General features: G+C 28.8%; 9 protein-coding genes across 16 annotated transcripts; 4 read left to right on the top strand and 5 right to left on the bottom strand.

The window, feature by feature from the left end:
• Positions 1–1,484: 1,484 nt before the first annotated feature.
• On the bottom strand, positions 1,485–4,161 carry LOC122521841. The gene is made up of 3 exons (XM_043642549.1): positions 4,032–4,161; positions 1,898–2,116; positions 1,485–1,700 (listed from the first exon to the last, which is right to left on the bottom strand). Exons 1-3 carry the CDS (start codon positions 4,159–4,161, stop codon positions 1,630–1,632), a joined length of 420 nt encoding a protein of 139 aa, XP_043498484.1. The 3' UTR covers positions 1,485–1,629.
• Positions 4,162–13,509: 9,348 nt separating this feature from the next.
• Positions 13,510–20,655, top strand: LOC122521825 (nose resistant to fluoxetine protein 6-like). The gene is made up of 12 exons (XM_043642544.1): positions 13,510–14,147; positions 16,960–17,115; positions 17,922–18,142; positions 18,282–18,490; positions 18,591–18,846; positions 18,955–19,115; positions 19,181–19,349; positions 19,475–19,668; positions 19,746–19,875; positions 19,962–20,154; positions 20,252–20,397; positions 20,506–20,655. The coding sequence occupies exons 1-12, from the start codon at positions 13,853–13,855 to the stop codon at positions 20,653–20,655; spliced, it is 2,280 nt and encodes a 759-aa protein (XP_043498479.1). The 5' UTR covers positions 13,510–13,852.
• A 436-nt stretch (positions 20,656–21,091) lies between these two features.
• Positions 21,092–25,417, bottom strand: LOC122513700 (probable serine incorporator). Of its 4 annotated transcripts, none has more exons than XM_043630139.1 (11): positions 25,254–25,417; positions 24,605–24,769; positions 24,349–24,533; positions 24,049–24,258; positions 23,873–23,957; positions 23,627–23,810; positions 23,342–23,539; positions 23,066–23,104; positions 22,393–22,552; positions 22,110–22,291; positions 21,092–21,409 (listed from the first exon to the last, which is right to left on the bottom strand). In XM_043630139.1, exons 1-10 carry the CDS (start codon positions 25,278–25,280, stop codon positions 22,153–22,155), a joined length of 1,392 nt encoding a protein of 463 aa, XP_043486074.1. In that variant the 5' UTR covers positions 25,281–25,417; the 3' UTR covers positions 21,092–21,409; positions 22,110–22,152. The 4 variants fall into 4 exon arrangements, with proteins under 4 accessions (XP_043486074.1, XP_043486081.1, XP_043486090.1 ...); XM_043630146.1 differs by having other exon boundaries at positions 22,393–22,540; XM_043630155.1 differs by lacking the exon at positions 23,066–23,104.
• A 91-nt stretch (positions 25,418–25,508) lies between these two features.
• LOC122513684 (extended synaptotagmin-2) lies at positions 25,509–32,820 on the top strand. 3 transcript variants are annotated; one of them, XM_043630109.1, is made up of 17 exons: positions 25,509–25,655; positions 26,209–26,613; positions 26,693–26,833; positions 26,908–26,984; positions 27,052–27,118; positions 27,197–27,342; positions 27,423–27,543; positions 27,626–27,796; positions 29,618–29,709; positions 30,427–30,475; positions 30,558–30,647; positions 30,722–30,808; positions 30,914–31,072; positions 31,160–31,312; positions 31,402–31,522; positions 31,605–31,881; positions 31,974–32,820. In XM_043630109.1, the coding sequence occupies exons 2-17, from the start codon at positions 26,281–26,283 to the stop codon at positions 32,299–32,301; spliced, it is 2,412 nt and encodes an 803-aa protein (XP_043486044.1). In that variant the 5' UTR covers positions 25,509–25,655; positions 26,209–26,280; the 3' UTR covers positions 32,302–32,820. The 3 variants fall into 3 exon arrangements, with proteins under 3 accessions (XP_043486044.1, XP_043486063.1, XP_043486054.1); XM_043630128.1 differs by lacking the exon at positions 29,618–29,709 and adding an exon at positions 28,291–28,376; XM_043630119.1 differs by lacking the exon at positions 25,509–25,655 and adding an exon at positions 25,725–25,743.
• Positions 32,821–33,272: 452 nt separating this feature from the next.
• On the top strand, positions 33,273–36,969 carry LOC122521809 (EF-hand domain-containing family member C2-like). The gene is made up of 13 exons (XM_043642543.1): positions 33,273–33,326; positions 33,402–33,560; positions 33,641–33,791; positions 34,111–34,334; positions 34,458–34,703; positions 34,803–35,029; positions 35,106–35,297; positions 35,384–35,526; positions 35,599–35,795; positions 35,854–36,107; positions 36,194–36,373; positions 36,447–36,549; positions 36,728–36,969. The coding sequence occupies exons 1-13, from the start codon at positions 33,273–33,275 to the stop codon at positions 36,875–36,877; spliced, it is 2,280 nt and encodes a 759-aa protein (XP_043498478.1). The 3' UTR covers positions 36,878–36,969.
• Positions 36,970–37,481: 512 nt separating this feature from the next.
• On the bottom strand, positions 37,482–50,453 carry LOC122513995 (protein Wnt-11b-1-like). Its single transcript, XM_043630575.1, has 5 exons — positions 49,812–50,453; positions 42,373–42,614; positions 41,227–41,579; positions 40,875–41,146; positions 37,482–37,676 (listed from the first exon to the last, which is right to left on the bottom strand). Exons 1-5 carry the CDS (start codon positions 49,898–49,900, stop codon positions 37,502–37,504), a joined length of 1,131 nt encoding a protein of 376 aa, XP_043486510.1. The 5' UTR covers positions 49,901–50,453; the 3' UTR covers positions 37,482–37,501.
• A 4,869-nt stretch (positions 50,454–55,322) lies between these two features.
• On the bottom strand, positions 55,323–65,024 carry LOC122521799. The gene is made up of 16 exons (XM_043642540.1): positions 64,583–65,024; positions 63,860–64,019; positions 63,455–63,681; positions 63,119–63,359; positions 62,580–62,737; positions 62,208–62,499; positions 61,760–62,073; positions 61,301–61,526; positions 58,412–58,497; positions 58,128–58,287; positions 57,799–58,034; positions 57,354–57,621; positions 57,111–57,268; positions 56,732–57,023; positions 56,349–56,647; positions 55,323–55,563 (listed from the first exon to the last, which is right to left on the bottom strand). Exons 1-16 carry the CDS (start codon positions 64,703–64,705, stop codon positions 55,378–55,380), a joined length of 3,426 nt encoding a protein of 1,141 aa, XP_043498475.1. The 5' UTR covers positions 64,706–65,024; the 3' UTR covers positions 55,323–55,377.
• Positions 65,025–66,045: 1,021 nt separating this feature from the next.
• LOC122513861 (isopentenyl-diphosphate Delta-isomerase 1) lies at positions 66,046–67,066 on the bottom strand. The gene is made up of 2 exons (XM_043630339.1): positions 66,791–67,066; positions 66,046–66,672 (listed from the first exon to the last, which is right to left on the bottom strand). The coding sequence occupies exons 1-2, from the start codon at positions 67,064–67,066 to the stop codon at positions 66,211–66,213; spliced, it is 738 nt and encodes a 245-aa protein (XP_043486274.1). The 3' UTR covers positions 66,046–66,210.
• A 905-nt stretch (positions 67,067–67,971) lies between these two features.
• Positions 67,972–70,444, top strand: LOC122513578 (protein CLP1 homolog). Of its 3 annotated transcripts, none has more exons than XM_043629992.1 (4): positions 67,972–68,094; positions 68,184–68,449; positions 68,628–69,685; positions 69,786–70,444. In XM_043629992.1, the coding sequence occupies exons 2-4, from the start codon at positions 68,351–68,353 to the stop codon at positions 69,895–69,897; spliced, it is 1,269 nt and encodes a 422-aa protein (XP_043485927.1). In that variant the 5' UTR covers positions 67,972–68,094; positions 68,184–68,350; the 3' UTR covers positions 69,898–70,444. The 3 variants fall into 3 exon arrangements, with proteins under 3 accessions (XP_043485927.1, XP_043485940.1, XP_043485934.1); XM_043630005.1 differs by having other exon boundaries at positions 67,972–68,124; positions 68,210–68,449; XM_043629999.1 differs by having other exon boundaries at positions 67,972–68,124.
• Positions 70,445–71,532: the final 1,088 nt, after the last annotated feature.

Here is a 71,532-nt window from a genome sequence, read left to right as displayed (position 1 = left end):
ATTTTTACCTCTGATAAGTTTCAATATTAAATATATAATTCTTTATTTTTAATATTTATTTTAAAAATGTTGTTTATTCTAAGTAGAAATGAAAAATTTAAACGAAAATAAATTATTCCAACATTTTTGCGATCAATATCGTATTTATAATTACGCAATATTAAAATGCACAATGATATTTGTGAGATATAATAATAATTTTAATCATATCCATAAATTAATTTGCTAACAATGAGCGACGCTTTTGTATAATAAAAGAATAAATTTTTCTAAGAGATGATATATTATTTACACGAAACCTCAATGTTTAAATTTATAGATTTCAATTTAGATTTATATTTAGATCAGTTTCATTGGTAGAAACGTTGAAATATAGTCGACCATAAAAAAAAACACATTATTTATCCTTCCGATTAATATATTATTCAAAATACTGTATAATAATTGCTCGTTGGAAACTAGAAATAATTGATTTAGCGTGAGCGATTAGAATCTCGTTTCTCTTTATGAATAAATTATATTACTGACAATGAGACATTTTAAATGAAAACAACAACAACATTATTATTGCATTTGACCGATTTATCTAATCGAATTTTATTTAAAATTTTAAATAAAATAGATTTTAAAAAACAAAATAAATATATTCGAGTTATTTAAGGGGAATTTACGTATAATTTTTTTGCAAGCTGCAGTTCACGATGATAACATAAAAAATATATAAAAACAATGTGTAAAAATCAGATATTGAAGAAATAATCATAATTATAAAAAAAATTTCTCTTTTTTTTTATCATATAAAATAAAAAAATGTTTTTCTATATGAAAAAAAAAACAAAAGAAGAATAAAAGAACAGTTTTTCGATAAAATGACGAATAAGTTACCACAGCTAATCCAAACTTGAGTTAACTTGGATTCTCATTGGGTAATAAGGCCCCTAAACGATATTAGTCCAGGGCCGTCCACGAAATGAACGGTACATTTTTTTTAAAGTTATTTACGTGAGGACTCATCTCACAACGCGTAACAACTAATTGTAAAAGAAAATATATTCGCAATTGTATAAATAATAATAATTAAATAAAATCGATTATTATTATTATTAATATTATGCTTATTACTATTATTATTATTATTATTATTATTATTATTATTATTAATATTATTATGCTAACTCGTTATACGTTCAATATTCAATTTCTAGACTTTGTCATTTATTTCACGAAACAATTTCAGTTCGAATAATAATTATTACTATTAAATACTTATAAATAACGTTATTAATAATTAGATCATTGCTAAGCGAAAAGATTAGACAATAAGAAAGAGAGAGAGAGATAGAGAGAGATCAAAGAAAATATTTCAAGCTTCTCAACTTGAAAAAAAAAAACCACCCACCTACCTAGTTGTTCTTATTAATATTTTTTTTTTAAATATGCATATTTAAATATGCGCGTTGCGTTTTGTTCTTTCTTTTTTTTTAGAACGTGATTACGATTATCCATCGTTCGTGTGTTTAAATTACAGTATATATGTAAATTGACAAATTTCCGCACTTAGCACCCAGAGCAAAATGAAATTTGACGAAAAAGATGTAGGAAGAGGAGAAAACGCGAACGGTGTTGTCGTCAACCAACGTGTTGTTTCGAGACACCCGGTTGATTATTGGCTTCACGTGCCGCAGCGTTCATGCCGTGATCTGAAAATTGATTTAGAAAGACAACAAAAATAAAAAAAAACCCCATTTGAACGTTTTACAATTTAAATCCAATTTGTATGACTGCATACAATACGAATTAAATAAGAATGAGGAGGGGTCGGGGGAAGGGAGGGGTGAAAAAAAAATAATAAGGGTTGAAAGAAAGAAAAGGAAAAAAAAAGAAACAACATTCGTACCAGTTTCGGTAGATAATTCTCCGAAACGATCTGGCAAATCGGAAATACTCGTTGCAGCATGCTTCCCATGAATATCCGGTAAAGCGTTTCTTCTTCCGGTTCTTCCCGTTGACAGGAATGCTTTTGCACCGTTGTCATCATCCTTGCTACCCCCTCCTCCTCCTCCTCCTCCTGCTGGTCCCTCCGAGTCCAACCGTCTCGGTGATATCATCTTCAAAACTGTAAATAATTTTTTCCTCATACGTTTATGGTTTTTATTTTCGTCTGTTATTAGGTTGAATCAAAAGTTAGTGCGTTTATTATTATGTTATAAATTTTTTGTTTTATAAACTGCATCAATGGATTGTTTTTTTTTTTGTAAGGTTTACTTTGGAAATATTAATTAAAAACAACGCACGAACTATTGGTTCACCCTAATAGTATAAGATTGGTTCTTTTTTTTCTATCATAATAATCTACAAATTTATATATTTTCAATTGTAAATTGGGTTATGTTCTTATACTACTGCTTGATTTTATCGATCCTGTGAATTAATATTCGAGATTAGGCGAATAAAATTTTAACGTTAATTAGATAAACAATATTCTATTGAAATAAATTATCTTTTAAATTTAAATTCATTGTTGTCCAACTGTTGCAATAGTTTCTTATATTACAAAATGTTCAATTATCCAAAACAAACATGATTGTTTAGAACGAGAGAATATTAGCATAAATCGTAAATAACATGAAGGTAATATTATGAAGTGTTTACGAGTCTTACGATTTTCATGAATTCATCAAATTTCTTATATTCCATTGTAAATACAATCACGATATTAAATCTGTCAATACTAATGAACATATTTTATCATTTGTACAATGATGAATAACAAAAAATTGGAGGAAAAGGGGGTATATTTCAAGTTTGGATGTGTTAGTAGACCCTTTCAAGTATTTGTTACTATTGTTTCTGACTGTACTTTCGATCGAAGAATCGATGAAACGTATATATATACGTATATACATATATATATATATATATATATATTTACGACACATAAGAATGTTTCGGGAAAGATAACGTTTTAAACGGTAATACATTATATTTCGATGACACACCATCGTAAAATTACGATGATAAACCGGTGATAAAACGATTAAATAAAATGTTTTAATTATTAATGTTTTCGATTTTTAATCGATTATTTATCAATGAAACATGTGTACGACGATAAGTACACGACCATAGATTCACATGCCTACTACCAAACTAAATTTTTAATCTATTTGCGTGATATCTGATAGTTTTCGGTAATGTTTATCTTTTAACGAGATACTTTTATCTTAATTCTTAGATTTATTGAAAGAAACCAAAGCAAAAGTATTTATGTATATCTTCAAAATAGTATACACGAGTATACAGAAATTCTATAATTAAAAAAATAATGGATAATTGTAATAAAATATTATCTCGATACAATACGAGAACATATTTTTATTATCTCTCATTATTATTATTATTATTATTATTATTATTATTATTATTATTATTATTAGATACACGCAGTATATTTCTTCTATGAAAGAATGTTTTTTTCAAAAATCGTTGTTTTAAAAACAAATGAAATATCGAGAACATTTACAATGATATTTTTTATAAAATTATAAAATAAGGGATGAGAAAGAATAAAAAAAAATAAAACATATGTTACTTAATTTATTAGCCGTATCTAACGACTATACTAGTAATGCATAAACTACCCTACTTTAATCTTATTTAATTGCTATTTAAATAGCTAATGGTAATTATTTTTTTTTCTTTTTCCTCACGTGACAAGTATACTCTCACGATTCTACGTTGTTTACGAATTAATTCAATTATCTCTTTTTATTTCTTTTACCTTATTAAAATTTTCAAATCTATTTTAATATTCTTTATATCTATATATGTGTGTTGCATTTGGAAACATTAAGAAATTACAAAATTAAAAATGAAACTTTTGAGAAAATTAATGTACTTTAGGATAAAACCCGATTTACAAAATTTAAAAAAATGAAATTATATTTTCTTAACGATCTAATACATATATAAATAAATAAATTTATAAATATATTTATATATATATTTGAATAAATAATAAATAAAAATACCTTTGACACGAATGAGCCGTTGCCTTCGATATCCTTTAAATCTTGAGCAACCGGATATGGCAAGACAATCAGCCCCAGTTTTTGAGGAAGTCTCACCATCTTGTCGAAGCTTCACCTGTTCAAATTTCATTCAAATTAGATTCATTTAATCGATAAAATGTAACCCCGTACAATGAACAATAAAATATCGCGTTTCATTTAAATACAAATACAAAATGGAAATAATAAAAATTCCTATGTCGAATCTTATCGAAATAATAAACGAATATTTGATTTATATTCGAAGAAGAAAAAAAAAAGAACTCAACACTGTTCACTCGCACAATTCAAAATAATTTTGGTGATAATAAAATATCGAATTTGATTTATCTTATATGACAGAAGGAAGATCAAAAAATAAATGTAAACTATTTGGTTGGATGATATAAAAATATCTTTAAATTGACAAAAATTTGTTTTACGTTTCCAACGTTGCGAATAAAAAAATTAAAATATATAGTAGGAAAATAAGATTACGAATAGAACGAAAATCGAACCCTTTTTTTCATTGGCTAGTTTTTTAATATATTTCAAATTGGAGAATGATTAAAAAAGAAAGAAAAAATAAAAACACTGAAATAGTAAATATAAAAAGTTTGATAAAACACATATACACATCTAGTCTGTTGCAATCGAAAGTTTCCACTTTTCCAATATCTACGTTTTACTACTTGCTTTGGTCAAACAGATCGATATATATATATATATCAGTCTAGTATATTTTTTTTTCTTCTTTTTATATCTCTCTTTGCCACGACAGTTTATAAAATAGTAGTAAGGACCAAGCGTAAAATAATAAAAAAAAAGTTACGTGAATGAAAAGAAAATAATAATACATAGATATCTTCCCACTTGTCAAGAGATGTTTTTTTCTGATGACGCAAATACGCAAAATAATTAACGCAAGTATTTTGCAAAAAATAAACAATACATTTTTACTAACATATCGTTATTTAACCGTTTAAGTATATTAAATAATATAAATTATATTAACGTACGCGACAAAAATAACAAATTAATTTATATTAGATGCATGAATGTTTGTTTGAATTTAATACTTATCAATAAAAAATCAAATTATTAAAATTATGTTACTCTTCTTTTGCTTTTAAATATAATTAATATCATTTTTTTCAACTGGAAATTTATTCAAAATACAGATAATCGAGAATTCATCATTTTCTCTGCATAACATGACCCAATTGCACAATAATCTGATGATTATTATAATTACTATATAATAATCCATAATGTAAAAAGATTTGGAAATGATCCTGAACCATGATCGTATCAAGTAGCATCGATTAATCGTTTCGTTCTACGATTGCAATTTAAATATACATAAATAAATAAATAAATGAAAAAGAAGAGGAGAAGGAAAAATATAATATAACGCGTGTAACGATATCGAATTAAAAATACATAAAGGGGTAATTTCTTTTTCTGCTTTTTGTATTCATGAGAGTAACAGTTGAAGTCTCGTAACCCAGTTAGCATCATACGGAAAACAAATGGAAGGTAAATATAACATATGCATTAGTATACGCATACGTGATATTTATTGTAAAGAATTTTACGATTTAATAAAATTGTTTCTAAAACATACGCATGATTTAAATACCATAAATATATATATATAATATATATATATCTGCACGTGTGTGTGTGTGTGTGTGTGTGTATGTGTATATTAGTAATATAAATACATAAACTTAATCAATTCACTGATGTAATACAAAATTATCATACATGCATATGTATTGAAATATTTCAACATAATAACCGGGAAGATACAAGTATTGTGACCAACGTCGTGTATGAAGATTACATTGGCGAGAAAGAATAAAAAAAAAAGTAATTAAAAAATTAAATTTATGAATATAAGAAGAACGAATGTTCGCTCCTGCTTAATATTATTTTTTAATTAAAAAGTAAGTTTATGAATTTATATGAAAAAATTATGATTAAAAAAAAAACCAAATTGTTTTAAATTTCTATGGTGGTATTCGATTATTAGCTCTTTTGAATCTTTGAACTTGTTTTATTTATAACGTTGTTGCTCTTCTACTTGCAACTAAATATTATATAATTTATTTTAAAAAAGAACTTTTCGAAATATTATATTTAAATAACAAATCGAAATATGCAACAACCGTAGAATGATTATTTTTGTAATTGTATTTTGGTGTAATGTACAAGTTCAAAGAGTTTAATATTATATATTGTTGGTTCTAAAAAAATAAAGATAAAAATATATCAACATTTAGCTAATATTAATATTTTTATCTTATTTTTACTCATGGAATATGAGGATAAAATTTTACAAAAAAAAAATACTAGGACACCCTGTACATGTGTAAATGCATGTTAAGAAAATATAAGAATAATCATGCATAAACACTTATGTAACAGATAATACTGAATGACGATAAGAATAAAAGTAAATGTTAACGCATAACAACATACTGCTGACTAACGAATATTAATTAATATTTACATATATAATTTTTTCTAACATTGTAAATTTATTTAAAATAAAAGAAAAGTACGTGGATACGAAAAAAACAACAAGGGGATTATTTAAAAAAAAAAAAATTAAAAAGGGGTTTTACTTTCGTGGAATGTATTCTTACGCTTCACGCACGTGTGCACTTTGACAGTAGGTAGTAGTAGGTTACAACAATGTTTGCTAATGTATTTGTTTCTTTTCAAAATGGCACATATAATAATTTGATTCACGTAGTTTTTCTCGAGAACAATCTTCGTTTCTATTTCCTCTCCTCTATTATTACTTTTCTTTCTAAATCTTTCTTTCCTCTAATCTCGTTGACGTTGTTTCAATACATACAACCGAAATAAATGGATCCGAAAACATAGAATAAATAATGTATTAATAATGATGGAGAATTCAAATTAAAAATTAAAAAAAAAATAAAACAGATAATTTTTACTAAAAATACTTGACTTACAATAATACAAATTATTCCAAGAATCTCAAACAATAGGAAAAAAATAAAGAGAAAGCAGACACAAGAACGAAAAATAAAAAAGGAATCGAAAATATAGGTTAGAATAACGTATTCGAAGAGGGACCAATTCAAACAAACAACAATAAATTTTATATGTACAATTAAAAATTAAAAAAAACACAAAGTCTTACTAAATTCAATTATCAAAATTAAATCGACGATTAACGATCGGTAAAAAGAATTGTACGAGATAAAGAAAATAAAAAGACAACATTTACGAAAGAAAAAAAAATAACCCAAACAAACATGTCTCCTCCGGGAATACTAAAAAATACAAAATTAAAAAAAAAAGAAACAATACGATCGATCATGAGAATATATATACATATATACAATATATATATCACATGTGCCAGGTGTGACTGTAGAGCACAACAATTTCTTATATATGGTGGTTAATTTATTCGTAAGATAAAATTCATTTAAAGTAAATAAATAGCGAGCGTGCGAGAGAGTACGAGAGAATACGAGAGAATAAAAGAAAGAGAGAAGAAGAAGTAGAAGAAATTGAGAAACGGCGCGTTTTGCGATAGGTTGATATAGAAATAATAATACACGATATTAGTGGTAAGAGGACGTGATGACGCGTTAGTGACGCGTTTTATCTCGTACTTATGGAAAGTAAGTACTATACGTCGTCGATTCACGCACGCGATGCAAGCAAGAGGAGCATTGATGATTAAAGAGATAGAAAACGTTTGTGTACGTGCGCGCACGCGCGCGCGTGTGCGTTTTTTTCTACCTGCTACGTACTACTACCACTACAACAACACACACCTATATAGATAAAACACGTCTAATTGACTAATAAGAAACCAAGGCTAGAATCTAAGTAAAGAGTATAGGTCGTATTTACTATGTATGTGTGTGTGTTTTTTGTGGTATGAAAAGTTGAGATTAATGTATTGAAAATGATAGACACTGGCACGTAATCATAATACACTCACCATGGAATCAGTTCAATGTCTGTATGCTTCTCTCTCTTTCTCTCCTTCTTTCCCTCTTTCTTTCTTTCTCTCTCTCTCTCCCTCTCCTCTCTCTCTTTTCTTTCCCTCTCTCACTCACTCACTCTCATTCTACAATCGTGCGTAAGATTAGCGTTCCCTTCGTTGCACGCGCCGCCACAAACCACTGTCTCTCTCTCTTTCTTTCCCTCTCTCACTCACTCACTCTCATTCTACAATCGTGCGTAAGATTAGCGTTCCCTCTCGTTGCACGCGCCGCCACAAACCACTGTGTTTGTGTATTGCGTGTGTGTATGTGTGTTAAAGAGAAAGAAGAGGATAGAAAATGTTAGAGAGCGCAGCGCGTCCAAAGTGCTTGAGTTCGTACGAATCACTAATACTGAAGTAGTGTGTAAAGAGAAAGAAGAGGATAGAAAATGTTAGAGAGCGCAGCGCGTCCAAAGTGCTTGAGTTCGTACGAATCACTAATACTGAAGTAGGACTCGACGTTTCCACTTGGTGTATTGTTCCGCTTTTATTCGAGGTCGAATCGATACCAGAAGCTAAGCTACCCAGAATCTATACGAGTATTATATTAACTACGATGATTACACTTATGAAAGGAGTACACACTCGAAAATTTCGTTTATTTGTATATTGTCTATCGAAAAATGATTTGGTCAACTAAAGGGGAGAAAGAAAGAGAAATAGACAAATAACAAACGCGTTTTAAAAAGTTATTCGCAATTATTTTTTTTTCCAGTCCTTAAAGCGAACTCACAATAATAATACTTAACCGCGTTCGAAATATGTAAGAATGTTTATTGAGCCCAATCTACCAATCACCGATCACTATTCACGGGGCTTATATTAATCGACCAATGGTAACGAACCAATCGCGAGCGTAGAATTTACATCGCATTGAATTCGATTGGTCGAACGCGCTTTTCGACCTATCCGAAACTTGCCGATCGTTCCCGAATTATGTCACCATTTTAAAGCCCGTCGTGTTCGACGTAATCACGCATTGCATAGGTTATGCGCTTCTTGTTAGGATGACGTTCGCTGTCGGTATGATTTGTACACAACGAATTTGGAACGTATAGTTAATTGAATAACTAATAGATCCACTTGAGCGATGATCCTTTTGTTTAAGCATTTCACCGCATCGTGCAACGATCGTTTGTTGTGTAATTTGATAATTTAAAATATTTTCTTAGGATGACGAGAGAGAGAGAGAGAGAGAGAGAGAGAGAGAGAGAGAGAGGAGACTTTCCTTCTACTTTGAAAGTTTTGTTTCGTCCTTATTTAGATGAAATATAATTTACATATGTACTTTGTAACTTTTATTAGTCCACCTACACATATTAAATAATTGAATAGTTATGGCGTGAAACTTCTCAACGTATGCACGGCCCATTTACTTATCTGTAATGTAAGCCTTTCTACCTTTAAACAAACTGGACACGTGAAGGTCGTTCGTCATTACTTTGCTGCATTGCTGTACAACTTGCGATTCTTTAATGAATTATATATGAGCCGTTTATTTTGAAAGTGGCCTAACTCCATTAGAAGTAGAGATTTTGGTGTGGTAGAAATGGCATTAAAAAAAAATAATTTACTGTTTGTCCCCCGAGAGTATTACAATATTATCAAAAAGTGTCGGAAAGGTAATAACTTTATTGTACATGAAATGAGACAAGAAGATTTTGTATCAACAAAATTATTAGATGACACAATTTTTAAAAGGGTAAAGAATTCTAACGGAGAACCAATAAACTGGTTAAAAATATGTTGGATGCGTTTTGTCAAAAATGAATAAGATTTTCTATAAGACATCAATGAATAGGAACGAAAATTTGAAAGTCCTGAATTTAATACCACGTTGGAGTAGACCAAGAAAGTTCGAAAATATTGTATTGACACCACTGTATAAAAATATAAGACAAATTACAACCGCAAAATTCAAGGACATAATTGACTTATTACGATATATACCACCGGAACATCATGATTTCTTTAAATCCCTTTCACATACACAAAATGTAGATGAGTAGAAAATTGTTTTGTAATTTATGTTTGTAAAAAATATTTTGAATCGCATAATTTATGTTTTCAAAGTGTTATAAAGATATGTAAAATAAAATAAGTATTGTTTTTTCGCAATTTGAAGCATCTTAAATTATGTTGAATGGACTTCGGTTCCTTCAAATTTTATAACGAATCTGGTTGTTAATTTTGAAAGTGGCCTAACTCCATTCTTGGTAAGAAAACGCATATTATTCACTTAATAATTGCCATTATTTTAATAGGAACTGTAAATTTAATACCTTTAGATACACTTAAGCAACATAACTCATTGTTATTCTTTACGTATATTTTTAATTGCATTGAAACGCAAACCTTTAAATATCTCAATTTAAGGTTATATGGAGTTATGCCACTTTCAAAATAAACGGCTCATATATATATATTTTTTCACTTTGTTTTTTTAAACAATCTGATAATATATGATTTAATTGGATTTCATTAACTTGATGCCACTTAATAATTGACACTTTTCTATAAGTATTGTCCGACGCCATTTTTTGTTTTTTTAGAATTATATATCTATATATATATTATACAATTATTTTTATGTATTCTTAATGTTTAATAAATAAATAAAAATAATTTTAACAATAGTACGAACAATTAGGTCTTCATATTTTTTTTTTTCTATTGTATATCAATTTAATTTGCATGTATTACAATATTATTAAACTTCGGAGATATATCTTGCAAGAAAAAAAATTAACTAATGGATCGTAATTTTTGTACAAATATTTAAATAAAGGCCAATATTTTTGTTCGGCATTATACGTTTGAGCTTATAAGATCGAAAGCGATAAAACGATGTCAAAAATAACAAAAATGCAAACGTGTTAGATCTAAAGTACTACGAACATCAATATCTTTCACAAGTTTTAAAAAGTAAACACCTGTATTTAATTACATATATATTAGTAAATACTTATTTACATGGATCACGATGACGAAGAATTTTTGTATTATATATCAACAATTTTCATTTGTTGTATGATGAACGAACGACGACTATATATAATAATTACTTCTTTTTATTAATAATATTATACATATATATATAATAATAATAATAATTTATCATTATAATTACAGTACTTTATATTTAATTTCATGAACCCAAAAAAGAAGAAAATGTTGTAAAACCGAAAAGAAAAAAAAAATGTTCGGATAAAATGTAACGAGGTTTTTTTTTATTTCTAATGAACGAATAAAAGGGTACGCACGAATGGAGTATTGGAAAGACTTGAAAATATTTCGCAAGCAAAACGTTTTGCAATACGTTGGAAGTATTGGCGTGGAATGCGGTGCGGGGAGGAAGCTCAATGACCGGTGGGTTTATTGCAATTCCGCAAAGAAAGCGGTCAACTTGAAAGACCTCTCCCACTTTCATTTTAAAAACTCATCTTAGAAACGTCCTTGCACCGTTCATATTAATTACGTCGTATAAACGAATTATCGTCTATCATTTTTATACTCCTTTTTTCTTTTTTTTTTACATACAGCGAGTCACAGGAATATTCGTATCCCATCTCCCATCATCAATTTTAAACAATCAATATTTTTAATTAATAAAATATTTTCAAATTCTTATACAGAGAAAAAACGTATTTAAAAAATATATTCGATTTTTATTAATTGATAAAAATTTTACAACGAAATAACATTTTACCATGAGAAAAATAAAATTATACATAATTGATAAGAAAATTAATCTCACAAGATATGCAAAAACAATCGTTTAAAAAACATTATAAAATACAAAGGTGTGCCAATCAAGTATTACATATAAAAATAATTTTATTTTCGTTATATCTTATATATACGTAGATGTAAATGGTCTTTGTGAGATAAATTTCTGATTATTTAAGTAAAATGATATGTATATATCAAGAAAATATTCTTTTAAAATCAAATTGATATCAATTTGAAAGTTTAATAATCCTGAAATAGATTGTTGTATATAAGAATTTTAAAATTTTGCATTATAAGCAAATTAATTATTTAAATTGCCTAATAAGATCTGATATAAGTACTACTATGACTCACATTATACATTTATTAATAAAAAATATGTAATTGCAATATAAAAATATTTGTAAAATCACGACTCACGTAATTATTAAAATAACGTTCTCGATAACACATGTACCATTTCTTTTTTTTCAAAATTTGGTTACGATCCATACGTTTTTCTACGTTTTGTTAATCGTCAATTTAAAAATTAATATGTACGGAAAAAATTACGTTAATAATTCGTTTAAATTACACAGATGACATTAATATTAATCCGCAATATTTTTATTACTATTACTTTTTTTTTATTAATTCATACAAACGACGTGTTAATAATTAATATTATAACAATGATTCTGTTTTATGAGAGAAAATAGAACAATTATTATTATAATATATTATAATATATATATAACGATTAGATATATATATCTGACCCGATTTTAAAACATAAAATAAATAATAACAATATTATTCGTTGTTAGAAAAGATAAATATTTTTTTACTTTTCACTTTTTACCGATTATTCGAACGGTGAAATTTCGAAAGATGTTTTCGCTTTTAAACGTATATATATGACGTGTTATATAATGACATAAGATGAAAAAAAAATAAAAGAATTTAATTCATGAATAATAAATTTATATGGGGGATCTTTCCAAACTACGTTCCAAACTTACGTTCCAACTTTCTTATCCTTTTTTTTCGGTTTATTTGTTTGAATAGTTTATTTTTAATCATATATGTATATAAGTTTGACGTTCTACAGACTTTTGATACAGGTTTATTACGAAATAGTTGAGTATTATTTTGTAATACTATCGTGTCCTACTTTATTTCTCTTTTCAAGAACGTCAGTATTAAATTTATAAAACAACACATTTTCGAAACGATTACCAAGAGATCAAGGACTTTCTTAGCGAGCAACTAACGTATATATATATGTGTATATATATACGTAACGAAAGTTATATATATAATTAAGGTAAAAGAAAGTATTATAATAATTTAGAAATAGTTTTTAAGCTTAAATCGAAATCAAAGAAAGTAGTAGTAGTTTGAAACACAATTCCTTTGACTTATTTTTTTTTTTCAAGTAAACACGTCCGAAATAAACGTACGACGTATTTCGCATATACTAACGTGTGTTGTAAACAAGTTTCAACGGCGTGTATTATAAAATCCATTTTAAAACGATATTTCAATATTGGTTCCTCGGCATTGTTGATCGGGTGCGCTTAAAAAGAGTAGGAGGTTTAAAAAAAAAGTATCTATCCCTCTTTTCTCACGATTTCATAATAATCGATGTTGAGAACAGAGAGTCTCATGATGGAAACAACGATCATTCTTCGAGTACGTCTTCGAACGTGTCGTTGTTCGGTTACTTTCCGTTCACATCGGTTTCTTTTTTTTTTTCTTCCCCTTTAATATATCCCCGGATATATTATAAAATATTTGATTTATTGTTTACGATCAGACACAATTAATTCACTTCGATTTATTCTCGATGAGGAGAATTTTTTTCGTCAATTTTATCGCGTGTCGGGAATACGTGTTAACGAAAAATCAAATAATTCAAGTATTGTCGAACAATAAGGATATACAAGGATTTGTATAAAATAATATTTATATATTTGCAAGAAGAAGAAGAAGAAGAGGAAGAAGAAGAAGAAATTATTTTTCTTTTGCAATCGAAAATTATTCGAGGATGAATAGCAGGTCGATAAATCGTCGTCCTTTGCAACATTTAATATTTTTCATTTCATTCATAGTTCGCTTATCGAACGCTGTTAAACACGTTGATGTTATTTCTACGAGTGCTTATACCGTTCTCAAAGAAGACGAAATACTTCGTATATTTTCAACAAACAAGACAGATTCTTCCAACAATTTTACCATTGTCGATTTAATCGGTAGTTTTGAAAACAACACCAACATGGAAACGAACAAAGTTCCTTGGAAAATAAAAGACACAGAAGTTATTTCTACCAATCATTATTATGGTGAGTTGACATTTAGTTATTTTATTTATATGTATATTATATTATTTAAGCAATTATTACGATTAGGTATTTAATTTGTATATATCGATAATATTGTTTTATATTAATCGTTAAAAGTATGAACGGAGAATAAGTGGAGATGAATTTAAATCTTATTTAGAAATAAATTTTATTTAAAACGAAACGAGATAAAATAAGTAAAGGTTCTTTTTTGTTTTTTGTTTTGTAATTCGAAACTTTTCAACCTCAACTCCTGATGATTTAACGTCCGTTTAAAATACTGCATAACGTTTTTATTGGTTTACCACATTTAATTTATTACACCAAGAGTATCGTAAGTAAATGAATAATTGTCCATTAAACAGTACGTAAAAATTCTATTGAAAAAAAAACCCCAAAAAAAGAGAATTAAACAATTACTTGGAATTTAATATGAGTAGGTAATAAAAAAAAAAAAAATAAAAAATTTATGTTTGTTTTTATCCGACGTGATGTGTTTTTTATAAATACCGAAGGTCCTCTTATACTCTTAGGCTATTTAATCTCGGTATGCATTGAATTCCTGTCACTATAAATGGACGATGATATCTTGCATTGAAGAAGACATTGATAAGATCACGGAGAAAAATAATTGACCTTAAAAAGAAAAGATTCATTTGCATGATAGAAGGTTATCGATTATATGAGATAATAAAGTATTGTAAAAGGAAGGAAATAGCATGAAGGATAACGTTTAGATATTAATGATAAATGATTGATGCTGTTAAATTAATTGAACGACAAAGAAGAAGAAAAAATAAAACAACATCGTGTTGTAATAAAATCAAACAATGTTAAATATCACTTGTGAAGAGTTTTCCTATTCGTTGATTTTTAAAACTTTGATTTGTTGGCAATTGTCATCATTTAATGTCAATAAATTTGTACTATTCACGTCGTAGAAACAATGAAGAAAAGTTGAAAAAAAAATAAATAAATAAAAATAGAATGAAACAATTCTCATTTATATAGAATAATATGTATATGAATATACATTAAGATTATTAATGGTAACGACGAGTTCAGAAACTATCGCGAAATTGTCCATTGTATGGAAAAATGTTATAGAGAAAAGTTTGTTAATTACAATTAACCAATCGTATTGACGAGCACAATCGCGAACACCACCACTATGATCTTCGTTGCGTTACATCCTGCGTGATCTAATTTTTTTCTTTTTTTATAGTAACTTAGCTTATTGTATTTTGTCACGATTATTGATAGGATAGATAGTAATAGAGAACAAAACACCGTTGAAATATTTCTAACACTGAACTAACTATACGTCGAGTTATCCGTCGAGAATGGCGAAATATTAATGGCAAAACGTTCGTTTTCAATTTATTAGCATTTACTATTAGTACTATGCATATAGAATCTTAGCAATTTCGAGTACGTTAATGGAAATATAAATAAACATAGATAAAAATCCTTGTCTTGAAACATGTCATTTTTTTTTTTATATAGACAACGGGGAACGTGCGAATCGTTATTTTTCGTTAACTTTGATAATTTTCTTTTTTGTTTTTTTAAATAGACAACGAGGAACGTGCGAATCGTTATTTTTCGTTAACTTTGATATTTTTCTTTTTTGTTTTTTTTAAATAAACAACGAGAAACGTGCGAATCGTTATTTTTTTATAAAGTATCTTTACGTGGATATCTTTTAGTAAAAAAAAAAGAGAATTACTTTATTATTTAAAATTATTAATTAATTAAATTAAATAAAATAGAAGATTTATTCTGTGTAGATCAATAAATGAAATAAACAATTAAACATTTAATTTAAACATTTTATTTCGTATACCTTGCAACGAAAAATCTTTAAACTAATCATTTGGAATCGATAAATATCACAAAAGTCTACTTGATGGTGCAATCGATAATTGCCATTATTAAAAACGCTATTAAATCTTGATTCTATGATAAAAATTTTAAAAAAAATGTCACTTTTTCTCTATTTTATACTGCTATGCATAAAATGATTACGTTTCATACTATAATTCATACTATATTCATACTATAATTGGAAAGTAATATTATGTCAAGGATCCATTTGTGACAATGATCAATACTAGGACAATTGATAAAATCAATTAGTACAAGTCCTTCGTAAAGAAAAACAAAAAAAAAGGGAAACAAAAAATGGTTTTACATTGATGTTAGAAAGGTGGGTTCAAGTTTAATAAAGCATGCAACTAGATTATGTTAACATGCATACTTTGATTATATAATAACAATAATGTTTGTATAAATTAATAATACGATAAATATGCAATGTAACACTACCTTGTACTATTACATTCAAAATGAATCTAAAAGGGAGAAGGAAAGAAATAAAAATCCTTGTTGCGTAAAAGTTAATTTATAATCTACAAATATGTTTCTTCTAACGGTAAAACGAAATCACTATTTTATTACATCTTTCGTTAGTAAAATATTTGTAAAATTAACTATAAAACCTATAATTCACATTTACATATGAAATGATCGTAGGACTTTCAAAAGATTTGCATATTTTGAATGTCAGCGGAGAAAATTGAGAAAAAGAAGAATTTAATTTAAAGAAGAATTAAAAGAAGAAAAAAATAAACCAAAGTTAAATTTTATTTTTTGATTCGACAAATTAATCATTTCAATTTTAACATCATCTTTACAATTTGATTAACCGGTTTCAATCGGTGTAACGTTTTATCATTTACATTTGAAAAAAGAATTTGTTAAATCAAATAAAGACAAATATTGAATATAAATGTACTTATCGTTTTTTCAGATACCTTTAAGGAAGAAATAGATTTGGAAGCAAGTAGATTGTTTAAATTGGTACCTGCGTACGATCCTGGTGCAGGTAGCGTCAGTGTTGAGTGTAAAAGAGATGCTGAAATTTTTCGACGAGAACTCGCCAAATTTACATTATGGGCTTTGACGAGTAAGTTTTTTTTATACGAATTTATTTACTCGTATTGCATAATAAATTTTTACATTCAATTTAAATTAATTTGGAGTGAAATTATTTATCTAAATGATGATAAGTGACATTTTAATTAGTACACAATAGAATATTTTTGTTATTAACGATTCGTTTGGAAAAACAATGTAATCTTTAGGATGCATTCTAATATATCTCAAATAATGACGAATTTAAAATTAGTTTCACAATCTAGTACAACCATTCGATTATATAAAAGTCTTTTGTCAAGTCTGACATCAAGATGCGTATTCTCTCTTTTGTATGCACTACTGTGCTTGTCCTGGCAATACGAAAACGGTGTTGCCTTGGTTATTTTGCCTTCACAGATTTCACTTCTTGTCACCAATTCGTTCGTAAACCTTTCGTTTTTCTTTTTGCTACGATTACGAAAGTTTTACTTTATTGCAAATATTGGCCTTTTTTTCCCCAGAAAAGAAAAGAAATCAAAGTTCCCGTTCGATTTATAAATTGTTGCGAATAAAAATGTATCGTATATATAATATATTAAATATTAGGATGAACCAAAATTTTTTATACTAATATTTCCAAAGTAAATTTTACAAAAAAACAATCCATCATGCAATTTCAAAGTAAAATTTCAACACAGTAAACGCACGAACTTTTGATTCACCCTAATATTAATCCGCACGAATATTTCCGAACAATCTAATACTCGGCTATCGATTAATCCGTGCTAAAAATTTATCTTTATCGTATAATTTAATTGATTGAAAAAAAAAAAATCGAACAATTAATCATTTCAGTGTACGATGCAACGGCTAAGATACCTTCCGGTCTTTTAAATGGTAACGTAAATCAATTGGGTGATTTCGATGAGTGTATAAACACTGTTGGAACAAATGATATTCGGGGACAATATTGTTTGACTTATTTGCAATTAAACGTTGATAAATCACGAACCGATTTGAAACACTTACATCGTCTTCTTCATTCACATTACATTATTAAAAGCAACGTAACAGACGTACGTACGTATACTATTAATGCATGCTTATATAAACAGTAAGAAATTAATTCAATATCCTTATCGTTGCGAAAAAAATTACGAATCATTATTTTTTAATTAATACATATAATTCAATTTGTATTTTGTTTTTACACAGCCAGGACATAGAGTACCACGTTTCAGTACGGTAAATTGGGCCGTTTGTACTCCAGCATCTTGTTCACCTCATGACGTTGAAATATCTCTTCGTGATACTTTATCCAAATACACGTCTCAAAGTGGATTACAAATTTCAGTTCATGTTGATCGAGATATGTGTCAGGTGAAAAATAATCGACCACTTCCAAGAGAAACCATTTTCGTTGGGTAAATCGATAATTCATGATTTTTTACTGTGTTATTTTATTCAATCAAATAGTATATTCATTTTGTACAATAATATTTATCGATGTTTTATTTATTACAGTATTTTGTTCGTTACTGTATTAGCATTAACTCTCGTTGCTGCTTATTACGATCATTATAAAATATCTACCAACGAAATTCTATTATCATTTTCAATTAAACGTAATTTTAATAAACTCGTCTCGTTGGAAAGAACTGATGGGGATATAGCAAGTTTACATGGTGTACGAGCTTTCAATGCTTTGATGTTATTATTAGCACACAAAAGTATGGCATTGTTTTTCAATCCATATTCCAACAGAACTGAAATGAGTGAGGTAAATTTTTAAACAAAATCTATATAGATATATGAATATGTATGCAATATACGCATAGATGTATGCATATACAAATTTATGATTAATTAAGCTAATTATGTGACTCAGTATTTAGGTAAACCATGGACAGTTATAGGAAGAGCTGCAAGTCTTTACACCGATCCATTTATTATGCTTTCTGGTCTTCTTACAAGTTATTCTTTTATTGGAAGAATTAAAAAAACTGGCTATTTGGATATTAAAAACGAATATCTAGGTCGACTTTTAAGGTAATTTATTTTTTAAACATTTACTTTTTTAATTTTTGATGATCACTGATTGAACTTTTTTGTAGACTGGTACCAACTTTAGGTGCATTGATATTATTTTGCACTTACATCATGCCACATTTGGGTTCTGGACCTCAATGGAATTTGGTGGTAACACAACACGCAAATATTTGCAAACAAAACTGGTGGAAAAACTTTTTATTCATTCATAATTATTTTGGATTTGAAAATATGGTTAGTATCAGAACGATTTATTTCAATTGAAAAATTATCTACGAAGTATTAATTTGAAAAAAAAAACAATTAATATTAAACAAGAGGGAATAAATTGTTAATTTATTTATTTTTTTTTTTTTTAGTGTTTAACGCACACGCATCACATAGGAATAGACACACAATTATTTGCACTGTCTCCTTTCTTGGTACTGTTATTATATAAGAAACCAAAAATCGGTGGTATAGTTTTACTTGCTCTAGCTACATTTTCAACAATGTTAAGATATTACGTAACATATTCCAAACGTCTTAACAATTATGTCTACTTCGGTATATCGTGAGTATACTTTCTTGCGTTATGATATTAATTAATACGATAAATTAAATACATTATTGTTATATATATTATTGCAGAATAAAACAACTGTTTGATACGGCAAATATGTCGTACATTTTACCGAGTCACAGATTGACCGTATACATTATGGGAATATTTATTGGATATTTACTCCGATTATTACCTAAACAATTTAAAATGAATAAAGTAAGATTTATTGCGATGTTATATTTGAAATAACTACATTATCGTTATCATTTTTTTAATTTTTTTAATTATTTGAATCAATCTAGTATACCTCTTACATTGGTTGGATTTTATGTACAACAATGTTCTTTGCTTCGGTTTTTGCTCCAGCAAAAATGGGAAGTATAGATTACATTTATAATCCAATGCACGCAGCTATGTATAATGCATTTGCTCCTATCGGATGGTGCATACTTTTCGCTTGGGTAATAATTATGCATCAAACAGGAAATACCAATGGCAAGTGATACGAAAATTTCATTTATCTTCGTCAAAAAAATATAAAAAAATAATTTCTTTTTTTTTACTATCATATTTTTATTATTATTTTATTCAGGATGGTTAGGCAGAACTTTAGCTTGGAAAGGATTCGTTGTTACCACCAGGCTCAGTTATGCTATTTATTTGACACAATTTCCGGTTTATTTTTATAACGTCGGACATACTCGTAGTGTCGAGTATTTTGATTTCATAAAACTGGTGGTACGTATTTAACACATAAATGTTTAAAAAAGTTCATGTTTTAATGATATAAAAAAAAAAAATTGATAATTTAATTTTATCCGAATATAATTCATACTTTTGTTACAGTTTAACATGACGGAATTTTTCTGGATCCTAATTGCATCCGTTACTTTAACTTTGCTCTTTGACACGCCCTTTCAAAATATTAAAAATTATTTATTGAAAAAGCAAAGGATACGAGAAGAAATATTAGCTAAATCATTGAAATCAGAATAACACGGGTATACTAAATATATTTTCTTTTTTTTACCAAAATTAGATTTAAGTACTGTAAATAATCTCGACAAAATATATATATACGTTTATATATACTTGGTCGTAATAGTAATTAATTATAAATCACATTACTTGCGATTGCATTGTATATGATAATATACAATGTATATACGACTGTCAAGAAAATATTAGTCATACTTGTTATGCGAATATGCAATGGTATATATATGTTGTAAATAATGTTTATTGTATATTATTCTTTTCTATTTACTATATTTTTAATTAGCTTTTTATTATCTTATTTTCTTTTGTAATTAATAAATATTTTTCCTACCGTGTTATATTAGACTTTAATTAGAAAATATTACAAATATAAATATATTTCAAATCCTAAAAATTCCTAACACACATTATTCACTTTAACTATGAGCCATTAATATTATCGAATATTATATTTTATTTCAAATAAATGCGATTTTCGTGCAAGTTCGCTCATTAGTTGTATATTATTTAGTAAGGTATCATTTTTTATTTGTTTTTTTATTTTTTTCTGGTACTTATAGTAAAATATTACAATATTTCATAAAATTATGTTCAGCAAGTATACTACACTTATATAAACAAATTATTTTCGTAAAGATAAAGATCTTGAATATTATACACATTATATTGCAAGTAATTTGAGAATATTGCAAAATGATACTTACATTAAATAAGTCGTAATATAAACATAATTCATGATACAGGTTTTTAACTGAAAATAAAATATAGAACAAAAGGAAAATGAAAAGTTTCGATAAAATAAATAAAAAAGATAATATTAGTGATTAATAAAAAAAGAAATGATATGAAAACTGAAAATACAAAAATCTTTTCAAACCGCAAAAAAGTCATTTCAATGATTATAACATGCTTTAAATCTTATTACTCATAATTATATATTATATTAATATTGATAATTTTTATATTTCATCATAATTATTAGATTCATCATATTATGGTCTACCAGTAAATGCTTATATATATATATAGAGTATATATATATATATAGAGTGGTACATAATGTTATTATTTAATTATAGATAAGCATAAATGGTGTTACATCAAAGAAACGCACTTATTGTTAATATAGAAATAATCATGCGTGTAATATATTTAGAAATGTTTTTAACTATCTAACAATGAAAATATTAGTAATAATATTTTATATTCAACTTTATACTCTTTTATGTTATATATATATATATAATATATATGTAAATATATTTGTATATATATTAAATTATTATTTTTTATCATATCACTTAAGAATGTTGTTAATTAGCTTAACAAACAATATATTAATATATTAACCTTTGCACGAGCAAAGATGAAAAGAAAAAGCTAGATTATTAAAATGTATCATGTTATCATTGGAGCATTAAATATCAAGCTTAAAATGAATACAAAGGTACCTGTTTAATTAGATGTTAACTTTCCTCAGAAAAGCCTCCAAATTTATGAAAATTCTCGATTCGGGAAGAGTATTGGTGCAACCAGTGACCAAACGTAAAGGGTCATGCACAACCACGAAGAAATTATTTTCACCCACATTGATGCAACGTTGGAATTCAGAGTATCCAAGTTTGAATTAGGCCTGTAAAAAAAAGAAATTTATTTTTTTTTATTATTTAACTGTTATTAATAAGAAAGATAATAAATTTAAGTGAAATATAGAAAATACTTTGAAATACTTACTCATACCAATTAGTAAGAGTCATCATCACATACAAAGTGGCAAGCGCAAACATTAAATGGAAGAAGCTCCAGTTGTATGCCACAGTTTCTTCTTCATTGTCCCAAACTTTAGCTTCGCCAGCTTCTGCATCTCCATTGCGACCTTCGACTGCAGTATAATCTAATTATGTTCCAGAAAATAAACAATCGCACAAATGCATGGCATTATAAATTGTGCAATTGTTAAAACTATTTTTTAAATATATTAATTTAATATTTCCACAATATGATAATGAATTATTATAATAAATAATAGTCATTCATATATATATATATATATTTACATATACAAATTCATTTTTATCTATCTTGTAAAATAAAATACAAATAATTAAAATTTGGAAAGCAAATAAACAAAAAAAGACAATTCAAGCAGGCACACGCTGATTATAAAACAAGATTATTTTGTATTTTTTTTTTCCTTTTTACTACTGTCATTCTACCTTAAGTTGCAATGTAATACATAATATTTTACTCAAGCAAGTGAAATCTATTGCAAAGGTGAAAAATAATTTGTGGAAATGTTAAAGTTCTGAAATGCAAATACTTCAATGATAAAAACAAAAGACTAACAGTAGAAGATGCGTTAATTAAAAATTGCATTAACGTATATGATAGAGCTATGTGTGCCTACCTTCATTGTCGATAAGATACTGGTCTCCTGCATTCCTAACTGTGTAAAAGAGTTAATACTTATTAAGGCAGTTTTATTTACAATATATGTATTAAATGAACAAAATGATCTTCAAATTATTAATAATCCGTCAAAAAAATCTAGGATGTTTAAATGAAAATTAAAAATTGTTAGAAATAATTTCCATGCAACATTTATATCTATCATATAAAATTTGCCAAATATGTGAATTAACTCAACTAATATAAAAATATTGATATATCATTTTATTCTTACCAGCTCCATTATCTTTAACTAAAACATTTTCAGACATGGTGATCTTGGATGATTTTGATGCCGTACGTAGAGAACTATACAAAACACAACTAAACCATATTATGAGACCAATTATGCTTTCCTTATCAAAAGCAACACGATTTTGAGCATGCTTGTCGTTAGAGATTATTCCAAAGAAACCAGGATTGCAAATACGATCTGTGAACATAATTATAAAAGGTTAGCAAAAACAAAATAACATAAATATATATATTTTGTAATTAATTTAATTTGTATATTTGATACCTGGGCTGTTAGAAACTCCGCTCCATGTTAAATAAACGACATACAATGAAACTATAGATGGCTGAAGTAAACCAGAATGTGGCTGATATTTTTGTACACTTGGAAGAATAGAAATTATGCTGATAATGACGCACAAGATAAGATTAAATGAAATAAAGAATTTGTTAAGGGCACAGTCATCGGGCTGAAAATATCAAATAAATCATTAATTATATATATAAACAGTTTTATAAAGAAAAAACTTACATGAGTGAAATATACATAAAGTAATACAACGCCAGTAATAGCAACAGCATAATTAAACAAAGTAGCTCCCATTAGTGCTGCGTACCTATAATTAATTTTAGAAGTATTATTATCATTATAAATTCTACAAATATACAAATTCTAAGACATGAAATAAATTGTAAAAAGTTACATACCAACTTTTTGATTCTGTGTCTTCGTAATTACCTACCCAGGCATCTGCCCAAGAATGCGCAAAGTCCACAATTAAAATCAACTGTATAATAATGAAAAAGAAACCTCCTATCATACCAAAATACATCCAGGTTGAAGCGAATGATTTTTCAGGTATAAAGAAAGCACCAATTATACCGCCAATTATTAGAAGATATTTGATCGCCCAAAATCTGTAACATATATTAAATAACATAAGTAAACTTTTCAAAACAATAATAATTTTATATTTCATCCTCTTTTTTTTAATTTGATAAACTTACCCATTTTGTATGGGTGCCCGTGGATCTTTGGAGCTTCTAACTCTGATCATCATAACGGACATCATGAAAAAGTATAATGCAAGAATAAAACATATTCTATATACAGCTAAATAACCAACTGCTGATTCGCAGTCTACCGTAAACGAAGATGGAACATAATTTGTGCTATTAGCACAAAATGGAACCTGTTAAAACAAACAATATTATTTTCTTATATATTGAACATAAGAATAGAAATAAATATTATGCTTATTACCTTTTTAAGAGCATCTTCTAAACCAGGCGCCATAGTAATACACGCAGCTATAGTACCAAGCATTAATAACAACGCATACATAATGCGAGTGCTAGTGCTGTTACGACAAGTTGGGCATTGTGAACAACAGAAACTACACGCTGTACTGCCGCACAGGCAGGCAAGCTATAACAAATAATATAAATATTATTAAAATAATAACATTAACAGAAGAAAATTGACTCGTGTCTACAATGGAGTGAGTTGAAAAGTTTTGAATACATTCTTTTTTGATCATCCATTGTATGTCGAAAAATAAAAGCATGTTAGACCAAAAACGCAAAAAATATTGTTTCTACGATAGGTACAAAACTTTTCAAACCATCCAGATATAATTTTGTTCCATTTATTAATCATGTCAAACATAATTAAATTTGTTAATTAAATATATGACAAAGAAATAACATAACCATAAAAATTTGTTCGCATATTTATATTAAATATAATCTAATACAAGAATGTGTGTGTATGTGACATTTCATTATGAAATTTAATATTGCAAAGAGTAAAAAAAATATATATATATTGATATACGCATTAAATCAAAATCAAAATGTCAATTTGTATTTCTGACATAAATGAATAAGATCAAAAGAAAGAAATAATTTACCTGCGCTGTGGAACAAACGAGACCCATGTTTAAACTTGGTTAATGTATTTTATGCACGATAATCAAACGATTAATAAAGTAAAAGATATTTTTCAATCGGTACAAAATTGATCATCTATGTGCTATGAAAAAAGATATCACAAAGTAGTAAGAGTTCGTTCATAACAATGGCGACTTGACAAATATATATAGTGAGCAACTTCAAGTAATAAGCTGACTACTGACGTCATGATTCCAATTTGCAGTAAACTTCGGAGAAATCTTTGAAATATCTAATTTAAGTCTTAACGACCTTGAAAAAGCTAAGGTATGACTAATAACTAAAAATTAATTTATCCATTGGCGTCGTTGCTTGATTATTACCGTTTGAAGGAATAAATTGTTAAACGTTCTATTATAAGTGTAAGTCACTTGCATTATATTCTTGTACACTTTAACACCAATTGCATCCTACATCAATTTGCTACAAACAATTCATCGTGCATTTATCGTATAACTCGTTCTATCTTATAAATCTTATAACTTGCAATTATTCGTTTTCTACGTTTCCAATACGTTGCTCTTAAAATTTCTTTTTTTTTTTCTTAATAATTTTTACATGCATAATATTTCTTTTTTTAGGTTATTTTATTGATTAATTTGAGATTTATTCTGCATTATTATCTTTTGCTATACAGTATATTATAGACAAATAAGAAAAAAAACTAACATTGTGCATGTAAAAGTTATAAAGAAAAGGACAGAAATCTTTTGGACAACCTAAAAATTTATTTGACAATTTGTATTATTATGTTTTTTATTAATTATTTTTTACAATTAAATTAATAGATTGATCGCCACGCAAGTTTGACATGTTTTTCTGTAAAGGCCACAATTCTGAGTGAATGACCGACGTGGCAGTCAACGTGTTAATAATATTTCTTAATATATAAATAGTGTTTTTATTTTTTTTTAGGAAGATTAGAATAGACATCAAGTGGCATTTAAATTGAATGAACAATATTGTTCGTAATTAAAAATCATAATTATGGAGCCTGATCCATGTGACAATAAAGTATCTAAACCAAATATTTGGCCGTATATGACCATGTCTTCATTAATTAAATCATTCTTTATAAACTTAACAACTACTGGTATTATATGGAGTTGGGGATACATGAATTTTAGCTTAGCATGGCTAATCGCTCCTATTATAATTATGGCATGGAAATCAGAAAGACAGAAGGATCAACAATTAAGAGCCATCACTGCGCAAGCCAGTGTAATGGCTAATGAAAAAGAATTGATCGGTAAAAGAATGGACGAATTACCATCTTGGGTTTATTTTCCTGATTTTGATAGAGCTGAATGGTTAAACAGGGTAGAGTAAATCTCTCTTATCTTTTACTAATAATATATCTGTTTTAATTTTATCCTTTGTTTATGTTTACTATTTTTAGATATTATACAAAGTTTGGCCAAGTATTAATCAATACGCTCGTGAACTTTGCAAACAAACGATAGAGCCATCTATCGTTCAAAAACTAGCCGATTATAAGATCAAAGGATTTCAATTTGAACGATTAGTTTTGGGCAGAATCGTAAGTTAAATTTAACAAACAAAATATATATGCATCGATATGATTTACTATTCATAAATAATATTTTATTTCAGCCTCTCAAAATCTATGGAATAAAAGTTTACGATAAAAATACTTCTAGAAATGAAATCATCTTAGATGCCGATGTAATGTTCGTATTTAATTTATATAAATATATAGTAATGAAATGAACATGAAAATAATCATTATATTTTTAGGTATGCTGGAGATTGCGATATTACATTTTCTGTTGGAAACATAAAAGGTGGTATTAAAGATTTCCAGGTAAATATTCTAAAAGTTGCACATATCTTGAATGTATTTAAAAAATGTTTATAAATCTATTAATTATTATTATATTAGCTTCGAGGTCTAATGCGCATTGTTATGAAACCAATAATATCAGTGATACCAATAATTGGAGGAGTACAGGTCTTCTTTTTAAACGTACCAGCAATCAATTTTAATTTAGTGGGTGTAGCCGATGTACTTGATCTGCCTGGTTTTAGGTAAAAAGCTTGGAATTATCGCAAATAAATAATGAAATACAATAATTCATTAGATTAATATGAAATATTATGTTTAATAGTGAGACCTTAAGAAAAACAATTATAGAACAAATAGCTGCAATTGTGGTATTGCCTAATAAAATTGTTATTCCTTTGAGTGAGCAAATACCAGTAGAGACATTAAAAGTTCCTGAACCTGAGGTAATTGCAATTAATTATTTAATTGTCTAATATATGAATATATATCATTTATTAAAATTATCTTTTTTAATCATTTCCATAGGGTATTTTAAGAATTCATGTTATTGAAGCAAAACATCTTATGAAGAAAGATATTGGTATGTTAGGTAAAGGGAAATCTGATCCATATGCTATTATAAATGTTGGTGCTCAACAATTTAGGACCCAAACTATTGACAATACTGTAAATCCTAAATGGGACTTTTGGTGCGAGGTATGATTAATTTATTCCAATTTTTAATCATATAAATTTTTAAGAACACGTATAATGCATGAGCTTCACTGCAATCAATTGCATAAGATATTCTTTCACATCTCCTTCAAAATCTATCGGATGGTAAGAAATATTCTCTATCTATCAAAGAATCAATTACATCAACTTAAACATTTCTTATTTATTGATTATTCGATAAGTATTATGTTTAAATATCATAAACAAATTTTCTTTATTTTATTTTAGTTTCGTCACGAGAATACGGCTAATCTAACACTTCTTCTTTCTCTAACATCTACTAATATTCGCTTAAACATAAAACGACTCCTTTTTTATCATCTTTATGTTGAAAATTTCCCTTGGTGCTATAAGAATTAAATTAGCTTCTATTCAAAAGCCTAGATTGAGTACATTTTAGTATATGTTACTTTAATTTAATATCACTATTCAGTATGTATGTGTGTATGTGATGTGTGACACATTATGTGGACCAGTGTGCCATCTCATCGGCCATCGCTCAACAACTGACAGTACTTGTGTGGGACTATGATGATACTAAAGGCGATGAAAGCCTTGGAAGGTATGATAAAATAATATATCACATTATTTTGTTATTAAATTATTTTCTTAAATTAAGATCAAAGAGTATCGTAATTTTCATAATTTATTATTGTGTTTTTTTTTTTAATAAAAGAAGTTCAAATCTTAAGAAATTTATATATACAAAGTGTCTGCACTGTTTGATTGGAAAAACTTCAGACGCACTGTATATGTATGCACATTTATATAATACCATTTGTATTCTTATTGTATATATTAATATTTATTGATCTTATCATTCACATATTTTTCTATTACAAGCTGCTTTCTTATTATCATCATCTATAATACTGTAAAATACTTGCATGTTTGTGGTAAAAGTGAAATTCTAGGTAATTATTGTATATTTGTGGAAGCATGGTTTAGGCTTAATACTCAATGCATGAATATATCATTACTATATAATTTCAATTATTAATGATGTTTTCTACTAAACATATTTTTGGATAATTAATACACATGAAAATAAAAATCAATTTATAAGGAATTTAAAAATATAAATATCTCTATTTATCATATATATATATTCTATTAAAAAATTATATGTAATAATTTATAACTAATGGTCTCGTAAATTTAAACAAAGTGTATGTTACATATTATTTAAAATCTATCAAAGTAGTATTTTCAATTGTATTCGTATTTCACTTCATAATATTGACACACAGGCTGTGATCAGTTCATGCATTAAACAAGAAGCTGTGGTGTCCCTTTGGGATTGGGATCCAAGTGTTCCTTCTATGCAATTTGATGACTTTCTTGGCAGGTAGTAATGTCTTATTAGGTGATAACACCATTTAATGAGAACCAATTAAAAAATTTAAAAACAAAAATGCCTATGATAATTTCAATTACAATGGTGTGCGCTTTTTGTACGTTGAATATGTTTTTTGTTTTTTACTAATAATTTTAAAAATTAAATGCTTATATTTTGTATACGTAATTTTGTAATTTTGTATTCGTGAAATACGAACAAAAAATAATAATTGTTCATATTTCACAAAATGTTTGAATAATTTAATTTTTCTCATTATTTTTATAGTTTTTATTAGATTACTTCAATATATTTTCTTAAATATATTTCTTTGTTTCTCTTTTTTTTTCCCCTTTTCTTTCATTTTTCTTTTCGTTTAATTTTAATTTCAAATTAAAAAACAGCAGAGTGATTAGGTGACTTAAAGTAAGAAGATCTAAAGCAATAATGATTTTATGTAATGCCAGTTTGTAGTTGAAGAGGGTTTGGGAGTCCACAACACCGTGATTACCGAGCTTTTTGACAAAGACAACACTGGTCAGGATGACCCACTTGGCAGGTATTGCTACTTGTACCAAGTATACTATATGAATAATAAATTTCACTCGAATCAATTTTTAGAGAATAGTATATCTATTCTATCCCTTAACTGTAAATTATGAGCTTGCATTTCAACGGTGTATTAAAGAGATATAGCATTCAAATTTCTGTTTATATAGCATGAGTCATATGAAAGAATTTAAATTCTATACGCATAGACGATGATTCCTAAATCCTTGTTTCTTATATAAAAATGTTTCATACAATACTACAATATTTCAAATATAAAAAAAGAAAGATCTTTATTTTTCAGATTCATGTCACCATATTACTCTTATTACATTATATTTATTATAATATTTATTTAAATTGGGAAATATTTGTGCCATAGCATGTTGCATGTGTTATTAAAATTAATTAATGTATTATTATTATTTAATTAACTATATAGCTATTGTACATAAACCATTAGCTTTGAGGTATTTAATATCAGTGAGATTAAAATATTACAGTGTTGTATATACTATAGCTATATTATTTTTGCTATTGTATGTACCTCGCTTCACCACATGATGTATTTATATAACAGTGTATAATTATTACTTAGGTTTTATTAGCGTATCATCGAATGCAACATTTATTTTGCTTTTACAAAAAAAAAGATACAAACACAAATATAGATGTTAAGAAAAAAAAGAAAGAAAATCTGCAATCAGTACATATTCTAAATTTGTAGGGCCACCATAGAAGTCAATCGCGTTAAAAAGAAGGGAGTGTTAGATACGGTATGTTAATATAAATATTATTTAAATATTATAATATATTAATTAATTAAATCATTTAACGACGATCGATTTTATTTAAAAGTGGGTATCGTTGGAACAAGCAAAACATGGAATGGTTCATCTAAGATTAACGTGGCTTCAACTTTCAAAAAATCTTGGTTATTTGCAAGCTGTAAGAATATTATTGTATTAATAGTTTTATCATAAGTTAAAACATAAAGAAATATATATATATATTTTTTTTAGGCATTAATAGAAACTCAAGAACTTCGTGTAACATCTATGAGTACGGCCGTACTTATATTTTACGTAGATTCAGCTAAAAATTTACCAGTAAGAAATATTTTATTTTATTTTATTTTATTTTATTTTATTTTATTTTATTATATTATATTATATTATAATAATGAAGAAAAATAATTGTGAAAAATATTTCAGTGTGTTCGTGGAAGTAAACAACCTGATGTGTATCTTCAAGCGAGTATCGATAACCAAACACAACGAACTAATACAATATTAAGGTCGTGTGATCCGGTATGGGAACAAGGGTTTACTTTTCTAGTCAGCAATCCAGAATCCAGTATAATGCACATCCAGGTCATTGATTTATTCGATGATATTAAAATCGTAATGCAATATTTATTAAAATATTTTCTAATTTTTTTTTTGAATCTGTTTATTTAGATATTCGATGAGAAAACTGCTATGACAGTCGGAGAAATGTCTTACAAGATTTCTTTACTTACTGAAAAAGATAATCTTGAAGTAACTCAACAACCGTTCGATTTACAAATGGCAGAAGCGGATAGTAAACTTGTCTTATCAATGTCCTTAAGTGTAAGTAATAATTATACGAATTAATATATGTTTAAATATAAGAATGACCTATTTATTTAAAAATAATTCTTAATTATCATTTCATGTAGATTCTCAAATACGAGGAACCGGAACTTACTTCTGAAGAAGACGAGGATGATAAAGAAAATGAATTGATTAAAAAAATGGAACGTCAAGAATCCAACGTCAGTAATGCCTTTCAGCCTAGTGGTAAGTTTAAGAAAATTTATTGTCTGTTATTGTTCGTAAGTATATAAAATACATTACCTGATTCATTGTATTTCTATTGTAGTACCTCCAAGTCCTCTTAAAAAACAATATTCAAAGGAATCGATCAATAGTACTACATCTGCTCCAATAGCACCAATTGAAGAAACGATTTCGCAAGCGAAAGAGGAGGATATTGTTAGTATCGCACCATCTGTTTCTTCTTCATCATCTCCGGGTCTTATTCATAGAACTCCAAGTACTACATCGTCTGCCGGTGAATCGAAATTAGGAAGAATACAATTAACTATACGATACAGCATTCAAAGACAAAAACTTATTATCGATGTTCACAAAGTCGCGTAAGTATTTTCATATTTTTTATATCTAATAATATAATTTAATAATATATAAAAAGTTAAATAGATATTTTAATTATTTTTATATGTTACAGAAATTTACCTCTTCCACAAAATGATCCATTCAATATACCAGATCCGTACGTAAAACTTTATCTTCTACCGGATAAGCACAAAGAAACAAAACGTAAAACGGCTGTAATGAAGGACAATTGCAATCCGATATTCGATGAAAAGTTCGAATATCTCATATCGCAAGCTGATTTAAATTCACGCGTTTTAGAGGTTTCTGTTTGCACGCAGAAAGGTTGGCTTTCTGCCGGTAGCAAAATTATGGGCCAACTTCGTTTAAATTTAAGCGAGATTTACGTTAATAAATCACAAACTAGTTGGTATGATTTAGAGCCAGAAACGAAAGATTAAAATAAAAAGTACAAAATGATAACGACGATAAATGGTATTAAAGACAAAATTTTATGAACTGTGCACGTGCCTAAATCTATCGATATTCAATTAATAGCTTTTTATATTAACAGAGAACATATCTTTGGTGCTACTAACGTTCCTATCTCAAACAATTATTACAATAGTTAAATTTTGAAAACCGTCCGAATAATTATAACGTTATATTATTGTTTAACGTTTATTTTCTCACACATTAACTTAATTTTATCTATTATTCTCGTTTCATATTTATTTAATAGATTACGTATAAGTTACTAACTTATTACGCTTAAAAATAACCAAAATGCATTTACTATATATGATGAAAAGGAAATGTAATATAATATAAGCTGCAGAATCATATAAATATTGTCAATTTGAAAGATGAGATTTGTTTTATGTGTAATTCTTTATTATAAGTATTTGTAATCGATATGTCATTTTTGAAAGTATTTTATCATAAGAAAGTAATTGCTAAAAATATACTTTTATGGCATATTTTTTATTGAAGATAATTATATAAAATATTAATATATATATATATAATACATGCATGTAGTATGTTTTTTTTTCTATATATAATATATAAACATGTAATAATATAAATCATTGGTAACAATAAAAAAATAAATGGAACATCAAGACTTGTAATTATTGTATTATTGTAAATGAATATTTGTAAATTAATTAAACGAAATACGATTTTTTAATGTGATAAAGAAAAAAAATATAGGAAGAATTATCCTGCAGAAGATAGAAGAAAGGTATTATCACGTTTACGTAGTATAGTTATCACCAAGGTAACAACCTCAGTAAATAAGTCGTCTGTTCGTTTTGTTATATCTCATCCTCCACGATTAGGGGAAGTTTAACAAAATATTATTTTATTTATTTATCATATCAAATTATTTTATTATACATTTGGAATACTTATATTAATCTATAAAAAAATGTTACGAGCACCAGCACTACCTCTTTTACCTGGATTCAATTTTGATAGGAATGTAAGATCTCAATTTGACACATAATAATTATTTGAAATAAAAAGTGGAAAAAAGATCTATCATTTTAAATTATAGCTAGGTCGTACTAAATTTCATAGAAGTCAATACTTTGACAAAATACACGATGGTGTTTATTACCTTTCTGAAAAAAAATCTGACTTCGGTCGTTATCCATCTATTTATCCACGTGGTGAAGTACAGGAGATACCACCATGGATAGCATACGATGGCCAAGTATAATTCAATCAATTATTTAATTAAATAACAACGTATTTGTCTCATGTTGTTGTTAATATTTATTTTATTTATTTTAGAGATTAATGTTCAATGCGTATTATCAAGAGACTGTACAAGAAAGATGGAAATCACCATTTCAAATTCGTCTAGTTACAATAAGTTTTTTTTTAGAAGACGGAACAATGAAAATATCTGAGCCGATCGTAGATAATAGTGGCTTAGAACAAGGTTCAATGGTGCATCACCTCTGAACTTTTTTTTTTACCATACATATATGTACATTATTTAAAAAAAAAGGATTTACAATTGTGGATCAACATTATTTTACATTACGTTACAAAATGATGAAGTTTTGGTTTTCTTTTTTTATTTAGATCGTAATTTAATTATTAATTGTTTCGACAACTACATACAAATCTCTCTCATTTATATTAAATATACTATGTAAGAAATATATTAAATACGACACACTCATTTTGTAAGGTGGTAAAATAATTTTGAGAAAGATATTAGTTTCATTAATTTAATATTTAATATTTATTTATAGGTGTTTTGGTAAGACGTCAAAGAATTCCAATGCCTGATCCAGTTAAATATAGATTTTACGACATCATAGATTTAAATATTGGCAAAGAACCGGAAATATTTGGTAGAGTATATAAAATAGTTGATTGTGACAAGTTTACAAGACGATTTTTAAATCGTATGGGTATACCAGTACCGGATCCAATTAAAATACCTAAAGATCCATATATGGAAGCAAGAAAAATTGTAAGCTTATTTAAAAATCAAATATATACATGGCTGACAATGTTTTGCTGTAAAAATCTCAGACACATTGTGTACATTTAAATGTATTATCATTTAACAAATTAACATGAAATATTTTAACAGCCAAATTTTCCCAAGAAACCAAGAACTTACAAAATTGACAACCTTGGTAATTTTTTAAAATACGATAGACAAGTATTAAGATTTTATGGATATTGGGATGACACAGATAATCTTCATGGTATTGTACACGATCTTGAAATTCATTATTATCTTGCTGACGACACTATTGAAATCAAAGAAAATTTTCCTCCCAATTCTGGAAGAGATTCTGGATTTATTCTTGTTAAAAGAATGAAAATTCCTAAAGTAATATTTTAATTAATATATAACAATCGATTGATTTAAATTTATTTATTCGTTTAATATCGTTCCATCAACGTATTTAAAATCTTAAATCAATTTTAGTTTTATTCGGGATTGGATCCAATCGGTGCTGGTGATCCTTTCACCATTTTAAACGTAATGGGTGACGATACTAATCAAAGTTATACGATGATAGACGCATTAAATACTGGATTAACGAAGAAAGAATATTACAGGGATAATGAATTATCAATAGGTGCTATAATGAACGTTTTTGGAAGAACTGTTGTTATAACGGACATGGATACATTCACGAAAGAATATTACAGGTGATTTATATAATAAATATCAATTACAAATTGAGGATAAAAAATTGTATGATGAAATATTGATTTAACATTTAAGAACCAAATATGGATTAAATGATTTTATTCCATTGGAGAGACCGCAAAAAAAAGATGAGATTTGTTTACCAGTTGAAAAATACATTCCACCGTACAATGGTTTCGGTTCTTATGACGATTCTCTTGGAAATTGTTTAACGATGATACCAAAAGCACCTAAAACGGATTTCGTTAAATTTCTACATTACGATAAGTTAGATTTGTTGTTCGTCATTTGATTTTTTTCAAATTTTAATTTCATTGCATTTGGATTTTTTTGTCTTTTTTGTTAATAAATAGGCAAGGTTTCAACAGTCGAGTTTTAAGATTTCGTGCACAAATGATATCGAAAATACCGGAAAATTTGGACAGGCATTTTATCATAAGAGTTTATCTCATAGACGATTCGATTTCTATTTTTGAATTAACGAAAAGAAATTCAGGTATGTCTCGTAAGAAATTTGTGAAATTCCTTTCGTATTCTTAATTGGTTTTCTCTTTTTTTGTTGTTTTAGGTTTTAGAAGATGTTTATTTTTAAGAAAGATGCCGGTAATGTTACCGAAACAGAACATATTCTCTAATACAAAACCGGAATATTTCAAGCCAGAAGATTTTTATATAGGAGCACGTTTGAATATAAACGAGTTTCATTTCTCGATTATTTCTGCCGACGATTACGCGCTACGTTACATGGAATTAAATTGCGAAAAGGTATAAACATGTTTTTCTATAATCGAATTATCATAATTATTCAATTATTATTTATTAGTTTCCCAAAGCAAATATCAAATTGATCATGGGAAAATTAAAAGAAGCATTAACACCAGTTTACAAAGAATTTGTTCTAAATTATTCGCCATCTTCGCTAACTGAACACGAAATTCCAACGTTGGAATACGAAAAATTTAGAAATGCGTTGTGCACGTATTTGGGAGATCAAATAACCGAGCATGAAATAATTACAGTTGCCAGACATTATTCTTCACACGAAAAGAAAAAATTTCACACGAGGGAATATGTCAGGTAATTCAAATAAAAATAAAATAATAATTGTGCCAATATAATTAAATTGAAATTGATAAGATTTCGTTAATTTGTTTTGGATTTAGACAATTGGTTCATACTGAACTTAATCGAGATATATGGAACGAGGCTGATAGATTAAAGGAAGATCTTTTACATTGGGATAGACAAAAAATTGGTTACTTACCTCGAAACACGATTTATGCAGTTGTACGTGCTTGTAGAATACCACTAGATATCGAATTAATAAATTCGATGTTGGATAAGTAAGTGTTTGAAAATGTTCTATTTATTATTTTAAAAGCTAATTTATAATAATTATTATTACAATTTATAAAGTTTACGCAAAGATGAGGAAGGTAAAATAGATTACAACGATTTATTGGATTTTATCAACGTTAAAATAGATCCGTTACCTCCTGCAATTCCCATAAACGTTAAGGTATTTCATTCGATGTTATTGTATTTTGATATTACGAGGGTGGATTGAAAAAGTTTTGATGAACTTCGAAAAATACGAGTGGCTTTAATTAGGCAAATAATTGTTTCAAAAAAAACTTTACAATCCAGCCCGTATTATTTGAACATTTTATTTTATTAATAATTTAATGCATCGACAGACAGCATTATGGTGGGCATCAGAAAAAGAACCGGATTGTGGTTCTGGTATTGATTGGCATTGCTTTATCAAAGATCTTGATATAAAAACGAATGACGAGACGTTGGATATCAAGGTAGAACAAAATAACGAAAATAATGTGGAACCGTGAAGAAACGATTTAATTGGTATATCTAATATTTAAAATGTTATTTTATTTTTGTTTTTGACTGACTATTTTATAACGTAAAACATTTAAAATTGTTCACGCACGTAATTAGCGTTAACGCACTATTTCTATTTACAATATCCGATGCTACGATATATTATTAATTAATTGTGTCCGACTAAAAATTACGCTAACATTTTAATCGTATTTTTCTTTTTTTTTTTTTTATACAGAATATTTCATAATACGAAGAGACTATAATTAAACTCAAATTACAAATATATACGTAGGATATTAATTCTATTTACGTATACAACATGAAATACGATGGTTTTCTCTCTCTCTCTCTTTCTCTCTCTCTTTCTATAAAGTTTCGATTAGAAAAATTAATCGTCATCTAATTTTAATTCTTAACGATAATTTTTACGTTTTATTTATTTTTTTGTTTTGTTTTGTTTAGTTTTGTTTTGTTTCTAAGCAACGACACAAAAAGACACGGTACGTAATAAATATCGCTGAAAAATACATCATAAATAATATTAGATTTTACCTGCACGTAAGATTATTGTTAATAAAAATCCACGTGTAAAAATTTTATTGCGAGAAGATATATATAAATAGTTCGTTTCAATTGCACTCGTATGTTTCCACGATTCTTCTGCAAGTATTGCACTTGACGTAGCAACAATTGACGTATTTGCAATTGCATCTTTCGAGAATTTCTTCGGTTTTCGTTACGTGACCTCGACCGCAACAAAGATATTCGCAACCCTCATAACCCGTACTACTGCCGTTACATTGTCTGCAATCAATCAATCAATTAATTGTATCATAATTATTTTATGTCAAATAATATTTTCATGGAGATGTTCTTAATTATATATATAAAAAAAAAAAATAAGAACCAAATAAAAACGAAATTGATTTCAAGAATTTCTTTATGCAAATATAATCTCGTACAATAATTATTAAATATTTTTTTCAACGATAAATAATCGAACAAAATTGATATTATGAATTATTTCTTAACGATATAAATAATTAACGATATAAAATAAATTGGTACAAAAAAAAGAGAAAAATGACCATTAAAGAAAATTTATTTTTTATTCGATCCACTGTCATAATTACTAGTACGTTCAATATATACATGTATTGATTTGATGCATGGTAAGATAGTGATTAACTGTTTGAAGAAAAATCACTATCGCATGACACTCCACCGACCTAAATATTATATATTCGGTCAAGACAAATATTATAATAATATGTTCCGTTATTTGAAACGTCAAGAAGTGATATTAAACGAAAGGACGAAAGAACGAAAGATTAAAAAAAAGGAACACACGAAAGTTAATTTAGTATATCTTTCAAATACATTTTTTTTTTAATGGAATTCTTCGTCGAATATTTCCATCACGAGAGACACAAATAATACCTTTCGCTATATATCTTTCATTTTGACGGTGGATATTACACATCATCCGAGGAGTGCTATGCAGCATAAAAAAAAAAAAGAAAAAAAAAAGGAAAAAAAAGTATTCTAAAAGCATACGTCTTACGGCTTCTATATCTCTCGTAATAAACATTCGCCACTCCCACTTAAGTATAATTATACGTAGCCTTTTAATTACCGCCTGTAAGAAACGTAGTGGAATCGAAATGAATCGAAAATGACCATACAAGACCACCTCGTCTCGTCTCGATTAACGTAAATTTTGAATAATTATCTCTCTCTCTCTCTCTCCCTCCCTCTCTGAAATGCTTGAATTAAAATCGTATTCATTTTATACTATAATAATAAATTATGATTTAACAGTTGAGTGGAGTGAGAAGAAGATAGGATAGGATATTAACAAAAATCACAAATCGTTATTTCATTACATACAAATTATATATATACGATACATAAATCATCTCGTTTGTAAGATCTAATAGAAGAAGAAGAAGAAGAAGAAAAAAAAAATGATCATCCAATTCAAATAACCAACTCTCGTAAATCTATTTACTCGAGTAATATACGTATATTTTATATTCATAGTGTAAAAGTGATCGGTTATGATCATACTTCTTCTTCGTATTGGAACATACCCTCGAGGTTGGAACAATGAGAGATTAATTTGTATGTATCGGTCGTTCACGAGCTGATTCACGAGTCTCACTATGATTTATGAACCGGATACAACTAAACAAAGGATCATCCAAGAAGACGCTTCCATATATATGAGTCGTCGTTGCGTCCCCCCCCTCACCTCACTCCCTCCTCGTCCCCTCCCCGCCCCTTGTTTCTTCGATTTCTTACGAGAGTAAGAACGCAGAAACGTATCCGTGTGGAAGAAGAAGAAGAAGAAGAAGAAAAGGAGTTCACTCTTCCGAGAACGCGTATCGTGGGTGATCTTAATTCGCTTCGGAAAGAGAAAGGGATGAGAAAAGGGGGGAAGGGGGACAAAGAAAGAAACAGTGTAGAGGCGTGAATAACTCAGAACGACGACGACAACCTACAAGAGAATTTCTTCTTCTTATTTTTATTTTCTTTCCTTACTTCCTACCGCCGGAAAATCCGTAACTAATGCAATCACCGTATACGCACAATGAATGCCCTTTTCGAAGGGTTCGAACAATGAACATGGACATAGATGAATTTTTTTTCAAATCATTTCTTAACACTTCTACGTGTACCCTTACTTTTGTATTTTATTTATATTTTGTATTTATTTTTATATATGTATTATAGTACGAATTTTTGTTTCAATTATTAGGACTATTCAAAAATATCTCAATTTTTTTCCTGTTTGAATAATGGAGATAGATCAGTGAAGAAGGGGTAGGGTGGGGATTCTCGATTAAATATTTTCACAGTTTTATTATATATATTTTTGCTCTAGAAATTTGATAATATAAAAACTGTTAGAACGAATCAAAAGTTCGTGCGTTTATTGTGTTGGAACTTTTACTTTGAAACTGCATAATGGATTGTCTTTTTGTAAAATTTACTTTGGAAATATTAATTTAAGACTTTTGGTTCACCCTAATAAAAAGATATTCTTATAGTCAATTTCTTTTCGATTGATCTAATTTCGTGAAATTTCGTATTATCGAATTAAAAGTCAACGTTTGGATTAATTTCATCAAAGAAATTGGATTCTCGTTTTAGGGAGAGATGATGGGAGTAGGGGCTAGGAGGTTAAAAGTCCGAAAAGCTTTTACTTCTTTTTGTTTTTCTCTCTTTTTCGGTTTTACGACAAGAAACATTCGCGAAAATAGAGAAGTATTGTAGAGAAGTGGCGTTAGCTCGTCGGTTTTTATTGCACGCGCTTTTCTAACGTAATTTCTGTTATAGTATCCATCGTCATAAGACGAAAGAAAGCACAACGCTAAACCCCCATTAACGCCGCTATAATGTGGCTTTACGACCTACACCTGGACTCGTTCTCTCGAGTTTACGCGCGTTTTCTTTTTTTTTTTTTTACTCATTTCTACTATTCAATACCCCTTTTCTTCTTATTTATTTTATTTCGTTTGAAAAGATGTTCGATGTTAAAAGATCTTAAAAGATCTTTCCTGTGTTCTTGTTTTTGTTTTAATTTTTCTTTTTTGATAACATTTAAAAAGTATTTAAAGTAAGTAACATTCAAAAGGAGAAAAAAATAATAAACGATAAAATGACTGTTCAAGTTTTTGGTTTAAGTTTCTTTTCGACTTTTTTCAGAACCTCTACTAAAAACCTAACTCACGTTAACCCTTTTATTTGTCCCAAATTAAGAGATACCTTGCGTTACCCTAATTTCCTAAACTACACCTTTATCTTTTCTTACCTAACCTCTAAATCCTTAATCTAATCTCTTCGCATTTCTTTTTATCTTGTAAAAAAAAATGTAAAACCCTATTGCACAAATTAATAACCCGTAAGTAAGTAAACTACTTTTTAACGAACGAACTCGTAATTAATTTTGATGATAAAAAAAGAACAATCTCGATAAAATAATGGTTTCGTGCTTACCTGCCTATGGTACCAAGACTACCCCTCTTCTTATCCGGAAGACAATAATCTGGACTCTTGGTGGTATACAATAGATTATCGTGATGATAAAGCGGTGGCAATCTACCACCAGATCTAGATTTAACTTCGGCTGCAGTGGCGTACCTTCGTAAAAGACGAGTCCCAGCTATCGCAGGACCGGAAGAACCTAAACCTCTCCAACAGGTGCGAACGCTGCAAGAACCGGAAACCCCGTGGCATTTGCATTCCAAAGTTAATGACTGCTCAACTGCCTGTTACGTTAGAAACAATAGAAGGGGGGTAGAATAAATGGGTAAATTATTAAATACAAGAGAAAAAAGATCAAACTCACTCTTCGTCCAGCTCTGTTGTTGTGCATGTTAACGGCATGAAGAAATTTGGCTGTCTGTCCTGTACCAGGTGGTGTAGCACCTTGAAGAAATCTTTTAGCCATTCTCGAGGCAGACCTAACGTCGTCACCGCAACCACCCCATTTGAACGAGTTTCTACCAGTAAGCCCACCAAACGACATAGTTGCTGTCGCTAACGAGGTGGATGATATCAGAGCCGATGGCGAAGGTGGTTCTTTACGTGGTGGTGTTGCGCAAGAACAAGCTGCTAAATTTCCTAACGCGCAACCCCTTGCCAATCTCCAAACAGCCGCTGCAGCTGACATTGCGTAAACGAATGCTTGTTCTCTTGTTCCTTTAACAATAAAATACACAATCATTGTAGCATATTATTTTTTTTTCATCATCCTATTTGTGTATTACGAACTTAATATATATCGTAAAGTATCTTTTATCGATAAGAATTTCAAATTCAAAACGTTATACCTTTATAATATATATATTTGTATTCGGATCAGATTGAAATAATTGAAATAAGCCGATTGCGAACAATAGCTTAGAAATCAAATCGTTAAGGGATAAGCTTCTGTCTCTCTCTCTCTCTCTCTCTTTCTCTCTTTCTCTCTTTCTCTCTCGAGTAAGTTAAATTCATACATATGTATATGATACAGGATAGAATAATAATATATTATCTACTATAGCAAGAGAAAGCGAACGTTCGTTCTCTCCTTGCTTTTCTCTCGTTAGCAAATGATCCTGATGTGGACTTGTTAGTATTCAGTAATGCTTTTATTTGTATGTCTATAGAAACCGATACACGCGGTCACGCGAATGTAATAAAGATAATACTAAAATAAGAACACACACTATCGTTCGTTTATTTTCCATCTTATCTTTCTCCTATTTACAATTAGCAAACTACAAATTAAACTGTCGACAGTATTTACTATTTGACTTTTTTTTATCACGGGTTATTACGTTGTTTAACTATGGAAATAAGTGGGGGACGTTGATTTAGATGATGATACAAGATGATAAAAAATGAAAGAAAATTTATTCAAATCTTCTGAAAGGAGAAGAAATTAATTGGGAAGGGGGAGGGAAATAAGAAATATTAATTTTGTTGTTTTGTTTAAATGTACAAATACCTGTTAATAATTCCGGAGTATAATTCGGAGCACCTTCGATGCTACTGCAATTCCAACGACGATGTCTAAATGCTTGTTGGCAAACGATCGACGTATCTCTAGCTGCTTGTACCAAACTCGGCATCACATCGGGTGTTGCCCTGCAAGCTCTCGCTTGTTTTCTTTCCAAAAGACCAGAACTTTTAGCACTCGTACATGCGTCTTTCGACCACGTTCTAGTATCGGCCATACGACCGAGAGCTCTAAATTAAAACATTTAGGAAAACGTTTTATTTATGTACGAATAAATGATAGTAATACATTTATTTTCTTGAGGTAGGGATGGGTGGAAAACATTGTCATCCAAATTGTAAATTCAGATTTTGTTGTTTTCTTCCCAATTGGTCATAACGAGAGAGATACATCATTTTACTATAATAATAATAATAATAATAATAATAATAATATTAATAATATTAATATTTTGTTGTCGATCAGATTCGTAACGGAGAATTAATAACAAAATTGATTAATATAATAATATAATAAATGAAAAGCTTAATATGAACGCGATTGGACATTTTTGACCAATGAAAATAGGTTCTAACGAACCCTATAAAAATATGTATATAATAAATATATTTAATTATTATTATTATTATATATATAAAAATATATAAAAAGGAAAAGTAATAAAAAATAAAAAGGTAAAAGAAGCACCAAATTATGAACTCGTTAATGGTAGCAATTCGACTCGTTTGTTTATCGCTTCGAAGTAACATCCGAGAGACGAAGAAAGAAAAAAAAATTATAAAGAAAGAAAGAAAGAAAAAAAAAATATACGAAGTAACATCGAAGAAGAAATATGGCGGACGTATGGCGTGCAAAACTTTCCAACCACGACGTTGTAGTAGCATGGGGGAAGTTGAGAGTCGATGGCTCGTAATTGACGTTTAATGCTCGAACGTGCAATCATGTAAATTAGCCGCCTTAAGTAGTCTCATTCGCAGCCGGTAATTATTATAATACTTCGAATGTAATTCACATCTCGTATATTTCTACCACTATTACGGTAGCTAAATATTTTTCTTTTTATTTTTTTTTTCTTTTTAAATTTTTTTTACATCACCTCGCTATAATATATGCTTTAGATTAGATCCCATAGATATACAAGCGGTACACGGGGTTTTATTAAAAGGACTCGGTTATTTCGTCACTTTTCATCTTGCTTTTTTCACTACGTTTATGCGATCCTTAAAGAGATATCGCTAATTAAACGTAAAAATACAAATTCGTTTTTTTTCTTCTTTTTCTTCTTCTTCTTCTTCTTCTTTTTCTTCATATTCTTCTTTTTGTTTTTAATCGCTTACTTAACTTAATTACAAAATGTTTTCGATCTCTTATCGATTCGAATAAAATTCTAACACGACGATAAATTTTCTAACGATCTCGTTGTTAGTCAAATACGAACAACGGTTAACTATTGAAAACCCTAGATCAAAATTGTTTCTATGTAAAATCAAATTAATATAAATTTTTAACGACTTTTTTCTTTTTTTAAATAGAAATAATTATAGGCAACTGACTAACGATGAACTTTTATTTTATTTTATTTTATTTTATTTTATTTTATGTTACACTCGATATTTAATAACGATATTCGATAGAAATCAATTTACCATTAGGTTACTTCCAAAAAGAATATGAATTTTATTGTTCTTTACGAATATTCGATTTCTTTGGAATTTTCGTTAGAATTCGAAACTATTGATCGGTAGTAGATATAAGCGTTTGAAAAATGTTTGGGATTCGTAATACTAGGTGAAAACGTATAGATCAAAGTTAGATTTTTTGGTTATTTCATCAAGATCGTTTATGAAACAAGCTTCCTTACTAGACCACCTAGTCAATGTAGCACGATAATGTCTATGAATGAAGTGCTGATTTATCGTAACCAGACACGAACGAATAAGAGAGATATTAATAACGTGCTTGCACACTTGCAACTATCGTCACTGACAATTATCATAAGTCGATACATCTTTTTAAATCGTTTCCTTCCTACATATGAATCTAACCGATCAATGGAAAAAAAAAAAGAAAAAAGAAAAAGAAATCATAGATCTAATCCTTCCGTCAATATACGTAAACCTGATGGATCAGTTTGATACATAATAGAATACGGAAGTTGAAAGTGGACGTAATAGTATACGAGTAATTTAAAAAAAGGAAAACAAGAACACAAAAATATATTAAACTCGCCGAGTATTTCTATATTTTTTTTTATTTCGACATTTTTATTCGAATTAAAAAAGAAAACAAAAAAATGGATGAGAATTCTTAGGAGGATATCTGTAAACAGTTAGACGATAGGAGATGTTTGACAACCTAAGAGAGAAATATAGAAATATAAGAAATAATATTTAACGAGCAAATCGGAAGGTTTTACGTATGTATAAGTCCGATTGAAAAAGAAAAGAAGAAAATATTCATGTATTTATATTTTCTCTATATATGAATTAATAACAACAATCCGGTTGTAACAAGCTTTTTAGATACGATTTTCTTTCGGCTTTTATGTATCACCAATACTCGTACACTAAACCTTCGGGGCAAACACAAACGTTAAATATTGTGTTCCAATTTACGAGCAACATCGAGAAGAAGAATGAGTTTAACCGTTTACTACTACCGTTGCCTCTCGAATTAACTAATTTAAATAATCGATTCGTGTTCCAGTGATTCAAAACGTGTATTCGTATATAGATATACACACATAAATAAATAAATAAATAAATACATACAGATATAGATCTAATATTTCTATTTCTTATTTCATAAAGTACACCTATACTTTGAAATGAAACTTATCAATGGGATGGTAATAGCACTATGACACGTGAACCAATAATCTTAAATACATTTTCAAGTTAGATACACAGAACAGACAGGACACTATTTGTCACGAGCAATAATATTCTATCTGTTACTATCGTTAAATTAGTTATTATTTCTTTTCGTCTCGTGTCACGTCTATTCCCAATATTATTTTCATTCATTTTCATTTCTTTTCTTTCACATAATCCATTTGGCAAAGATTATACGACATATATCCTATTTGTATCTATATTTTTCATCTCGTTCTATTCGAAAGACACATTTATACCTTCAGGATCACTCTGTGATCTAATAAATATCTATCTATGCATAGCAATCCCCCAAGTACTTCTTCACGTACATAAATGAATGCGTACACACATACTAACTCTCAGGCTTTTGCCTTGGAGCTCTTGGTTCAAGAAGTTGGCTCCAAGTTCTTACGATTTCTCTCTTCTCTTTTCTTCTATTTTTTCAAACTCGATGAAATCGCCATACAAGAGAGATACCTCTTTCCATTCACGGTCACACCTACCAAGATAAGTATGTTCGTAAATCGAAGAAGAGAACGTACACGTGCATCCATTATAATATCTACTTGATGATGATAGGGTATATGCTATCATCGTGTTACGTTCAACGTGACACGATTTTCTCTTCATAGAAGATTTTCTACAAAAAATTACTTTTTCTTTTTCTTCCAAATAATAAGTGTTTCGTTTAAAAAATTTCATGAATTTCGTTAACGTCGATCAGATCTTTCTTGAGTAGTTTGAGTCAACGATTTCTTTTAAATATTTACAATATTTGTTTCTGTATTTTCTTTTTGTATTTAGAATCCAATTATCATGTATAATTCTCTATTCGAGAACGTATTTGAATATATATTTTATTATATATTTTTTTAATAATACTACTCGAAAAAAACTTGCTCGATAACATCCAATCAAGAAATAACGAATGAAATCTTTTCTTTTTCTTATTTTTTTTTTTAGCTAGAAGTGTCACTCGCGCAACTTTTAACAATGACTTGATGATTTTATTATACGAGTAATAATTTTAATTCGTTTTTTAACGATTTTTTAATTAAAATTTCATTAAAATTCATTAAAAGTATTAGCTATAAAAAGTTTTCGTATTTTTAATCGTATTATAATTGAAAATATATATATAACTTTCTTGCTATATATGCCCGTATATATATATACGCGTGACTTCAAAAATTACTTTTGACGTTTCAATCGTAAAACGCGATGTTTATTAGCTTGATAATAGGCCAGGTTTCATCGTAACTTGAATTACGCAAAAGCGAACGTTCCTCCTCCTCCTCTTCCTATACTATACTTATATACCTACCTAACTAACGGTTAGATAGATTTTCCAAATATGATATTCCGCCCTTTTTCTCGAATATACAATTCGAAAGAAATTAAAAAAAGAAAAAGATAAAAAAACGAAAGAACGTTAGTTCGAATGCATTAAAGTTAACGTCGGCTTTTAAATGTCTAATCAAAACCGCGTCGTATGTAAAAATCTTTACTCTCGTATAAATTTTTTGTAAACGTTTTAAAAAAGAAAAGAAAGAAAAAAAAAAGATTCGTGAAATTAATCATATTGAATGACGTAAAGGTCGTTGATTCGATTGAACTTTCTTCCAGTGAAATTCAACGGACATTGATTGGTTGCTTTAGCAAATCAACTGTACGACCATAAATTATAACAAATCGATCCCATGATCACGTTAACGAGGGAAGGGGGGGAGGGGAATCAGGATGAATCGACATTAGAAACGCGAGTGTCTAAAAATGGTTGCTCGCAGTTAGAAAACTGGACACGAAGTTAGTATGGAAGAAAGAAAATAAGAAGGAACGAAGGAAGGAAGGAAGGATGTGTGAGATGATCTTACTCAACTTTCTTTTTTCTCATACGAGAATGATTCGAACGAACATAATAATACTCCGTTCGTTTGTTGTGTAGAAAAAAACGAATTCGAAAAAGAAAAAAATATAAAAAAGCTATTAAATAAATTCAACCAATATACAACTATCGTGACCAATATTCGATAAAATAAAAAAACCAAATTTAACACACTAACTCAAAATTAAATTTAACTGATACAAAACCAATATTCAATTAATACAACTACTAACATCCTTACTAACAAAGAGATTATTATATCTTTTCGAATTTCTAATCGATTATTCGTACGTAACAAAACAAAACAAAACAAACAAAAGAAATTTGAACAATTCGAGATCAGGAGATACGTCGCATTTTGATTCGCAAAGGACGAGCGTAACGAATCCGTGTGACGTTTGCGAATAATCGAGTTACCCTTCGATTATTCGTCATCGTCTGGGGGGTGGGCGATTGATGGGGTTGGGGGGGTGGGGGAAATAGGGACACGCACACTACACACACACACACATACACACACGCAATGGTTAACAAACAAAAGTGAGAGAAAGATTTTTGGAAAAGGGAGAAGAAAGGGTCCGGTGTAGCAGCCCATGGTGTTGTAGTCGTGTGGCCATGGTGGTAGAGAGGAGCTTATGGTGTGTGCCGCGCATGGTGTGGCACATAGCGTGGCGTGGCGTGGCATAGCGTGGTCTTTATAAATCACGATTCCGTGGGCAACCCCTAATCTTCTACCCGCCTTGCCTCCGGCCCTACTCTCCCCTACCCCCTACCCCCCTTACCGCCCGCCGAACGTTCTCGTTTACTCTTTTAGAACGAATAACCGAGTCTGCTGTGGGCTCTCTTTCTCTCTCTCTCTCATCTTTTCCTTTACCTTGTTGTTTTCTCCATACTTATTCGAATTTTGGTTTTGCACGCAAAACTACCATCGTTTCTCCATTCATCATCCAGCCAGGAAGCGAGCACCCCTACCGTTTCCCCCTCCCCCTCCTTCTTTTCTCAATTTCTACACCCAAGTCTTATCCTCTCTCTCTCTCTCTCTTCCTTAACCTTCTTCAACCCCCTTCCCCTCTCCCTCTCATCGTCTTCTCTTATTCTCTTATTACTCTTTTATTAGCACAATCTTCTTTTACCAATGAAAATAAATTCGCGGTACGAAAAAACTCGTCTGAAGGTAGAAAAGGACCCCCGTCTGTTTCTTATTCTTCTTGCTTTTGTACATTTTCTTACTTTTTCTATTTAATAGTTCATCGTACGCGATAGAAAGTATAAGATTCTCAAATAGGATTCATATATCGTTTTTGAAAGATTATGATAGATGATAATATCTTCGTCAAACTTATTCGCATTTACTTTGATCGTATGGATCATTCGTGAAAGATCTTTCTCGAATATTTAAAGTAATATCTATTTTATATTACGGATAATTTATCAAGCTAAAGTGTAAAACTCTCACTCAGATTATGATTCAATTATCTTTGGTAATATTATTATAGAAAAACGGATGCTTAACGACGATTAAAATTAATCTTTATTATTTATTGAATTTTGTATCTAATTATTGTTTTATTAGACAAAAAGTTTCATCTAGACGCGTATACGTTTTAAAGAAAATCTAATCAAATTTTAAATTCGTGTATTACTACCTCATATATATATATAAGTATTAAAACACTTTTACAACTGTGTCGTAAAAATTTATCTCCAAGTACGACGGGTAGATTTTGTATGAGACAAACGCACAAAACAAAAAGACAAAAATTTAAGGAGAGCTCATAAAGCAGCATGACTTTTTTTTTATTCCATAATATGCATATTTTTTTTCTTTTTTAACCAGGTAACAATCCCCCCTTCCTCTCTTCTTTCCTCCCTCCCTCCCTCCCTCCTCGCTCCCAGTATTACGCGTATAAAGTTTATTATTATTTTTAACGAGCCATCAACCCGTTCGACTAACGTTTTGCCAGTTAGTTTCACGAGATTTTTTTTTCAAAATGCGAGTAAATTAAATTTGATCGAACGTTTCGTGGCATAGTTTTTTTTTCTTATTCCTTCTTTTTACTTTTTTTTCTTAACTCATTATCAAGAAATAAAAAAAGTCTCTCTAACCAAATTACGATGACACGGATGACTTCGCAGTTTCGTTTTAAATATACTTTTTCTGATATATACTTATATATGTATATGTATATATGTATATGTATATTATATATTCCAATCGAGGATTGTTGGATCTTTAAAAAAAAAAAACACACACACACACGCACATTCTTTTGTCGTTTGTTTCTTTTTTGCTTTGGCCCTTTTCTCCCTTCTGATTCTCATCTCCCTCCACCCCCGCCCACATCTTAAAAGATTTCTTCTTTCTTTCTTTTGTAACAGCAATCTATTTCATTCTCATTTAAGAACCTCTCATTAATCATCGAATTCTTTTACGAATGAGAAAAAAAAAAGAAGAAAAAGGCAAAAGGATCGTGTTCCTCGTTCGCGTGATTCGAGTATTACGTGAGAAACAATGCGAATGAAAAGAGAAAATACGAAAATAAGAAAAGAAAAAAATTAAATATATACAAAAAATAATCTAGAAAAAGATGAAGAGAAATGATGAGCACGTTAAAAAAAAAGAACCATGAAAGGGTTGCGCTAAAGTTGCGATTATTTATACTCACAGCCACTTGATGCACCTGCCACCTTGCAGTAAAAAAAGTACGAAGAATAGGCAGACCTTTAGAACGATTCCCTTCGTTAATAGGTGCATTGTAATCGTAACCTTCACATTCTAAAAGTGTAGAGGGTTAATTACGGTAGATCTGCTTAATTCACAAACTTTTTATCCTTTGCGTAATTCATGGTTGCGTAATTCGACAACACGTTTTTTTCTCCTATTAAATGAATTATAACTAAACTAATAAACCAAAGGAACATTATAGCACAAGTTTTTGTTTTATTATTATTATTATTATTATCTCTCTCCCTCTCTCTCTTCCTCTCTCTCTATCAATGTTGTTTCTTTTCCTTTCAACGAACGAATGTTTTTTATAACACCTTGTAGTAATAGAAAATTGGATTTGACGAATATAATAACACTTCGAATATATTTATATATATATATCAAATATATTATGTATATATTGATCGTTATATATAATAATTTATAACGAAAAAAAAAAAAAAGAAATTCGTCTTATGAAAAATAAATAATTGTCTATCTCGGGAACGATTTTATCGTTGGTAACCGTACGAAGGGAAGAAACGAACTAATAGTGAAGTTAGGCAGGAACTTAGGTTACTATCGTCCTCGTGCGTCGGCCCGCGCGATCCTGAAGGATCTGACACGAACGTGGCGCGTTCCTCGAGACGATCTCGAACGAGTTTCCAGTGCACCGCGAGTCTGCGTGTTCGCAGGTGTCCAACAGTATGTATATATGTATGTATACGTATGTATGTATGTATATGTACCTTTCAGTTCAACAGAGATAGAAGGTATAACGCGAGAAACTGCAAGAGAGAGAGAGAGAGAGAGAGAGATAGAAAGAGAGAAAGGAGAGGAGGGGAGCAGGGGGATAGGGGGGGAGAGAGTATCATCATCCTACTACTCTTCGAAGGTATACATCGAAATAAGAAACCTGCAGGATTCGTTCGAGAATTGGAATCCTCTTTTTTCCATCCTTTTTCTTTACTTTTTTTCGTTACTTTATTAATCGATGATTCTTCGATATTTCTTCTGCGATTTTGTTTTTTTTTTTTGGTGAGGAGGAGGGTGGGAGTGAAGGGATTGCTATAAAAGTAGAAAAAGAGATAACGGAAGTTCGGTGAATCTTGACTGAAAAGTTCTGATATCTTTCATCGAGATACTTAATTAATTCGTTAGAAGTTTCTTTATCAATCTTGACACACTGTCAACTTTGTCGTAGGTTTTTTTTTATTCTCGGTTAGATTTCATTTTTCCGATCCATTTGTCGTGTCAAGTTAGATATATATATTTGGGTGAACCAAAAAGTTCGTGTGTGTGTTTTTTTTTATTATTAATATGTGCCCATAAGTATGAAAGTTGTCTAATAATAAGTCAAAATTTAAACAAAAGATAGGTTTATCAGTTATTTCACATCACATTTATTTTAAACTAAATTAATTCAATGTAATTGTCACGATATATTGTTAAAAGTGAACCATTAGATAGAGTGTTTGTTATTTCAATATTATATTAGAATTCATTTAGTGTTCAAATGTAATCCTTTTTAAATATCTCGAAATAAGAGATGTATGATTTAGACCACTTTCATAATTATGAGCACATATTTCTCACTTGCATGTATATAAAGTAATTTTATTGACTTCCAATTATTGCATTGTCTGATGCAACACAATAAACGCACGAACTTTTTGTTCACCCTAATATCATATGTAATAAAAATATATTAACTAATAAGAACTTATTATTAACTATTTAGATATTATTAACTATTATTTAACTATAATAATATATTAACTATATTTATAGACTATTTATAGAGTATATATAGATATATTAACTATTTATTAACTAATAAGAACTTATTATCTATTACAATATTTGTAATAGAATTTTTTGAAATTATCTCACCGTTTCTTTTAACAAAGATACCCAAATTTATCTCTATTATTAAATACTAATGGTATTTAACTATAAGAACTTATTTTTTTATGTCGATATTTTTTTGTAATATAGATAATTTAATTTAATTTATAATTTCTATACGCGTTATCACCGTTTCTTTTAACAAGAATCTAACAAGGAAATTGACACTTATTATTAAATATTAATTGTCTATTTAAAATATTCATTACAAAATATTGATATGAAATTAATTAAAATGTTAATTACTTAGGCATTTATAGATTTTCTTTCGTTTTGGATATATGTCCAAGCGAAAGGAAAAAAAAAGAAAAAAAAGAAGAAGAAGAAGAAGTAGAAGTACAAGTAGAAGAAGAAAGAAAAAAAACCGTAGTATTGCCGTTACCTTCCAGAAAATAAAAAATGAAGTATCGGAGCTTGGACCGATGAGAGGAGGACCTCCATGGAAAGTGGGTTTAACAAGCGTACCCTCTATTACCTCTTTAGTATCATTCTCCTTTTAAATGAGGAGGATCACTCCAAACAATTTATCACTTTTCCACTTTTCATAATCCATAAATCCACTACGGTATAATAAAGTTTCTATCTTTCTTGATAAAGAGAAGAAAAAAAAAGACATAAAATCGAATTGTTTCCTTAGCTCGATTGAAATCAAAGTTGTTGTTTTGTAAAAGGAAAGAAAGTATTTGAAATAGTCATATTTTATTATTTACATACAGAAAAATAAAGAAAAGTAGAAGACTAAATCCGTAAGTATTTATTGTTTCGATTCAATTTATCATTTATCCGCTACCATTTTTCATAATCGTATCCGGTGTAATAATATAAATTTCTGTATATTGTAGAACGAATAGAAAAATTTTTTATTGCTCAAAATAATAAAATAAAAGAAACAAAAGATCAAAATCATTTAAACGAATAAATATCAAAACCGTGTAAACGGTGACACACCAAATGTACATGTGTGTATGTATGTGTGTGTCTAAACTGATATCAAAAAGAGTTATTTCAATGAAATTAGGTATCTACAGGTCCAAAGTTATTTTGTTGCTCACAAATAAAATCATATATATATAAATATTAAAAAGATATTTAAATATGATCGAATTTTGAGACGAATAAAATCATAAAATCAGATATTTATATCGGTTTCATTCGAAATAAGTAGATACTACTTTGGTGAGTACTAGCGTTGGGTAGTTAGCGAAGGCAGGTAGAAGTACTAGAAGATGGGCTTGGAGAGAAGAAAGGCGAAAGAGGGTGGATAAGTTCGAGCTGAAACTTAACGACGTAATGAACGTCTGACAGAGGATTATTTATCGACGAACGTGGGGGGGATGGGGGTGTGGAACGGCGCCGAAGGGGCAGGAAACGACGGTAGGAGGATGGACAAAAAGAAAGAAGAAAAGAAAAGAAAAGAAAAGGAAAGGAAAGAAGAAGAAGAAGAAGAAAAAAAAAGAGAAATAAAGAAGAAGAAAAGGGTAAAGAAAAGAAGATGCTCGTTCGGCATTGTGAAGGAGATCGTACTAATTATCGGCATGAATGGTGGTGGTTGTGGAAACCAGAATGAAGGAACAATTCGGTTCAATCGGTTTTTCGTTGTACTAGTAAGACAGGACACTATACTTGTTGGGGGGAGGGGGGCAGGTAGAGAGGGGACTCTCTCTCTTTAACCGTATAAAACACGAAAAAGTAAAGAACGAATTCGTTTCAAGTCGCTTTCGAGAATAGTTCTAAGCTAACCGCGTTCAACTTCGACATCAAGAAAATAATAGCGAGCTTGAACGAACGTGCACTTCCAAAATAATGACCGTCCCTATTTTCTTCTTCTATTTTCATTTTTTTTTGTTTCTTTTTTGTTTTTTCTCCTACCCCTTTTTCTCTTCTTCTTCTTCTTCTACTTTTTCTTTTATTTTTTTGGGTTAATTAATCGGCTTATTCTAAAGGGAAAGGAAATTAATTGGAAGACAGTTTAATTGCCATTGCTATTATATCGAAGCGAAAGATTTTTAACAAAAAACAGAACAATAAAAACAAAAAATAATTAACTATCGATTAGGTGTATCAATTAGTAAATATATAGTATTATATATTTATATATTTAGTAAGTATATAGTAAATCTATATATATATATCGATAAAACGTAAAATCGATTTAACAATCAGTCGTTACATGGAAAAAAGAAAAAGTTGTTTTCGGAGATGTTTTAAGAACGAGCTAGCAAAGAAAAAAGAAAAAAAGAAAAAACCAGATTTCGCAAGGGAAAATAATCGTAAGGTTAAGGAAGAAAAATGTGGAAAGGGTTGAAAAAGAAAAAAAATAATGTTGCTTCTTTTGGGCCGTTTTTTTTTTTTCTTTTTGGTAAAAACGACTTAAGGTCTCTCTTAAGTTAGACGGAGATTATTTTTCCGACATTATTCGTCCTCTTCTAATATAAAGGACATCGGACATCGTATAAAAAGGGGCCAAGCGGATCCGGCGACAGCTGGTTGGCTATTAAAAGCGGCTTAGACCTTTACCAGAACCCCCTTCCTCCTCCACCTCCTCCTCCTCTTCCACTTCCTCCTCCACCTCTTCCTCCGCGTTTCGTATCCTCACGAAGGATGATGACTATGGCAACAACGACTATGATGGGCATCCTGGACCATGACGACAAACGATTTTCCCTTCTCTCATTTTCTCTCTCACACTTACTTTTTATCTTCTCACATCTTCTCTCTGTACTTCGAAATTTTGCACCAAACGGTGCCCGCTCATTTTAAGCTAAGAAAGTTGAGGGATTTGGGGGTGGGGGGTGCGGGGGTTGGAAGAAAGCGTTTGCTTCCACCGTCTCTCCGCTTCATACTTTTTTTTCCACAACCCCCCCCCACTTTCCATCCCACCCCCCTAGAGTATATCTCTGTCCCTTCGAAGGTTGATGGATCGCTAAATGAGCCGTGAAACACGACATCCAAGAAATTTTCTTTACCGATGCTTTGATAACGTGACGAAATAATAACAACAGCAACAACAATTGTAACAATATTTAAACGAAATGTATAAATTCCCGAATTAGGTTTTGGAATTGAAATATAAATTATGCAAACGCGTAATTATTTAGCGTTAAACTTTTTTTATGATTATATACGATTACGTACCAATATCATATTTTATGTGTACGAATATTATTTACGAATATACATACATTTTTCTTTTTCGTTTATTTTCGAATTTAATTAAAAGTCAATAGAAAAATTATTCGCTTGATAAAAAAAATGTATCAGATCTGTTCTTCCAACAAAAGCAATAACAACTTATCTACGTAATTTGTTTATTATGAAATATAGATTAGATGAGCTTATCAAAGAAATATAATGAAAACACTTATCTTATCTGTGATAATAAATCTACGATGATTTAAAATACAAATTTATACAATAAAATTATTATATTTAGATATCTCTCAGTGTACATACACGCTAATTAGTTCAATAAAATATTTCAATATTTAATCCATATTATATATATATATATAAAAAGAAAAATATATAATTTATAATATGTACTTACTTTAATGAATAAATGTTGATAACGAGATGGTAATTTATTATGGAAAAAATATCACACACATACATTAGATTCATTTTAGGACGTATAAAAATTCTTTCCTATAATTCATGTATAGATCATCTAAATAATCGCTTATCCATGGCATCCACGTACCATTAAAATTTTCAGGATAAGATGCAGGATCTACGGATTGGTACGTTTGATTAACGACATCTTTTCTATAACCATCGATGTAGTTTAGTAAATAAGCGGCGACCTGTAAAATTGTTATTCTTTAAGATAATCGATAAAAACTAATTTGCAATAACAAATGTTACATATATGGCCATAATTATGAAAGTTAGTTTTAAGTCTAAGTCATATATATATCTCTTGTTTCGACATATTTAAAGAATTACATTTGAACACTAAATGAATTCTAATATAATATTGAAATAACAAAACATTATCTGACGGTTCATTTTTTACAATATATCGTGAAAATTACATTGAATTAATTTAGTTTAAAATAATGTGATGTGAAATAACTGATAAACGCATTTTTTATTTTTAAATTTTGACTTATGGTAGATCACTTTCATAATTATTAGCACATACAGTAACTCACAAAAGTATTTGAACAGTTACCATGAAATATTTTATTAATTATAATAAATGTATTATATAGGACACACTTACCGACATATTATTAACATTGAATGAAGGTATGACTCTGTAGATTATACAGGTATAGTTTCAAGCAAATCGAAATATATATACAATAGTTATGATTTATTTCTTACAAACGTAACGATTGCTGAAGCCACAAAAGTATTTGGACACATAGAACTAAGATCAAGAAATAAATTGTAACTATTGTATATATATTTCGATTGGCTTGAAACTATACCTGCATAATCTACAGAATTATACCTCCATCCAATGTTAATAATATGTCGGTAAGTGTTCTATACAATACACTTATTATAATTAATAAAATATTTCATGGCAACTGTTCAAATACTTTCGTAAGTCACTGTATATCATTTTCGTTTGGTTTACCTCAGGATAATATTCAGAAATATCGGTAGTTTCGCAAGGATCGATAGAAAGATCGAACAAACAATGATCAACGCAATACATCAAATCTTTCGGATGTTTACAAGTTACTTTGGTACTTTGACGTAGCTGTTGGATTTTCTTAATCGTCAATTTTTTTTTCGCAACGATTGATATGGCACGACCTGCCAGGGATGACATAACATCTAACGGTTCGTATTTTGGATAAGAACTGTCTGTACCGTTATCTCCATAATAACCGTCATAACCATAATAATCGTCATAATTAGAAAAATTTCCATCTGCACAATATTGACGATTGATTAGATATTATCTCGATCAATTTACAATCTAATCGATTCAATAATAACAAATTTGTTATTCACATTTGAGCAACTTGTATTTTCCGATAATGGCAGCCTCGTCGCCTATCTTATTGTCAATATTTAACAATATATTATTTCGTTTACTTCTACGACCTCTTCTAATTGTATTCCATTGGTCAACACCGTCAAAATTGTTCAAATTATTCAAATTACCACCAGCAGCTGAATACAATGTTGGCAACCAATCGGTTATGTGAATTAATTCATTGGAAATCGTAGATGATTTTTTTATCAATGGTGAATAAATACAGGAGGCTGATCTAACACCTCCTTCGAACGTAGTGAACTTCAACTGATGAAAGATATTCAATAAATATATTAAGAAATAAAATAAGAAATAATACAAACAAATAGAAAAAAAATATCTTATTCGTGTTACCCCACGTAGCGGATAATTTGAGCCATGATTTTCCAACATTCCAAAGGTTTGTGCTCCATTATCACTGAAGTATAAAATTATAGAATTGTCTAACAAATGAGCTTTATTCAATGCGTCGACTACACGACCAACAGATTGATCCAAAGAATTTATCACACCTGCAACGTTCGAAATAACGAACACATATTTTATATTAACAAGTAAAAAACCCTTTTGTTTTGTTTTTCTCTTTCGTTGACTTACCAGCAAGTTTTCTTCTATTAATATCCTTGATGTATCCAAAAGTTTTATTGACTATCTTCATATCTTTAACTTGCAATTCTTCGCCATTGTCCAAACCACTCGCGTGCGTTGCGAGATGGGCTATTTGAAGATACAAGGGTTTAACCGGATCATGATTGGAAATAAGTTTTTCCGCTTCATCGGTAATAAGATCGGTGAAGTAATCGGTTGAAAATTCCGGAGAAAGTTTATTCGGTGTGTCACGATGCAGATCATTTCCCACGTGCGACTAGAAACGATAACGCGATTAAAAAATAATTACATCATCAATTAACTTTCATTATTCTTCTTCTTCTGTTTTTCCTTCTAATCAACTAGTTAGTTGGTTCAACGACCATTTATAACTAGATAAGGATTAAATAAAAATGAAAATCTCCTTTCTTGAAATTAAAACAAATCAACTTACACGAGTATTAATCTCCTCAACAGTATGATTAAAATATTGAATGTAACCATTGTAGAAACCGAAATAAGTGTCAAAACCGCGTCTGGTTGGTGTATAATGTGGCGCGTAATATCCTACGTGCCATTTTCCTAATAGATGAGTCGAATATCCTAAATCTTGAAGGTATTCTGGCAACAATTTGTAACGTTTAGGTATGGCACGTTTTTCACCAGTTAGTAAGGGAACACCTTCCATACCTGAAAAAAGTCAAAATCAAAATTGATATAAAATCAACAATATTATTGCTAATTTATTTTTTAAACAAATTTTTTCAATTGTAAGATACTTACCCTGTCTAATGGGATAATATCCGGTTAAGAAAGCTGTCCTTGAGGGAGTACACGTAGGTAATACGTAATGTTTATGTAAAATTACGCCATTATAAGCCAACGCATCTATATTTGGTGTTGGAATTTGATCAGCACCGTTGAAACTCACGTCGTTCCATCCCTTTTAAAACGAAAAAAGAATTCAATCCGAAATTTAAGAAAAATAAAAAAACAACACAACAACAACAATTAACACGTCAATATTATATCATAAAATTTTGAAATAACAATGATTATTGTCGTACGAGATCATCGGCTATGATGACGACGATGTTAGGACGACCTCGAGAAAATTCACTTGAAAAATTTTCAACATTTTCCGATCGGATCACTGAATAACAACAACTTATTAACAAAATTAAAAACGAAACGTTCAAATTGTTCGATCTTCTTTTCATATTCGTTTTCTTCTTTTCTTATTTTATTACGTTTATTTTTTTTTATTGTGTGTCTGTGACTTTTTATATTTAATTAAATTAAAACTTTTCTCTTAGAAGATAACTCACATCGCAGTGAGCAAGGAAATGAACTCACGCGTTCTTCCCGAGTTTCTTTATAAGGTTGTCGTTGAGTTACTATCATTGATAAAAGCATTTAGAATCATAAATGTATTTTAATATATTAAGATAAGGCTGTGTAAGTCGTACTTTTACCTACAAAGTACAGCTACAATTTTTTTTTACTTTCGTATCAGCAAAATTCTTCAGACCCGAGCTTAAAAATACGACGGCCCCAAGGCAACGAAAAAACGTATTTATTTACGTTTGATTTCGTTCATTTCAAAATTTCGCTTTATTACTTTTGATTGGAAAATTTTGTATTTTTAAAACGATTTGTAAAAAAGCACCAAAAAATCAATCCAAGAAAATATACAATTTTTGTGGAGCCTTAAAAATAAAAAATTTTGGAGAAGGGGCCCCTGTTGCCCTCCCCTAAATCTACGTTCCTATAATGGAATGAATTATTCATTATTTTCGATAATATTGCTAAAAACGAATAGTTTGTACTTACATACATAGACATACGTTTAGCAGGCCCACAAATAAGATAAACAAAATTTGTTAGTATATATATAGGGATGACAATAGAAATTAATAAAAATAAATAATGCACATTGTTTATTGATATTTAAACTTTATAAACAATTATATTTCATTTTATTTTTACAAAAAAATTACTATATAAAAAATCCAATTAAATATCCAAAATCCGACTCGACAGACTATAGAGAAAACGATTTCGAATATTTAAAAAAAAAATCGCATTAAAAAATATTAAAAACTGTATGAGTTATCATGTCGGCCGTGGTGGAAAAAGTAATTTCGATAAAAACGTGTTTTAGGTTTTAAGTGTCTCAAATAAAGGAAAGTTATCTGCGCGCACCAAACTCTCGTCGGGCAGTCACATTTTCTACCATAACTTTGGATCTATGGGGAATTTTTGCAATTGACTTTCACAGAAATAAGCCTAAAACTATAGAGAACAACAATCTGTTTAGAAAAAAATATCGATTTATGGAAAATTCTAGACGTATGTAAGGCCTTAATTAAACTTATGGCTGTTTATTTATAATTATAAAGAAATTAATAACGATACAGAAATATTTTTGTAATCATTGTAAAAATTTACTCTTACACACACACACACACAACTTAATTACTATTTTTTAAATATTATCTAATAATTATTTTTGTTTTATTTTTTTATTCTTAATTTAAATTATATATGACACTAATTTTTTAACACTTTACCGACCGCAACTATGATTTATAATTATGTGATATATTATGTGATAATTATGTGATAACACTTCACAACTTTTATTTAAAAAAAATATATTTAAATTTAAACCATAAAGCAAAGAAGTCTCGAGTCGCCGTTGCGCTGCCCCCGGCGATTAAAGAATTCAATAAAAAACAGTCTGATAAATTGGGAGGGGAAAACAATTGAAACCACAGTTCTCTGTTCGTCAAACATTGCTCTGCAACAATGTATTTCCCTACACAAACATGGAAATTAAGCATCACCGCTGGAGAAAGAAGAAAAGTCACGCGTACGTGATAGCGGCCGATAACGGTTGGCAAAAAAAAGTCACGTAACAATGGCCGGCAAAGTGTTAAGAGCATGTAGATAGTTATTTTTCTTACTTCGTTATCAATAAAATATAAATGAATTCAATGTTAAACGAAGTATCATGCAATACATTAAACAATTTCTCGTTTATATATAAAATTAACATATTTTATATATAATTTGTTTCTTTTGCTTAAGCGATACAATTTAAATAAACTTACAATATATTTAATATATGCACACACATGTGACAATTCAATAATAATAAATAACATTTTTAAATAATTTATTATTTCAGTTGTTTGATACGATCATGTTTTGAATTAAAAATAACCTTGATTGTAATTATCAATATTAGCTTTAACAATGCTTCTCATTTGAAATAAAATAATCTTTAAACAAAGAAGAAATATAAACTAGGTCAAAATGATTTGTGAGATTATTCCGTAGTAAATCTTTAGTGCGCTCGCATTTATAATACCATTCTAATTTAACAACGATCGTTTAATCATTGTAGTATCGTGTTAATTTAATCAAATACATCAGACAATCGTCATAATAATCGCTCGATATAATCTCCACGGAAATTAATATTCGCGAAAATACCCGATATTATCTGTCCATTATTTTTTTTTCTTTCAAACTTTAATCATAAATCATAAATTTATAATTATGTGATATGCATTTACAAAAATTAATAAAAAATTATTAAATGATTTAATAACACTTCGATTAATCGTATTAATTTTTTTTCCTTATACGCAAATACAATATTTTAATTTATACGAATTGAAATCTTCAATCACATAGATGAATTGAAAAATTATTTCATCCTGACATGCAAATAATTATACTTTCAACTTTTATTTAAAAAAAATATATTTAAATTTAAACCATAAAGCAAAGAAAAAAAGCGTCGTGGCGAACTCGTGTAACGTCATTTGATTTTTTTTTCTAATTTTACATAAATAATAAGTAAACAACAATTCGCGCGCGCGAAAAGATTATTTTTTTTTCTTTTCTCTATTTTCTTTTTTTTTTTAAAGTAATTTATCTTTATGTTTCATAATAGAGCACGTTAGTTAAAAGCATAGTTGTTATGGGAAAAATAAAGTATAAGAAATTGATCGTAAACGTAGACGCAGACTGCGAGTTACTAGGAACCAACCAAGGTTCCCAAGTATCGTTTGTTCTCCTTGGATCGGCTCTCCAATCAATTGGCATTCTGTATTGATTTATCAAAAAACGTCCATATTTTTCTAATATATCGTCCAATTCTTTAACGATCTAAAAATAAATAAATTTGAAAAAATGTTTCAACGTAGAAACGAAACCAATTAATAAATGATAATATTAGGGTGAACCAAAAGTTCGTGCATTTATTATTGTGTTATAAATTGCAATAATAAACTGCATAACGGATTGTTGTTTTTCTTTTCTGTAAAATTTACTTTGAAAATATTAATTTAAAAACGCAATTATTGATTCATCCTAATAGAAAGAATATCGTATTAATGTACCCTTGGATATTGATTTGCAATGTTTCTCGTTTCGCAAGGATCATTTTCCAAATCGTAGAGACACTGCGTAGCGTTGCAAGCCGTTAAAGAAGTTCTAAGTTGATAACTGAAATTCGATTGACAGGTAACCGTAGCTTCTTGACGTAAATGTACTATAGTGCTAGGTTGAGTAACCGGTCCTCCAAGATAATAAGTAATACTATCGGAAACAGAACTTTTCACTATTGAATCGGCATAGGGTGGAAGTTCAACCGATTGATCGTATTTTTCTGGATCACCGTAATATACATCGTAAATACTATGTTCAGGTGGTCCTAAAAATAAATTATTATTGTTTATCCATTATTAATATCTTATATATAAAAATATATATAATGTAATAAAATAAAAATATATCATATTATATAATAATAATATATATAAAATATTATAATATGAAGAAAATTACCTCGAAGTAATTTAAAACGTTTGTATATCGCACCCTCTATCTTTCTACCATAATCGATATTTAACAAAAGACTTTCCCTTTCTTTACCCGTTTCCAAGCTAAGTGCATTCCATTGATCTATTCCATCGATTTCACCTAAATCTTTTAGATCACCACCTGCCACTGAATATAACGTTGGTAACCAATCGGTTATATGTACCAATTGATTCGACACTCGTGCAGATTTTTGTAATCTGGGAGACCAAAGTACAGCCACACCTCTCACGCCACCCTCGTAAAGAGTATTTTTCGTCTATCCCGTAAACATATATGAATAAAAATAATATTTTATAATTATTAAATAAATATTAATTAATAATTAATAATTCTTACCCCTCTTAATGGATAATTCGAACCCCAATTTCTAAGCCTTCCAACGGAGGGTGCTCCGTTATCGGTTATGAACAATATCAAGGATTCGCTTAACATTCCTTTCTCACCCAATGCATGAACAACGTTACCTACGGATTCGTCCAATTCAACCACCATCCCTAGACACATTAGGAAAATATCAAAATAAAATGCATAACTGTAATATAAAAAAAATTTTTCAAAATTCAAAATTTTTCACAAATGATTTCTGGACACTCAATGACCGGAAATTAATTTAAAACCAGTTTGACAATGCTACGAGTATACTATGTTTGTTAGTTTACGATAGTAAGAAAAAAAAGATAGTACAGGGTCATTAATCAGGGTCGTAAAAATATTTACTCGGATTAAGGAGGTCGTTCAAATGGAAAAGCTTAAAAATATACTACAGCATACTACAGTAAAACCTTTACTATCAGAATAATTAGGGAAACTGTTCGGATACCGGAGGTTTCAATTTGAATATTCAACTATGTATCTTGATTTTGTTTTATGTGTACTTGCGTATTTTCGCCGATTAGGGTCTCTGATATGCTTGAATTCTCTATCTTTGTAATAATCTTGCGGATTTTCCAAAGGTGCGTGTACAGCGAGATGCGATAATTGAAGATAAAGGGGCCTTGAAATTTCGTGATGTTCAATTATCCTGATAGCTTCTTGAGTAAAAAGATTCGTAGCGTATTTATCGGAAATTCCGTATGCTGGATCGTCCCCTCGATGCATATCGTATCCGGTCATATTCTAATAATATATCAAATTATTATTATTATTATTATTTCTAATGTAATCATTACTATGATACATAAAATACTGGTAGAATTCTCTCTTTTATTTACCTGATACGAATATCTGTAACCATAATACGAGACATGACTATTATAAAATCCAAGAAACGAATCGAAACCTCTGTGCAAAGGTGTATGCTGTGCGGTATGATAACCAATATGCCATTTGCCAATTAATTTAGTCGTATATCCCAAGGATCTCAAACGTTCGGGTAAAATTTTAATATCCAATGGTAGACCCCGTGGTTCGCCACCCCTAATACCGTCTCCTTGCATTCCTAAGTTTTATCATGAATTTCTATATATTTTTAACAAATAAATCAATCAATCTGGAGACGGATGATAGTGATAAAATAAATTGAAGAAGAAAAATAAAACATTTCTCTTCACGATGAGGACGATGATGAATAACGATCAAACGATGCAGATAAAAAAAAACTTTCCCCCATTCCTTACCCATACGAATTGGATAAAGTCCTGTAAAAAATGCTATTCTTGAGGGAGTACTCGAAGGTAATACGTAATGTTTGTTTAAAATAATCCCATTGTATCCAAGTGCATCAATATTAGGGGTTGGTATTTGATTAGAACCATGAAATCCAACATCGTTCCAACCCTATAAATTATTAAAAATCATAACAGAGTATATTAAAAAAAAAAGAAACAAAATTAACTATACAAATTTGGATAAGAGGCGCTTAAATACGTCGAAAACTAAAATATTATACTTTCTGATTGAGATATGTATTTATTCTGATCTTATCATTTCATTGATCTTATAATTTCAGATTATGACGAAATTTGACTAATATGTCACATATTTACACCTACGTGCTCTTACCTAATCGCTCTTTACATATATTTGTTCTTTCCTTCCTCATTATTGAAAATATTTAAAATATAAATGCTCACATAAATTACTATTAAAATTATATTTAAGATTGAAAAAAAAAAATATCATTGCCGGTGATATACAAAACTCTTATTTCAAATAGTTCACTTGATTTAATTAATGCGGTTAAATAAATTTTTATTTTCACTGTTCACGAAATAATCAAAAGATGACATTTTTATTTTCATCGTAAAACAAAATCATAAATATACGACATTTTTATTTTTTGCTATTGTTCAAGCAATTATCGTTTATTTATATTAAATAAAATATTTCTATTTTCTTACCAAATCATCGGCCATGAAAATGATAATATGGGGTGCGGTCTTGTAAACACCAGCTGTACATTTCGTACAAAATTTGATGATCAAAATAATTATAAACACCTGTCGAAACTTATTGAAAAACATTATTTACGTTGAAAATAATTGATAAGAGAAAACTTGAATACATAATATCGAAAATAACGAATCGGTTTATAATCGTTTCTCACTAAATAAACAAAATCCTCAAAGTAAAATATTTTATGCACGATATTTAACAAGATGCTCCTACAATTTATAAAAGAACAGAGATGAGAGATAAACAGGTTTATATAGTCCACCCACGAAAGGAAACGTTATGAATGAACCGTACGAAGGGGAAAGGAAAGTTTAACAATGATTCAAGCAATAAAGAAGAAGATACATGTTTCAACTAGGCTACTTCTCATCTTTCTTCTGATCTACTACGCTTATTCAATTTTCTAATGACGTAAGATATATGCATCTATTTTAATTATTTTTTTTTTATCCTATTTCTTTTTTTTCTTTTTTTTTATCAATAAATAGAAAAAAGTAATGAATAGATATAAACTATATTTCTCTCTCTATCCTTTTTCTTTCACATAATTGTAATAAATATTTTCGTTAATCTATTTAATTCGAGCCATAAAAATTAACATGGCTCTTATGTTTGATTATATTGCCTAATTCGGTATCGACACCATCTATTAACTTAATTAACGATTTAATTCAAGGTCTTTTAACAAGATAACTAGTGACGAAACATTATCAAGAATCATCAGCGTTTATTTTAATTTTTCGAGAAGAATTGAGCGAAAAAATATTTCCAGGATCATAGACCAAAATATATTAAACATATGCTATTTCATTAAAATCTTATTCTTTATAAAGATTTTCATAAAACTAACGATTTTTCAAGGTTATCAAAGATAACTTGTTTTTATGAAAACAACAATTTTTTTTAGTACAACGTACATAAAATATATATATTTTATTAAAATTACAGGATAATGCTCCTAATTTAATTATAATTACATTTTAGTCTTAATATTTATTACAATGTGTTATTATAATGTATAATTTAATAATATATTTTTTTAAATGTTGTTAAATCAACATACTAAATTGTATAAATTAAGTAAACTGAATAGTTTTATCCATTAGGCTATTCTATTAAGAATTTTTAATGATAAACGTGCAACGATATAATTTTTTAAAATGTGGATGTTATTAAAAAAATCAAATAAATATTTGTTAAATAATAATATAAAATATAAATAAAAATAGTTGAAGATGCAAATCGGATAGGTGTATGTTTTAGACTGCTCATCAAAAATGAAATAGAAAAGGAACGTGAAGAATGTTTGAACACAACGCCTGGATAACCATAAATAATTATTAAAAATATAGACAAAACATCCACATTTAATTATGCTTTTTAACCAAGAATGATATTAACCAAGATATGATATTAACCAAGAAAACTTTTATAGCACAGCCATCAAAGATATAATTAATATAATAACATATAAGGGTTGGACCTATTAGGCCTGAAAATTGATTGTAAACATGAAAATAAAACATATCGCATAGATTGTGCCTAAAAACTAAATAAATTATACCAATGCCCATTACAAATATTTAGTTATTATGGAATAATCTTGTACTCTATCTAAAGTCTTTAAATTATCCCACCACAGATGTAATTTATGCTGAAGCATAAGGCGGAACCATGGTGTTAACGGTGCTTCTATCGTTCGTGCAAAATCATTGATCGTTGATCTTGATACCCATTTAACTTCACTCACTTCATCGGGATTAGGATCAAGAGTTATATAATCTTTTTGTAGAAATAATACGTAATCTATTTCATGTTCGCCCCAAACTCCATCTCCCAAAGAAAAGTAATGGATTCTTGATAAATAAAAGAAATCAGAAAGATTGATCTCCGAGATTGGAATACCCAACTCATAATTGAGTCTTCTTTGTGCTGCCCTACGTATACCAATTGCATCATCTTCTAAGGTTTCTCCAGATATTTCCGCTAAAGGATGACTGCAGCAAGAATTTGTATAACAGTCCGGAAACGTTATCTAAAATAGTATAACAGGTTAATAGTTAAAGTTAATGAATACAAAATATATCTTCATTTATTTGACTAACAATCATCACTTTTCTTTCAAAGATAAAATCGGTAATATAAAGTTATACCTTCCATGGAGAACGTCTTTGCAATAACAAATCACCATCCCGATTAAATAAGAAAACACTAAATGCTCTATGAAGTGGTAAAGTACCATCATTTGTAACTCTATGACAATCTTTTTTAGATGCTTCGCCAATAGGTCTGTCAAATTCATCGACAAGTATGCAACGCTCTTCCAAAGCGGCTTTTTGCAGCGGAGCTATTTGTGCCATTTTATAACCTCTAACATTAGTTGTTACTTTACTTATTATAGAAAACATACTTCTACTTATTTTATCCATTTTCAATTGTATTTATATTTTCACAGTTCTTACTGTCTTGAAAGTCTATCTAATACTAAACCATATGATGTAAGTAACAATATAGAAAAAAAATAAAAATAAAAATAGAACTTATTTAAATTTATTATCATATATTATCATGAAATAACATTTTTATGACCTGAACAACTTTCTTATTTTACGTTCACTTAACGCACAAAAACAGCACAACATATTCCACAAATAAAAATCGTTTTGTAGGTTGGAAAATTCATACAGCAAAATTTTCGAACTTTCTTTTCATGGAATGCGGTCAAATTATTGCATCGTCTTCGTTTAAAGTTCCAATGAATTACTTTTAAAATTGTTATATAAATGTTACATACATTGACACAATTTTTGATATATTTCTAACCATTAAACGATAATAATCAAGCAAACGTTGATAAACGAATAAAAACAGGAAATACAAAAATGAATATAAATTATTTCAAATACTTAAATTCGTAATACTTATAATTATATGAACTACTGAAGTTGAAATTATCTACGTTATTATCATTATTTTTTCCTATAATAATAAAACATTATAATTCAAATATGTTTTCTATTTTTGCGTGTCAAAAATACATTGTCATTTGATATTTCGAATATAGATAACTTTATTTTAATTTCGTAGAAAAAACGTATTTTTCATGATACAAATACAAATGTGAAATTTAATCTAACGTTGAAATTTTTAAAGTAAAATTATTCTGTGCAGATCGACAAATAATTTTTGGACAAATATTCCATAAATGTTCTCATAAATGTTAATAATTTTCTTTAATTAATGAAATTGTAACTTATGTTTGTATTGTTTAACATTATTTTGTTAACATTATTGTTTAATGTTATTAAATAACGTTTTTTTTCTTATTCTTTCTTTAAAAATCTTTAAAATTATTAATTATTATAATTTAAGTTAGATTTACGTTTAGAAATACGTTAGAAATATCGTGCTGTTAAAACGCTCGTGCATACGTATTCTCGATGTTTATATGGTACCAGTAAGTTTCATCATATTTTCACAAAAAAAGGTATAAATATATTCTCTTTATAACAAAGTAATTTTTAATTTTATATTAATATTTATCAGAAAAAAATATTTAACTCTGACTAAAGTGTACTATCAATAAAATACATAACCTAACAAATAAGGGATACGAAGACTGACGAACAAATTGTTCAAGTTTTAAGTTCGAATAACTTAATATAAAAATAATAACAGAAAATTTGTATAATAATATAAAAAAGGGAAATAAAATGTCAGACGAAAAATCTACAACGCAAGAATTTAAATTAGACGCCGATTGTGAGTTACGTTTTGAAGTGGAAAACAAAAATGAGAAGGTTACGTTGGAGGTAAAATTTGTTCAATAAATATTCTTATTTTTATATCGTTTTTTCATTTAACTATTGGTTGATAATTTGATTAGAAATAATAATATATTTTGTACATTATTATTATTCTTTTTTTTGTGTGAACACTTACTGCAAAAACAACTAACTATTATTATAATTGTTTCATGTCACCATCAAGCTAAAAAATGGATTGGCTGAAGTATTTGGAACGGAATTGGTGAAAGGTAAAAAATATGAATTCAGTGCGGGTGCTAAAGTTGCCGTCTTTACATGGCAAGGGTGTACCGTCGAACTTGTTGGAAAAACAGATGTTAGTTATGTAGCGAAAGAAACACCAATGGGATTGTATTTAAATTGCCATGCAGCTATGGAAAGATTGCGAGAGACAGCAGAAAGTGAAGATAAAAGAGGACCGATAACTATGGTTGTAGGACCCTGTGATGTAGGAAAGTCAACTCTTTGTAAGATTTTATTAAACTATGCAGTTAGAATGGGAAGAAGGCCAATCTTCGTTGACTTGGATGTTGGACAAGGCGATATAGCAATACCTGGTACAGTTGGTGCATTATTAGTAGAGAGACCATCCAATATAGTAGAAGATTTCAGTCAACAAGCACCGCTTGTTTTCCATTTTGGACATAAAACCCCATCGGATAACGTTGCTCTGTACAATCTTCTTGTAACTCGTTTAGCTGAAGTTTGTACTGACCGACTTCAGGCTAATAAGAAAGCTCGAGTTTCAGGAATAGTAATAAATACTTGTGGTTGGGTCAAAGGAGACGGATACAAATTATTGACACATGCTGCGCAAGCATTCGAAGTTGATGCTATTCTAGTATTAGACCAAGAAAGACTTTACAACGAACTTGTTAGAGATATACCACCTTTTGTTAAAGTCGTCTTCCTACCAAAAAGTGGTGGAGTTGTTGAAAGAAGTCAAGCACAAAGAACAGAAACTAGAGATCAAGGAGTACGTGCTTATTTTTATGGATCAAAAACACCTTTATATCCACATAGCTTCGAAGTCAAATGGAGCGAAGCAAGATTGTATAAAGTAGGAGCACCTGTTTTACCTGCATCTTGTATGCCACTAGGAATGAAAGCAGAAGATAATTTAACTAAATTAGTTGCTGTTACGCCGGGTCCTAATTTACTACATCATTTACTATCTGTATCATTTGCAGACTCTCCTGAAGATGATGTTGTACAAACTAATGTTGCTGGATTTGTTTGTGTGTAAGTTAAAATAGATATATACATTTATATATTTAATCGAATATTATCAACCTATTCAAATATATATATAGTATACTTAATTTTATTATTTTAATTACAGTACTAATGTGGATGTAGACAGACAAACGTTTACAGTACTCAGTCCTCAACCAAGACCATTACCAAATACTGTTCTGTTATTTTCGGAAATTCAATTTATGGATAGCCATTAAGTTTAATTATTTTTATTAAATAATAGTACAAGCAGTGCTTTAAGTAAATTGATACTATGATAAATTGAAAGTATTTATTAGGATTAATTTTAACGCGCTTTTTTTATTTTTGTATTTTATAGACAACATCACGTAGCCCCTATTACCGTTATCATGAAAAACAAATTATTTTTATAAAATGTACTTGGAAGAATAGCTTGATTGTAGAATGTATACTTATATACGTATGTTACGGTCAATATAGTAATACGAGCATTGTATATATTAGCCAGAGAATCTATGGAATGTCTGAAATTTGTACATTGATATACCTGTATATACGAAAAAAAGGATGAAAATAACGTCATTTATAAAAAATTGATACAAATATATACAATAAGTAACTCTTGTCAGCGCGAACGTATTAAATGTATATAATAGCTATTTTATATTTTCATTAATTGATTGATTTATGATGTAATAAAATTAAATAAAATAAGCTTCATTATCGTAATACGTTTTCATAATCGTTTTTTAAATTTCCCGCCAATAAAATTTCTAGTGTAAATTCAGCCTCTATTAATAAGTTCTTTATTTTAAGTTAAAAAAACACGAGAATTTAACTTAGATTAAAAAAAATAATTAATAAATAAATGGAGAATATTCAAGAATTAAATGATTTAGATGTTTTTTGTACCGAGCAACAATTACGAGAAAAAATATATGAATTACAAGAAAAATCGGTTGGTATAGTCTATTTCATACAAAAAAATTTTGGTACCAAATTTTAAAAATTTATAAAATTTGATAAATAAGTATTTTTAAAATTATTTATGTAGAATTTTAAGAAAATATTTGTATATTTTTGTTTCTTTGTTTAACGAACAGGATACGTTAGAACAAACGCAAAGAGAATTATTAGAAACTCGACATACTTTGTATAGTTCTAAAACAACACTGGAAAACGAAAATCAAACAAACAATGAATTAAAAATGCAGTTATCAGCAGCTATTAATATGATCAATCGTTTAGAGGATGAAAAAATGCGAACTTACATGGAACACGTTCAATTAAAAGTTAATTACGATACCATGATCAACGAACGCAATTCTTTGATTGAACAGACTAAAATTACGAAATTAGAAATTATAGAAGCTAATATCAAACTGCAAAGCGCAGAGGACAAAATATCATCTTTGGAAATGTTAAATAAAAATCTGGAAGAGTCTCTAACTATGTTAAAAAATAATACTTTGAAAATGGTAGCAACTGTTGAAAAGTAAATAACAAATAAAAATTGATTTTTAATTATTATTTGTAAAAATTTAAGATATGTGAAGCCAAATTTGTAAAAATGATTGCAGTGAGATTGCTAAATTCAAAAAGGAACATCAACATTTGCAACAGTCATGTCAAATGACAATAGATCTTAATAATCGTTTACAAATATTTGGATTATGTGCGCATAGTATACATCAAAGAGACAAAATTGAGATACAACGATTGCAATGTAAGTTAAATTCTATGTCCAACGATATCTTAAATATTCCGGATTCCAACACCGCATTGCATCCAGAGATACAAAAATTGTGCGAAAAGGTAATATGCATTTACAAATAATATAATACGTATATCAAATCTTATAGTACGTGCTT

This window comes from Polistes fuscatus, unplaced genomic scaffold (assembly GCF_010416935.1).
Source record: "Polistes fuscatus isolate 324 unplaced genomic scaffold, CU_Pfus_HIC Scaffold1, whole genome shotgun sequence".
Taxonomy (NCBI): Eukaryota; Metazoa; Arthropoda; class Insecta; order Hymenoptera; family Vespidae; genus Polistes; species Polistes fuscatus.
Note: the sequence above shows the minus strand (reverse complement) of the source record. Positions and strands in the feature narration are given on the sequence as shown.

Coding starts and splice junctions, on each gene's coding strand:
- LOC122513700 (XM_043630139.1), bottom strand. CDS start 25,280: ATGGGTCTCGTTTGTTCCACAGCGCAG. Junction 23,958..24,048: donor GACACAGAATCAAAAAGTTG/GTATGTAACTTT, acceptor AATTAATTATAG/GTACGCAGCACTAATGGGAG. Junction 22,553..23,065: donor GTATCTTATCGACAATGAAG/GTAGGCACACAT, acceptor GAACATAATTAG/ATTATACTGCAGTCGAAGGT.
- LOC122521809 (XM_043642543.1), top strand. CDS start 33,273: ATGTTACGAGCACCAGCACTACCTCTTTTACCTGGATTCAATTTTGAT. Junction 33,561..33,640: donor GGATAGCATACGATGGCCAA/GTATAATTCAAT, acceptor TATTTATTTTAG/AGATTAATGTTCAATGCGTA. Junction 35,298..35,383: donor AAATTTCTACATTACGATAA/GTTAGATTTGTT, acceptor GTTAATAAATAG/GCAAGGTTTCAACAGTCGAG.
- LOC122521825 (XM_043642544.1), top strand. CDS start 13,853: ATGAATAGCAGGTCGATAAATCGTCGTCCTTTGCAACATTTAATATTT. Junction 19,669..19,745: donor TATGTCTACTTCGGTATATC/GTGAGTATACTT, acceptor ATATTATTGCAG/AATAAAACAACTGTTTGATA. Junction 20,155..20,251: donor TCAAACAGGAAATACCAATG/GCAAGTGATACG, acceptor TATTTTATTCAG/GATGGTTAGGCAGAACTTTA.
- LOC122513861 (XM_043630339.1), bottom strand. CDS start 67,066: ATGGATAAAATAAGTAGAAGTATGTTTTCTATAATAAGTAAAGTAACA. Junction 66,673..66,790: donor AAAGACGTTCTCCATGGAAG/GTATAACTTTAT, acceptor ATACTATTTTAG/ATAACGTTTCCGGACTGTTA.
- LOC122513995 (XM_043630575.1), bottom strand. CDS start 49,900: ATGCACCTATTAACGAAGGGAATCGTTCTAAAGGTCTGCCTATTCTTC. Junction 42,615..49,811: donor GGCAGGTGCATCAAGTGGCT/GTGAGTATAAAT, acceptor GTTTTAATTTAG/AGCTCTCGGTCGTATGGCCG. Junction 37,677..40,874: donor AGTCTTGGTACCATAGGCAG/GTAAGCACGAAA, acceptor GATTGATTGCAG/ACAATGTAACGGCAGTAGTA.
- LOC122521799 (XM_043642540.1), bottom strand. CDS start 64,705: ATGTTTTTCAATAAGTTTCGACAGGTGTTTATAATTATTTTGATCATC. Junction 63,682..63,859: donor ACTTTATCCAATTCGTATGG/GTAAGGAATGGG, acceptor GATAAAACTTAG/GAATGCAAGGAGACGGTATT. Junction 62,500..62,579: donor CGAATTATCCATTAAGAGGG/GTAAGAATTATT, acceptor TTTACGGGATAG/ACGAAAAATACTCTTTACGA.
- LOC122521841 (XM_043642549.1), bottom strand. CDS start 4,161: ATGAAATTTGAACAGGTGAAGCTTCGACAAGATGGTGAGACTTCCTCA. Junction 2,117..4,031: donor ACGGCTCATTCGTGTCAAAG/GTATTTTTATTT, acceptor AATTATTTACAG/TTTTGAAGATGATATCACCG. Junction 1,701..1,897: donor AGAATTATCTACCGAAACTG/GTACGAATGTTG, acceptor ATCAATTTTCAG/ATCACGGCATGAACGCTGCG.
- LOC122513684 (XM_043630109.1), top strand. CDS start 26,281: ATGGAGCCTGATCCATGTGACAATAAAGTATCTAAACCAAATATTTGG. Junction 27,797..29,617: donor AATGGGACTTTTGGTGCGAG/GTATGATTAATT, acceptor ATGTAATGCCAG/TTTGTAGTTGAAGAGGGTTT. Junction 31,882..31,973: donor ATCGATGTTCACAAAGTCGC/GTAAGTATTTTC, acceptor TATATGTTACAG/AAATTTACCTCTTCCACAAA.
- LOC122513578 (XM_043629992.1), top strand. CDS start 68,351: ATGTCAGACGAAAAATCTACAACGCAAGAATTTAAATTAGACGCCGAT. Junction 68,450..68,627: donor ATGAGAAGGTTACGTTGGAG/GTAAAATTTGTT, acceptor GTCACCATCAAG/CTAAAAAATGGATTGGCTGA. Junction 69,686..69,785: donor GTTGCTGGATTTGTTTGTGT/GTAAGTTAAAAT, acceptor TTTTAATTACAG/TACTAATGTGGATGTAGACA.